General features: G+C 37.9%; 1 protein-coding gene across 1 annotated transcript; it reads right to left on the bottom strand.

Moving 5' to 3' along the window:
- Positions 1-29931: 29931 nt before the first annotated feature.
- ZNF248 (zinc finger protein 248) lies at positions 29932-53841 on the bottom strand. The gene is made up of 6 exons (XM_023526047.1): positions 53727-53841; positions 52097-52192; positions 51966-52007; positions 41130-41277; positions 40748-40843; positions 29932-36033 (listed from the first exon to the last, which is right to left on the bottom strand). The coding sequence occupies exons 3-6, from the start codon at positions 51978-51980 to the stop codon at positions 34538-34540; spliced, it is 1755 nt and encodes a 584-aa protein (XP_023381815.1). The 5' UTR covers positions 51981-52007; positions 52097-52192; positions 53727-53841; the 3' UTR covers positions 29932-34537.
- Positions 53842-72089: the final 18248 nt, after the last annotated feature.

Raw genomic sequence — 72089 nt, forward strand, 5'->3', positions numbered from 1 at the left:
GACCTCTAATGTTATACTGAATAACAGTGGCGATAGTGGACAGACTTGTCTTATTCTGGATCTTAGAGGAAAGGGTTTTAGTTTTTCACCATTAAGTATAATGTTGGCTAAGGGTTTGTCACATATGGCCTTTGTTATGTTAAAGTACTTTCCTTCTATACTAATTTTGTTAAGTGTTTGATCATAATTAGATGCTGTATCTTGCCAAAGACTTTTTCTGCATCTCTTGATATGATCATATGATTCTTATTTTTTAATTTGTTTATGTGGTGTATCACATTAATCGATTTGTGTATCTGTAACAATCCCTGTGCCCCTGGGATGAAGGCCATTTGATCGTGGTATATAATCTTTTTAATATGTTGCTGTATCGGTCTGCTAGTATCTTATTTAGGATTTTTGCATCTGAGTTCATGAGAGGTATTGGTCTGTAGTTTTATTTTTCTTTCTTTCATTTTTTGTGTTATCTTGACCAGGTTTTGGTATCAGAGTGATATTGGCCTCATAAAATGAGTAGAGAAGTATTGCCCCCTCTTTGATTTCTTGGAAGAGTTTGAGGAAAATAGGTAACAAATCTTCTTTGAATATTTGGTAGAATTCACTGGTGAAGCCATCTGGTCCTGGACTTTTCCTTTTTGGTAGGTTTTGATGATTGTTTCTATTTCCACACTGCTGATTTGTCTATTTAGATTTTCCAGTTCTTGATTCAGTCTAGGATGGATAATCTTTCCAAGTACATGTCTATTTCTTCTAGGTTATTAAATTTGGTGTTATGTACTTTTTCAAGTATTCTTGTATGATCTTTTGTTTTTCTGTGGTTTCTGTCGTAATTTCTTCTCTTTCATCCCTGTTTTTGTTTATTTGTGCCCTTTCTCTTTTTTCTTTCGTGAGTCTAGCCAGAGAGTCGTCAATTTTATTAACCTTCTCAAAGAACCAGCTCTTTGTTGCATTTATTTTTTCCAATTTTTTCTGTTTTCAATGTCATATAATTCTGCTCTAATTTTGATTATTTCCTTTCTTATTCTGATTTTAGGCTTCATTTTTTTTTCTAATTTTTTTTTTTAATGAAGCATTAGATTGTGTATTTGGGCTTGTCCTTGTTTTTTAAGATAGGCCTGTAATGATTTGAACTTTCCTCTTATTACTGCTTTTGCCATGTCCCAAAAGTTTTTATATTCTGTATTATCATTATCATTTGTTTCTATGTACCACTTGATCTCTCGTTTTAGTTCCTCTCTGACCGAGTTATTCTTCAGTAGTATGTTGTATAACTTCCAAGTATTTGTGGTTCTTCCCACTTTCTTTTTACAGTTGATCTCCAGCTTCAAAGCATAATGATAAGAGAATATGGTTGGTATGATTTCAACCCTCTTATATTTGTTGAGGCTTTCTCTGTGTCCCAGTATGTGGTCAATCCTTGAGAATGTTTTGTGTGCACTAGAGAAAAATGTATAAGTAGCTGTTTTGGGAGGGAAGGCCCTGCAAATGTCAATTATGTCCAGTTAGTCTAATGTGTCACTTAAGGATGCTATTTCCTTATTGATTTTCTGTTTGGATGATCTGTCCATATCTGACAGTGGAGTATTTAGGTCCCCTACTATGATAGTGTTTTGGTCCTTTTCTCACTTTAGTTCTGTTAATAAATGCTTTATTTATTTCGAGGCTCCCTGATTGGAAGCATAGATGTTACTAAGTATTATGTCTTCTTGGTGTATGATTCCCTTTATCATTATGAAGTGTCCCTTATTATCTTTCTTTACCATTTTTATTTTGAAGTCTATTTCATCCGATATTAGTACTACCACTCTCGCTTTTCTCTGAATGCCATTTGCTTGAAATATCATTTTCCACCCTTTCACTTTGAGTCTGTATTTCTCTTTGGAACTGAGATATGTCTCCTGGAGGCAGCATATGGTTGGGTTTTTTTTTTTGTTTTTGTTTGTTTGTTTGATTTTTGATCCAATGTGCAACTCTGTGCCTTTTTATTGGTGAGTTCAGTCCATTTACATTAGTGTGATTATTGAAATATGAGGTTTTCCTATAGCCATTTTATCGTTTGCTTTCTGTTTCCATTGCTTCCTTGTCCTTGTGTATCTGTTTTTGTTTGTTTCTTCGTTTTGCTTGGGTTTTGTGGATTTTCCCTCTGGTCCTTTTTGTTTTATTTATGTACTTTAATTCTGAATTTATGGCATGTGGTGATCATTACAAATACGTAAAGGATAGTTATATATATATATCCATTTTCTTCTGCACGTTCTTTATCTCCATTCCTCTTTGAAAATTTGGGTCTTTGAATACTCCCTTTTTCTATTATGTAGTCTCAATTTGTCCCTATATATGCTGAATGTTCATTACTGTCTTGTAATAACAAATCTCTTCTTATTGTTTAAGCTTATAATGCCATGTTCTTCATAAGGGTTGCACTATTCTGCTTCTGTCTGCCTGCTAGTTGCCTTACTCATAGTTATTATTTTTTTTTGTTTGCTTTGTTTTAGGCGAGTTGACCCATTTCAGTATTTACTGTAATACAAGGCCTTGTAGTGAAGAATATCCTCAGTTTTTGTATGTCTAGAAAGACCTTTATTTCTCCTTCATATCTGAATGAGAGCTTTGCTGGATACATTATTCTTGGCTGGTAGTTCCTTTCATTTAATAGTTTGAATATTTGATTCCACTCCTTTTTGGCTTGTAAAGTTTGTGCTGAGAAGTCTGACAATAATCTAATGGGTTTTCCATTATAGGTTACCATCTTCTTTTCCCTGGCTGCCCTGAGAATTCTGTATTTTTTGTTGATTTTTGATAATTTTAATATAATGTGTTTTGGAGAAGGCCTTTTTGGGTAGAGATAATTGGGTGTTCTGTTGACTTCTTGAATTCCAAGCTCCAATTCATTCCTTAGATTTGGGAAATTCTCATCAACTGTTTGTCTGAAAGTGCTTTCTGACCTGTGGTAACTCTTATCTGCTGATCACTCACTCAGACATGCTTGTGTGCAGGTTGGGTGTTATCTATTGAGTTTTTGATGTTCAGTTTACTTCAAGGGACAAAATTTGGGGACATCTCTCACTCTACCACACTTCTACTGTCATTCCTGAATTTTTCTCTTAGGACTGCTTTTACTGTATCCCATAGATTTTGAGTTATTGTGTTTTCATTTTCATTTGTTTCTAGTTATCTTTTGATTTCTTCTTTGTTCTCATTGTTAATCCATTAATTGTTTAATAGCATGCTATTTAGCCTCTATGTATTTGTGTGTTTTCCAGTTTTTTCCTTGTAGTTGATTTTTAGTTTCATACCATTGTGATCAGAGAAAACGACTGATATGATTTCAGTCTTCTAAAATTTATTGAGGTTTGTTTTGTGTCTTAACATGTGGTCTATCCTGAAAATGTTCCATGTGCACTTGAGAAGAATATATATTTTGCTGCTTTGGGGTAAAATACTCTGAAAATATCTATTAAATCCAACTAATCTAATGTGTCTGTTACGCCCATTGTTTCCTTGCTGATTTTTTGTCTGGAAGATCTGTCCATTGGTATCAATGGGGTGTTAAAGTCTCCTACTATGAGTGTATTAATACTGATCTCTCCTTGTATGTCAGTCAATAATTTCTTTAAATGTAGGTGCTCCTATGTTGGGTGTGTATATGTTTACTAGGGTTATGTCCTCTTGATTTACTGATCCCTTTATCATTATGTAATGCCTTTCTTTGTCTCTTAGTATAACCTTTGTTTTAAAGTCTATTTTGTCTGATATAAGTATCACTACCCTGGCTTTTTTTTTTTTTCATTTCCATACACATGAAATATCTTTTTCCATTCTGTTACTTTCAGTCTGTGAGTGTCATTTGATCTAAGTGGGTCTCGTGTAGACAGCATATGCATAGGTTTTCTTGTCTTATCCATTCAGCTACCCTATGTCTTTTGATTGGAGCATTTAATCCATTTACATTTAAAATGATTATTCATAGGTACATAGTTACTACCATTTTATTATTTGTATTTGTAGTTCTTTTTCTTTTTTTTATCCCTTCTTTTGTTACAGCAGTCCCTTAAATATTTCTTGTAACGCTGTGGGCAGCAGAGAAGAATTCCTTAAGCTTTTCCCTGTCTAGGAAGCTCTTTATCTCACCTTCCAGTTTAATCAAAAGCCTTGCTGGGTAGAGTTTTCATGGTTGTAGATTCTTGTTTTTCATAACTTTGAACATTTCTTGCCAATCCCTTCTGGCCTACAAAGTTTCCATTAAAAAATCAGCAGACATTCTTATAGGAGTACCCTTGTAAGTAACTAGCTGCCTTTCTTTTGCTGTTTTTAAGATTCTCTCTTTGTCTTTGTCCTTTGGCATTTTAATTATGATGTGTCTTGGTGTGGGTCAGTTTGAATTCCCCTTGTTGGGACTCTTTGTACTTCCTGAACTTGTATATCTAATTCCTTTGCCAGATTAGGGAAGTTTTCTGTCATTATTTCTTCAAATAGATTCTCAATCCCTTGCTCACTCTCTTCTCCTTTGGGTACTCATAATCCAGATATCGTTATACTTCATGTTGTCTCAGAGGTCTCTTAAACAATCCTCACTTAAAAAAATTTTTTTTTCTTTTTGTCATTCTGATTTTGTGTATTCTACTATCTTGTCTTCTAGTTCATTGATTTGATCTTCTGCTTCATCCTATCTACTGTTGAATTCTTCTAGTGTATTCTTAACTTCAGTTATTGTATTTTTCATTTGTCTCCTTTTTTTATGGTTTCTATGTCCTTTTTTTATGCTTACTGTCTCACTGTTGAGGTTCTCATTGAGCTCATCCATTCTCCCCTTTAGTTCATTGAGCATCCTCATAACCATTATTTTGAACTCTTTCTGGTAGGTTGCTTTCCTCCATTTCATCTAGCTTATTTTCTGTAGTTTTCTCCTGTCATTTCATTTGTGGCATGTTTCTTTGTTTTCTCATTGTATTAGCCCCTCTGTGTTCATTTCTATGTGTTAGGAATATTGTTTCATCTCTCAGCCTTGGCCAGATAGCCTTATGTGGACGGTGTCCTGTTGGCCCAGTGGAACACTCTCCCCGATCACCTGTGCTGGGGGCGCTGGACATGATCTTTGTGGGGGTTGTGTGTGATCTTCTGTTGCAGCTAAGACTTTATTGTTGTTAGTACATCAGTGGATAGTATTAACACTTAGGCTAACTAACTGTGAGAATTGGCTGCTCCCATAAAGTACAAGTTGCTATTTAAGGGCTGACCCCAGTGAGTGAGATTCACCCTAGGAGACATGTGTACTTGTTGAAACTACCCTTTCTGTGTACCTTTTATGGTACTAGTCAGGAGTTGCTCTGTTGTGATATAGTGCCAGCCCCCTGGTTCATAGGTTTTGTGGCCCCTTGAGAGGGCCTTCCCAGTAGGTCAAAGTCAGCTGCTGCCTTTGATTGCTCAGGCCTACCTGGTGGGAGCAACAAAGTGATCCACAGATGGGTGTTGCCTATGCTGGATCTATAGGCAAGTGGAAGAGACAAAGCTGCAGGCAGCAGTTCGGTTACCCCACTCCCACCCTATACCTGGCCTAGGGCAGTTTAGCAGAAGGACCAGTGCTCCTCAAGTCCTGTCTCTGCCTCTCGGTTGCCCATAACTCTCTGGAACTAGAAGAGCCTCTGGGTGATATGCAAGTTGGGTGGTGCAGAGACCTCGGGAGTCACCTTGTTCTGTTGAGCAGATTTTCCCCTTCCACTGCAGTGTTACTTTGCATTCCAGCGCTGTCTCTGTGGCTCCTTGTACAAGTTTCAGATCATAGCAAGGCCAACTGCTGCCCACGTCAGGCCTTCAAACACCTGAGTTCTGTTTAAGAATTCCTGAAGCTCATGGGCATGAGTTTTTGGTCCTCCATGCAAAGCTTCTCCTGGATGGATGGGCTTTGCATGGGCCACATCAACTCAGTGCTGCTGTTTGCTGTTGAATTCATGATGCAAGGAAAGCACAGGATGGAACTGGGTTGCCTAAGAGCAGGCTTGCCACAGGTAATTTGTAGGGTATGTAGAGTGTTGTCTCAGTGAGGCACTGGGCCATCAGGTCTATATAGCACCAGTTTTGCTGCCAGTTCTGGGACCTTGGGATACCCCCAAAGTCACATATCACTGTGAGACCTACTGCTGTCTGTGATGGGCTCACAAACCCCTGAAATCTGCCCAAGTGATATTGTATCTCATGCTGGCAGCAGCGATCTTCCCATCACTGTATCCCCTGAACTTTGCTCACCTCACTGGCTGAGGTCTACTGACTGCTCAGAATGTACAACTCCAGCTCGGGGCAGTGCAGGGGCAGCTGCCTGTCCATGTGCCGTGGGCACTTTATTGATTGGATAGGGAAGGATCTCAGGGAGTCAAGGGCTGTCAGGCCAATACAGCCTGTGTCTGCACATTCTGGCAGTAGTCACAGATCACAGTGAGACCAACTGCTGTTTGGGGTGGTCCCACAGACCTCTGCAATCCCCCCACACAATATTGTAGCTCTTACAGTCAGCAGAGGTCTGCCTGCAAGTGATTTCCCCTCAGTTCCCTGCACTGTGCTAGCCGAAGTTTGTTGCCAGTGTGGATGGATTGAGATACCGGTGGGGGTGGGGGGGGTGGGGGGACAGTGGCTGGTGTCTGTCAACAGGCTGCCTGGGGCAATTTGTGGGTGGGGTGGCGTGGGATCTCAGGAAGACAATGGCTGTCAGGTCAATTCTGCCTCAGTTTTGCTGCAACTTCAGTAACCATTTGTACATTCCTACAAAAGTCACAGATCACAGTAAGACCAGCTGTTGTCTGGGACTGACCGGCAGACCCCCAAGATCCACCCAAGTTCATGTTGACAGCAGTGTCTGCTAGAAACTGTCTCCAAAATGTAATGCTCACAGTGCTGACTGCCTACTTGGAAAGTTGGGCTCTGAAAAGGTGCAGGGCATGGCAGCTACCCAGCAACAAATGCCCTGGGCAATCCGCAGTTTGGTGGAGTGGGCCAGTCTTCTCAGGCCAGCACTTCTGAATTGGCCCTGTGGGAGGGATCTCTTCTAGCAAGCTGGTGAGGTCTGTAGATTGCCCCACAGGGGTTCCAACTAAGGCACAATGGCAGTTGCCTGTCCAGCCCTCTTTCCAGTGCTAGGTAATGCAGTCTTACCCGTATGAATCTTGCACGACTCTCTGACCCACCTCTAGTTCCCTGGGTGAGTGTCCACAGGTCAGAGAGCCTGTGTGTGGGCCTTTAAAGGGGCATCTAGGGTTTTAGTCGCTTTCCATCTCACCTACTTGGCCAGAATCCCCTCTGATTTTTACAATCATTTTTTGAGAATTCCTCTTCCCTAGGCTGGGATGCTGGGATAGGGAGCCCCTGAATGAGGCTACGACCCCTTTCTTTTTCAGGGGAGCCTCTGAAACCTTGTTCTCCCTCTTGGTGTTCCAACACCATCCAAGGGTGCGGGTCCAGTCCAGTCTGATTCGCGACTTTGCCCCTCCTACTGGCTTTGATGTGGCTCTTTCTTTATATTATCAGATGTGTTATAATCAGCTGGACTTCAGGCGATTCTCCACGTTATTTTATAATTTGGTTGTAATTTCAGTGAGGACCTGAGAGGAGATGAACTCTGCTTTTATCTGGTCCGCCATCTTCCTTGCCCCTTCTTCTCTACTGAGAACTCTTTGATGGCATCTATTTCATTTTAGTTCATTTCAGGAAAAAGTTGAAATCCTTACAATAACCTCCCAGCTCTGCAGATTTTGGCCCTTCCTTCTCAAACCTCATTTCCTATTACATTCTCCCTTGCTTGCTGGACTTTAGTGCCACTGGCCTCCTTTCTCTTCCTTGAAGATGTCAGCATGCTCCTGCCTTTGAGTCTTTGCCTTAGATCCTGTTCCTCCAGATATTCATGCAGTCAACTTCTTTATCTCTTTTAAGCGTTTGTTCAACTGTCCCCTCTCGATGAGGACTTTCCTGAGTCCCCACCCTCACCCCTAGCTCTCCTACTGCTCTTACCTTGCCCCATATTTTATAGCATTTATCACCTCAAAACATACATACATACATATAATTAACTCTCCTTGTTGAAGGCAGGAAATTTTGTCTGTTTTATTCACTAATATATTACAAGTGACAAGAAAAGTGCCTGGCATATAGTAAGCATTCAATACCTATTTGTTGAATAATGAATGGATTTGCAAATGCAACGTGGTGGGCAGCTTCTGACATGGCCCCAGCGATTCCCACTCTCTAGTATTCATGCTCTTGATTCACCTTTGAATGTGAGCTGGACCTACTTGACTCACTTCTGATTAATGGAATTCAGCAATAGTGGTAGGATGTTACTAATCCAGGTTATAAACGACTGTGACTTCTCTTTTGTGGGTATGCTCTCTATTGCCATCTCAGCTCACACACTTTGATAAAGCAAGCCATCATGTTGAGAGGTTCAGATGGCAAGGAACAGAGGATAGCCTGTGAGGGTTCCTCTCAGCAAGGGACTGAGGCCCTCAGGGTACCAGCCTGTACACAACCATGTAAGTGAGCCTGGAAGCTGATCTTTCCTCAATTGTACATTGGGATGATTAAAGCTGAGATTGTAGTCTGTGAGAGACCCTGGGCCAGAGGCACACAGCTATGTCCACATCTTGACCCATGCAAACTGAGATAAAAGTATTATTATAAGACACTAAGCTTTTAGGTAATTTGTTACACAACATTAGACAATACAGAAAAAGAAAACAAACTGTTAAACAATACTAGTAGAAAACAGAAGTCAGAGGAAAAACATGAATGCTTATCAAGTATCTACAATTTTAAAGGCACTTCCAGGTGCTTTCAATATGTTACCCCCAAATGGATATAAATGATGTGTTAGCGTTCTCCAGAGAAAAGGAACCAATAGGGTAGAGCAAGAGAAAGAGATTTATTTTAAGGAATTGGTTCATGTGATTGTAATGGCTGCTAAGTCTGAAATCTACAGAGCAGGTAGGCCACCAGACTAGAGACCCAAAGAAAAATTGATGTTTCTGGAGGCAGAATTCCCTCTTTGGGGGAGGTCAGTCTTTTCTCTCAAGGCTTTCAACTGATTGGATGAAACCTACACATATTATGGAAGGTAATCTGCTTTAGTCAAAATCTACTTATTTAAATGTTAATCTCATCTAAAAAAAGAAAAGCAACATTAGGATTGGTGTTTGACCATTATGTAGATACTGTGACCTAGCCAAGTTATAACATAAAATTAACCATCACAAAATGCAAAGCTATCAGATTTCAAGTAAGGGAGAGAACAGCATGTGCTATAATTCTCAGGTCATTCTTCTGAAGATTTATCAAAAATAGTTTAACAGAGTTGGAGAGGATAATAAAGAGGTTTACATGTGAGAAAAAGATACATGAGTAAGGCTTGGAAGCATTTTGGGTAAGGAAAATTAATACTTTTGTCTATCAAGTACTCATTTCTCTTCATTATGAAATAATACAGTCCCACTGGCCTCCACTATAAAAATAATGCAATGTAAATAATGCATACATAGGAAAACAAGAATGAAACAAACATAGTATACACATTACCTAACTTAAGGAAAATAATATAACCAATGATTTTAAAGTTCCCTGTGTGTCCATTCTCAATGACATCCTTAAAAAGTAACGACTATAATTTATATTTATCATTACACAGATATTCATTACAGTATAAGTATACATACTTATTAATATGTATACTTCCATAAATAATATATTAAGTTTTAAATATTTTTGGATTGCTGCAAAGTCTTCTATTATATGAATAGAACATTATAAATTTGTTCATTCTCCTGTCCATGAACATTTGTGTTGCTTCTAGTTTTTGTTTATTTTGTTCTTAAAATGTCTCCTAGTATATATATGAAATTACCAGATTATAATATATATTTATATCTTTAGCTTGTAGAATACTGACAAACTATTTTAAAAAGTGAGTCAACCACAACAACAGGATACCACTACACACATATTAAAATGATTTAAAATTTTTTTTTAAATTATAAGACCAAAAGCTGGGGAGGTTGCACAGCAACAGGAATTCTCATTTCTTGCTGTTGGGAATGCAAAATGATACAGCTACTTTGGAAGATAGTTTGGCAATTTCTTTTTTTAAATAAGAGTTTATGACTTTATCTGAGCCAAATGTGAGGACATGCCTGGAAGCAACATCTCAAGGGATTGAGAAAACACTCCCAAGAATGGAAGTTTTGCAGTTCTTTTTATCCATTTAGAATCAAAGGAGAGAACATAAGGGAGGTTGAAATCCATTGGTGGTAGATTGGGGAGGCAGGAAAAAGCAAAGCAGGGAAATCTCCAGGACTGGATAAAAAGCAAAAGGGAGAGATACATACTTCTTTTACTTTGGTGAGTACAAGATAGCTAACATCTAACACTTACAAGATAACAATGAGGAGTTTCATGGTCTTGTGCTTTGGTGCCAGTGATTCTCCCTTTGAGGGAATTTGGAAAAGAATATTACTTTGACATTTCAAAGATATGTTATCCTAGATGCATAAGGACAATGGACAAGACTTGCTTAAGGTAAAGATTGACCTTTGCTAAGGAAGCTCGACCTGGTACATGACTACCCACCATGACTTGCCCAGTTAGGACTTTATGATCAGACCATCCTTTGTGGTTACTTTCAGTCACTGAGTTTGTTAGGCCTGCCATGTAGCCCCCTGAGTTTGTTGTGTCTACTATGTTACCCCTTTTACATTCACAAGTTAACCCTGGATGTGACAATGAGAAAATCTGTGAGAACTTTTTCAATCCTTTAAAAGCAGTTCACACATTTCTTATATTTAAGAAATACTGTTATAGTATCTTGGGTTGTTTGCCTTTTTTTTTCAGTTAGTAAAGAATATGGGAATTAAACATTAGTTAAACATGTTAGTCCCACCACTTCGTAGCTGTGTGATCATGTGCAAATTATTTATTTACACATTACCTACCTATAAGTTTTTTAAAAGAATATTTTGTATTTTCCAAGGACAGCTGACATTCAATATTCTATTCATTTTAGGTGTACAGCATAGTAGATAGACATTTATATAACTAATAAATCTAGTACCCATCTGACACCATATAGTTATTACAATATTATTGACTATATTCCCTATTCTGTATTTTATATCCACGTGACTATTTTGTAACTGCCAATTTGTATTTCTTAAACTCTTCACCTTCTTACTCAGTCACCCAACCTCTCCTATCAACCATCAGTTTATTCTATGTATCTATGTTTATTTATGTCTTGTTTATTTTTTAGATTCTACATATGAGATGATGTTGGTGTTTGTCTTTCTCTGACTTATTTCACTTAGCATAATACACACTATGTCCATCCACGTTGGTAAGATTTCATTCTTTTTTTATGGCTGAGTAATATTCGATAGTATATATGTACCACACCTTTATCCAGTAAATTTTTTGATGAATATTTAGTTTGCTCCCATATCTTGGCTATTGTAAATAATGTTGCAATTATCATAGGGATGCACATATCTTTTTGAATTAATCTTTTAGATTTCTTCAGATAGACATCCAGAAGTGGAATTGCTGGGTCATATGGTAGTTCTATTTTTAATTTATTGCAGAAACTCCATATTATTTTCTATAATAGCTGCACAAATTTGCAGCTCCACTAACTGCATGAGGGGTTCCCATTTCTCCACATCCTCACCAACACGTGTTGTTTGTTGATTTACTGATAATAACCATTCTGACAGGTGTGAGGTGATTTCTCATTGTGGTTTAATTTGCATTTCTCTGATAATTAGTGAAGCTGAGCATCTTTTCAAAGTCTATTGGCCATCTGTATGTCCTATTTGGAGAAATGCCCATTTTTTAATTGAATTGTTTGTATTCTTGGTGTTAAGTTGTATGAGCTTTTTATATATCTTGGATTTAACCCTTTATCAGATGTATCATTGGCAAATATTTCTCTCATTTAGTAGCTTGTCTTTTTGTTTGATTGATTTTCTTTGCTGTGCAAAACCTTTTGATATTGTTCCATTAGTTTATTTTTTATGTTATTTCCCTTGACTAAGAAGACGTATCCAAAAAAATATTACTAAGAGCCATAGCTAAGAGTTTACTGCCTATGTTTTCTTCTAAGATTTTTATAGTTTCAGGTCTTACATTTAAGTCTTTAATCCATTTTGAGTTTGTTCTCATATATGGTGTAAGAAAGTGGTCTAGTTTCTTCTTTTTTTCTTTTTTTGCATGTATCTGTCTAGTTTTCCCAGTAATAGTTTCTTATAATGCTAAATACACTATTACCAGAGGCCCCTTAAACTATCTTCATTTTTTTGGATTCTTTTTCTTGTTGCTGTTCTGATTGGGTATACTCTGCTACCCATTCTCTATATCACTGATTCAATCCACTGCTTTATCCAATCTGTTGATTCCCACTAATGTACCCTTCATCTCAGATATTGTATTCTTCATTTCTGACTGGTTCCCTATTATGTTTTCTACCTCTATTTTTTTAAGTTTTTTTTTTTTATCTCTTTGTTAACGTTCTCACTGAGTTCATCTACTGTTCCTCTGAATTGACTGAGCATTTTTATATAACCAGTGTTTTGAACTCTGCATCTGTTAGATTTCATGTCTCCATTTTGTTAAGTTCTTTTTCTGAAGCTTTGTTCTGTTCTTTCATGTTGGACATGTTTCTTTGTCTCCCCATTTTGGCTGCCTCCTTGTGTCTGTTTCTATGTATTAGGTAGGGCTCCTAAGCCTCCTGGTCTTAATAAAGTGGCTTTACAAAGTAGGTGTTCTCTGGAGCCCAGTGGCACAGTCTCTCCTGGTCACTTTAGTAAGGCGCTCAAGGTGTGTCCCTTGTGTGGGTTGTGTGTGCCCTCCAGTTACAGTTGAGCTTTGGTTGCTGTTTGCATACCGATGAGAGGGATTGTTCTTTGGGCTGACTGGTTGTAAAAACTGGCCAGTGAGGAACTCACCCTATGAAGCAAGATTTACTTTAGCAGGGCTCTGGTGCCTGCCTAGTCTGCCCTTCAGGTGTGTCCTCCTCCGATGCAGCCATGGGTGGTGCTCCAGCCAGACCAGGCCACTGGGTATGCTGGCCAAAAGTCCTCCTGGGAGGGGTCCAACTTCAGGCCAGGTTCATCCTCAGCCTATTAAAGAGTCACTAAGCAATCTACAGATGGCTTCCACCTGTGCTGGGCTTATATGTGGCTCGGGAGACCAAGCCAGAAACTGAGGTCGGCTGACTCTAGTGCTGGGCTTGGGGCTTTTCAGCAAGAAATACAGGGTACACCAAGGCCAGTTACTGATTTTCTGGGTTTTGTGAGCCTTTGAGAGAGATTTTAGGAAGGTCTGCAGCAAGAGCCAACACAAGCCATTTGTATGGAATAAACCACTGGAAGTGGCTTGAGTGGGCCCACAATTTGGGAGGGGAAGAGTCTCAGGGAATCACCTGGGCAGAGTGACCTGTTATCCAGGTTGATGGTGGCTCAGTTATGGTGGTCATGCGCATCCACACAGTGGAGGAGGAAGGGCTCAACAAAGGAACAATAGATACTGCCATCACTTCTGTCCAGAAGAAAGCCACCCTTCCAGGCCTCACCCTAAAGCCTGACAACTCAGTGTCTCCTGATATGTCCCTGGTGCTCCTTGAGCAGCAGCCCTAGAGCTGGAGTGAGAGTGAGTGAGTCCATCAGTGAATAAATACGGGTGTGCGCTTCTTAAGAGGAATGCCTGCAACTCCCACAGCCCTGTTTCACTCAGCAAAACCTCCACTGTTTTTCACAGCCAAAGGTTGTGGGGACTTCTCTTCCTGGCGCTGGAACCCTTGGTCCAGAGGTGGGGGAGGAGTCTTTTCAACCGAGATAATCCTCCCATTTCTCAATTGCCAAATATGGTTGTTGGACCACGCCATTTTGCATCTTGCCCTTCCTACCGGTTCAAGGTCACCTTGAACAACTCCAGACCTCAAACAACTCCCAGTGATGGTTGCTCTGTAGTTTTGATATAATTTTGGTGTTGTCAATAGAGGAGATGTGCACAGCATCTAACTTCTATGACATCTTAACCTTGTTCTTATTTCTCAAGATTACTTTGGCTATTTGGGGTCTTTTGTGCTACCATACAAATCTGATGATTTTTTTTTTTTTGGTTGCATTTTGTTTTTTAAATGCCATTGGAATTTTGATGGGGACTGCATTAAATCTGTATACTGCTTTAGAGAATAAGATGATTTTACTATGTTGATAATTCAAATTCATCAACATAAAGTATCTTTCCATTTCTTTGTGTCTTCAATTTTAATAATGTCTTATAGTTTTCAGTGTATAGGCCCTTCGCATGCTTTGTTAGGTTTATTCCTAGATATTTTATTCTATTTGTTGCAATTGCAAGAAGAATCTTTTTACATTTCTTTTTCTGACATTTCATTGTTAGTGTATAGGAGTGCTGGTATTTTTTATGTTGATTTTGTATCCTGAAACTTTTCTGTATTTGCTTATTGTTTCTAGTAGTTTTTAAATGGAGTGTTCAGGATTTTTTCTATAGAGAATCATGTCATCTGCAAAAAAGTGACAATTCAACTTCCTCATTCCCACTTTGAATGCCTTTTATTTCCTTCTCTTCCTGATTGCTCTAGCTCGGACTTCTATTACACTGATTAAGAGTGGTGATAACAGACAGCCTGGTCTTGTTGCTCTTAGAGGGAAAGTTTTTAGTTTTTCACCATTAAGTATGATATTAGCTGAGGGTTTGTCATATATGGCCTTTATTATGTTTAGGTACTTTTTTCCTATACCCATTTCATTTTTTAATCACAAGAGGATGCAGTATCTTGTTACCTGTTTTTTTCTGCATCTATTGATATGATCATAGGATTTTTATCCTTTATTTTATGTGGTGTATAACAATCGATTTACATATGTTAAACCACCCTTGTACCACTTGAATGAATTCAACTTGACTGTGATGTATAATCTTTTTAATGTATTGTTGTATTCAATTTGCTAAGTATTTTGTTTGATTTTTGAACCTATGTTCATCAGAGATATTTGTCTATAGTTTTCTTTTTTGTGTTATCTTTACCAGGTTTTGGTATCAGGGTAATGTTGGCCTCATAAAATGTGTTAGGAAATATTACTTCGTCTTCAATATTTTTGGAAGCGTTTGAAAAAAAAAGCAGATATCATCTTTAAATGTTTGCTAGAATTCACTAGTGAAGCCTTCTGGTCCTAGACTTTTACTTTTGGGGAGGTTTTTGATAATTGTTCCAATTTCCTTACTGTTGATGGTCTATTTTGATTTTCCAGCTCATCATGTTTAAGTCTAAACAGCTTGTACATTTCTAAGTACTTGTCCATTTCTTCTAGGTTATTGAATTTGGTGCTCTATAATCTTTTATAGACTTGTATGATACTATGTATTTTGGTGTTATCTGTTGTAACTTCTCTTTCATTTTTGATTTTGTTTCTTCAGGTCCTTTCTCTTTTTTCTCTCATGAGCCTAGCCAGGGGTTTGTTAATTTTATTAATCTTTTCAAAGAACCAGCTTTTTGTTGCATTTATTTTTTCTATTATCTTTTTGTTCTCAATTTCATTTAATTCTGCTCTAATTTTTATCATTTCCTTCCTTCTACTGACTTTAGGCTTCATTTGTTCTTTTTTTTAGTTCTTTAAGATGTAATGTTAAGTTGTTTATTTGGCATTGTTTGTTTCTTGAGATAAGTCTGTAATGATATGAACTTTCCTCTTATTACTGCTTTTGCTGTATCGCAAAAGTTTCAATATGTTGTACTTTCATGTTTCTGTGTATCTCTTGATTTCTCCTTTTATTTCTTTATGACCCAGTCATTCTTTAGTAGCATGTTTTTAAAAATAAATTTATTTATTTAATTTCAAGTATACAGTATATAGGTTAGGCATCTATATAGTTCATAAAACGATCCCCCAATTGCTCCCTCTCTTCCCCAGCCCTCCACTTAGCCATCATATTAGTGCTAACTGCATTCCCTGTGCCATGCTCCACATCCTCATGCCCAACTATCTCTTACTAATTTGTACTTCTTTAATCCTTCACCCCATTCTCTCAGTCCCCCAACCCCCGTCCCCTCTGTCTGTCACCAAATTGTCCACTATATTTGTGAGTCTATTTTTGATTAGTTTGGTTTTTTTGTTCCTTAGATTACACATAAAGAGCTATGCACTCCACTATTCATGGCAGCACAATTTACAATAGCCAAGATATGGAAGCAACCTAAATGCCCATCAACAGATGATTGGATAAAATAATTATGGTTCATATATACAATGGAATATTACTCAGCCATTAAAAAAATGAAATCCTACCATTTGTAACGACATGGACAGACATAGAGGTTATCATGCTGAGTGAAATAAGTCAGACAGAGAAAGATAAATACCAAATGATTTCACTTATATGTGGAATCTAAGGAACAAAAAGAATAAACTAGTAGCATGTTGTTTAATCTCCAAGTATCTGTGGTTTTCCTCGCTTTCTTTTAGTAGTTGGTCTCCAGTTTCAAAGCATTGCGCTCAAAGAATATGTTTGGTATGATTTTAATCTTAAATTTATCGAGGCTAGTTTTGTGTACCAACATATATCTTTGAGAATGTTCCATGTGCAGTAGAGAAGACTGTATACTCTGGTGTTTTGGGGTGAAAGGCTCTTTAGATGTCAATTATGTCCAATTGGTCTGATGTGTCATATTTCCTTACTGATTTTCTGTTTGGGCAATCTATCCATGACAGTGGGGTACTTAGGTCCCCTATTATACTGCATTTTTTGTCAGTTTCTCCCTTTAGTTATGTTAGTAGATAATTTATATATTTTGGTGCTCCCTGATTGGGAGCTTAAATATTAGCAAGTGTTATGTCTTCTTGATGTATTGTCCCCTTTATCATTATGAAGTGTCCATTTTTGCCTCTTGTTACCTTTTTTATCTTGAAGTCTATTTTGTCAGCTATAAGTATAGCTACACCCACTTTTCTCTGGATGGAATTTGCTGGGAGTATCATTTTCCACCCTTGTACTTCGAGTCAATATTTGTCCTTGCAGCTGAGATGTGTCCCTTGAAGGAACATATGGTTGGATTTTGTTTATTGATGCAATCTGCTTCTCTGTGCCTTTTCATTGGTGAGATCAGTCCATGTATATTTAGGATGATTGTTGATAATATGCAATTTTTCTATAGCCATTTTATCTTTTGTTTTCTGATGGCTCCATTGTTTCTTTGTCCTTGTGTTTTTCTCTGTTATTTTAATTTGGTGGTATTTTATGTTTTTTCCCTCTGTTCCTTCTTATTTCATGTTGTGTGTCTCAGTTCTGGATTTTTGTGTGTGTGTGGTTACTGTTAAATTTATGTAAAAGAAAATTTCATATATAGAGTTTTTTCTACTGCTTGCATCTTATCTCCATTTCTCTTTGCGGATTCAGACCTTTATTCCATCCCCTTTTCTGTGTTTGTGTACTCAAATTATTCCTATTTGTGCTGTGAATTTATTTCTAGGTTTCAGTAGCTGTTGTTTTCTCCTTTTAAAATATTTTTATCTCATTTAACCAGTATGTAATATTTAAGTGTATAATACCCTGTTCTTAACAAGAGATACACTTTTGTTTTTGTCTTTTAGTCATCTTATTCATAGATGTATGTATGTATGTATGTATGTATTGTTTCAGGTAGAATGACCCCCTTTGGTATTTCCTATATTACAGTCCTTGTGATGAAAAATTCCTTCAGCTTCTGTACGTCTGAAAGTCTTTATTTCTCCTTCATAAATAAAGGAGAATTTTGCTGGATATATTAGTCTTGGCTGGTATTTTCTCTGTTTCAATAGTTTGAATATTTGATTTCACTCTCTCCTAGCTTGTAAAGTTTCTGCTTAAAAGTCCTATGATAATCTAATTGGTTTTCTTTTACAAGTTACCATCTTCTTTTCCCTGGCTGCCTTGAGAATTTTTTCTTTGTCATTAACTTTTGACAGTTTTAATATAATGTGTCTTAGAGAAGGCCATTTTGCGTTAAAGTAATTGGGTGTTCTGTTTGCTCCTTGGGTTTGAGGATCCAGTTCTTTCCATAGGTTTGGGAAATTCTTGTCAACTATTTGAATAGGTTCTCTGTTCCCTTCTTCTTCTCTTCTCCTTCTGATATACCCATTATTCTTATATTGCTTTTTCTGATGGAGTCAGATAGTGCTTGCAGACCTCTTTCATTATTTTCACTCTCAAATCTCTCTCTTCTTCCATCTGTGTCATTTCTAGATTTCTGTCTTAGATATAACTAATTCTTTCTTCCATCTGGTCTGCTTTATTTCCTAAGCTTGCTATTTCATTCTTCATCTTTTTTATTTAGTTTTTCAGCTCCAGAAATTCTATTTGGCTCTTTTTAAGAGTTCCAATCTTTTTGGAACTCTGGTAAAGTATTTCTGTCGTTCATTGTTTTTATTTTTGAGTTCGTCAAACTGTCGATCAGAATTTTCTTGCTTCTCATTGAATTTTTTCAGAACGGCAATCTTGAATTCTCCTTCATTTAAATTACATACTTCTATATATTTAAGTTTATTTTTGGGAGATATTTCATTTTTTTTTTTTTTTGAGCTGCCTTGTCACCTTGATTTTTCATGGTATCTGATGGATTATTTCTCTGCTTAGGCATTTAGGGGAATGTACTTGTTTGATTTTTAATAAAAATCTTATTATTATTAGGAGTGATCTCTCTTTAGCAGGTTGATCAGAAGAGGTTTTTCTTTTGTTTTCTAGTAGGTGGTGCACAAGACTTCTATACTGCCCAGGCCTCTTGACTCTGATTTGTGGCAAAACAATGCCCTTTACCTCCTGGGGAGATGTGTCTCCTCTGTGACCAGGTCATTTCGGTTCCAGGGCTCCACCACAACAGGAGAATGTTATGGGCAATTGGGATTAGAGGCTCTGAAGAGCCCCTGAAGTCCTAATTCTGCCCCAGCAGCCAGATGCAGCACTGTGCTGTGTTCTCCCTAATCAACCTAGGTAGGGGTCAGTTAGTTGGGAGAGGACACCTGTGTATTTGTGGTCATTGTCCTTTTAGTAGTGCTGTCCGCCAAGCTCTGGTTGCCTTACCTCTGTGTTTCCACCCATGTTGCTGGGACCAGCCACGGTGTGTGTCTCAGTTCCCTGCTCCGTAGCCAGACTCTCATTGCTGCAGTTTCCCCTGAGCTTGCTGCTAGCTCTGGGAGGGTTCAGGGAGGCGTGCTACAGGAGGGTGTGGAAAGGCAGCCAGGCTCTGTGATTTAGCTTTCTCTCTGGCAATGGCGGTTGCTAAAACAGTTGTCACCCCTCTGTATTCCATCTCTGACCTGGTTTCTGCCCTGATCTCTAGGCTCTGCTGTATGGAATATGCTGATCACTCAGGCAGAATTGCTTGGGGCTACAGAGAGTGCAAACTGCCACTTAATTACTCCTCTCCCAGCATCTCGCAGGGAGCTCTGAGCTTCAGGTTGCATCTGCAGCACTGGTCTCCACTCCTCTCCTTTTCCTCCCCACTTACTCACCTGATTCACCCACCTTCAGATGCTCTGATGTGCAGATCTCTTCAACATGTTTGTTTTCTGTTGGATTGTAGCTGTTCAGTTTGTTGTAATTTCAAGGGGAGATACCAAGAGGATACTTCACACCACCATGCTTCTGATATCACTTGAAGAATGTCTCTCACATGGATTATTTCTATTATCTTCAAGTTCACAAATTTTTCCATCTACTACTTCTATTCTATTGATAGAATATTTTTAAATAATTAATACATTATATTTTTAGTACATTTTTAGGTTATAATTGAGCAGATAGTAGTACATAGAGTTCCATACACCCATTTTCATCTCCTTCCTCTCCCCCGTTTTCCCTGTTATTAACATCTTCTATTATAGTGGTACATTTGTTATAATTAATGAACCAATGTTGATACATTATTAATTATAATCATAGTTTACATCGATTCGCTTTTTGTGTCATACAGTTCTAGGGTTTTGACAAATGCATGTCATGACCTTTATAGTTTCATAAAAAATTCACCACCCTAAAAAATCTAATGTGCTTCATTTATTCACCACTCTCCTCCCATCTCCAAACTTCTGACAATCACTAATTTTTAAACTTTCTCTACAGTTTTGCCTTTTCTAGAAGGCCATATATTTGGAATCACACAGTATGTAACCTTTTGACTTAGTATGCACTTAAGCTTTCACTTAGTAATATGCATTTAATAGCTCATTTCCTTTTATCACTAAGTAATGCTCCATTGTATGGTTCTTCTGGAGTTTATCAATTCACCTATTGAAGGACATCTTAGTTGCTTCTGGCTTTTGGTAATTATAGATAAAAGTGATCTACATATTTATGTGCAGGTTTTTGTGTGGACATAAGCTTTCAACTCAAGTGGGGTAAATAACTAGGAGTGCAACTACTGGATCATATGATTAGAGTATGTTTATTTCTGTAAAACCTGCCAAACAGTCTTTCAAAATAGTTGTAACATTTTACATTGCTACCAGTAAGAATGCATGTTCCTGTTGCAGTGCATGCTCACCAGCATCTGGCATTATCGGAGTTTTGGATTTTAGCCATTTTAATAGGTATGTAGTAGTATCTAATTGTTTTGATTTCTAATTCTCTAATGATACGTGACAGTGAGCACTTTTATATGATTAATTGCCATCTGTGTATCTTCTTTGGTGGGGTAGCTGTTCTGATCTTTTTCCATTTAAAAAAAAATAAGTTTATTGGGGTAATATTGGTTAATAACATTATGTGACTTTCAGGTTTACAACTTTATAATTTAACATCTATAAACTCTATTGTGTGCTTACCACCAAGTCTAGTTTCCTTCCATCACCAAATATTTGATACTCTTTACCCTTTTCATCCTCCCTGTCACTTTCTTCCCCTCTGGTAACCACCATTATGTTGTCTGTATCTATGACTTTTTGTTGATTGTTTGTTAGTTTGTTGCCTTTTCTTTTATATCCCACATATGAATGAAACCATACGGCTCTTGTCCTTTTCCATCTGACTTATTTCACTTAGCATAATACTCTCAAGATCCATGTTGTCACAAATGGCAATATATCATCTTTTTATGACTGAGTAGTATTCCATTGTGTGTATGTATGCGTATATATATATGTATGTATATATATATGTATACATATATATGTGTATATATATAATTAGTATATATATACACCAATTCTTCTTTATTCAATCATCCATCAAAGAACACTTAGGTTGTTTCACTGTTTTAGCTATTGTAAATACTGCTGCAATGAATATAGGGGTACAGAAAGCTTTACAAATAAGAATTTTTTAAAATTTCAGGTAGATACCCAGAAGAGGGATTCCTGGGTTAAATGGTAGCTCTATTCTTAATTATTTGAGGAAGCACCATACTGTTTTCCATAGTGACTGTATCAATTTATATTCCCATCAGCAGTGTATGAGGGTTCCTATTGCTCCACATCTTCTTCAACACTTATTTGTCTCATTGATAATAGCCCTTTTAGGAGATATGAGGTGCTATCTCATTGTGGTTTTGATTTGCATTTTCCTTATAACTAATGATGTTGTGCATCTTTTCATATATCTGTTGGCCAACTGTATGTCTTCCTTGGAAAAGTGTCTATTCAGGTCCTCTGCCTTTTTAATTGGATCGTTTTGTTGTTATTGTTGTTGGGTTAAATGAGATCTTTATATATTTTGGATATTAGCCCCTTACCGGAGGCATTGTTTGAAAATATCTTCTCCCATTCAGTTGGTTGACTTTTTGTCTTGTTGGTGGTTTCTTTTGCTGTGCAGAAGCTTTTCATTTGATATAGTCCTATGCTTTAATTTTTGCTTTTACTTCTCTTGCCTTTGAGGTCAAAATCACAAAATGCTCTCTAAATCCAAAGTCCATGAATTTAGTACCTATGTTTTCTTCTATGCAATTTATTGTTTCAGGTCTTATATTCAAGTCTTTGATCCATTTTTATTTAATTGTGGTCTATAGTGACAGATAGTTGAGTTTCAATACTATTTTGATTACTGTAGCTTTGTAGTATAATTTGAAGTTGGAGACTGTGATACCTCTTGCCTTTGGTCTTCTGTCTCAGGATTGCTTTGGCTGTTCAGGTCTTTTGTTTTTCCATATAAATTTGAGGATTTTTTTGTTCTATGTCTGTGAAAAATACTATTGGAATTTTAATAGAGATTGCATTAAATCTGTATATTGCTTTAGGCATTATGGCCATTTTAACAATGTTAATTCTTCTAATTGATGAACACAGACTATCTTTCAATTTCCTTGTTTTCTTCAATTACTTTTAACAATGTCTTGTTTTCAGTGTACAGATTCTTCACATCCTTTGTTAAGTTTATTCCTAGCTACTTTTCTTCCTTTTGTCGAAATTATGATTGTTTTCTTTATACCACTCTGTGATATTTCATTGGTGGTATATAGGAATGCAACAGATTTTTGTATGTTAATATTTGTATCTTGAACTTTATATGTTTTTGTTTCCAATATTTTTTTTTTTGTGGAATCTTTAGGGTTTTCAACATATAGAATTATGTCATTTGCAAATACTGACAGTTTTGGTTTTTTCCCAATTTGGATGCCTTTTGTTTCTTTTTCTTGCCTAATTACTCTGGCTAGGATTTCAGTACTATGTTAAATAACATTGGCAAGAGTGGGCATCCTTAATTGTTCTTGACCTTAGAGGAAAGGCTTTCAGTTTATCACCATTGAATATGATGTTAGCTGAGGATTTGTCATATATTATCTTTATTATGTTGAGGTACTTTTCTTCTATACTCATTTTATTGTTTGTTTGTTTTTTTAAATCATAAGTGGATGTTGTATCTTGTCTAATGCTTTTTCAGCATCTACTGATATAATATGATTTTTATCCCTTTTTAATGTGGTGTATCACATTGACTTGCATATGTTGAAGCATCCTTAGGCTTCTGAAATAAACCCCACTTGATCATGAGGCATGATGCTATTGATGTATTGTTGTATTCGATTTGCTAATATTTTGTTTGGGATTTTTACATCTATGTTCATCAGATATTGGCTTGTAATTTTCTTTCTGTTATCCTTGCTAGGTTTTGATATCAAGGTAATGTTGGCCTCATAAATGAGTTAGGAAGTATTCCCACTTCTTCAATTTTTGAAAGAAGTTAAGAAAGATTAATATTAAATCTTCTTTGAATGTTTGGTAGTATTCACCAGTGAAGCCAACTGGTCCGGTACTTCTCTCAACTCCCCCTACCCCCACCTCCCACCCCACCCAGGGAGGTCTATTTTTACTGTTTCAATTTTCTTACTAGTGACTGGTCTATTTAGGTTTTCCATTTCTTCATGACTAAGTCCAAGAAGGTTGCATATTTCTAATAATTTGTTCAATTGTCCTAGGTTACCAAATTTTATAGTATTCTTTTTCTTTTAATTTTTTACAAATTTATTTTGATTAGTTTCGAGTATACAATACATTGATTAGACATCTATGTAGTTCATAAAATGACCCCCCTAATTGCTCCCTCCATCCTCTGACCCTCCACCTAGCCAATGTATTAATGCTAACTGCATTCCCTAAGCCATACTCCATCCCTGTGACCATCCATCAGCTACTAATTTGTACTTCTTTAACCCTTCACCCCATTCTCCCAGCCCCCCAAGCCCCGTCCCCTCTGTATGTCACCAAATTGTCCACTATATTTGTGAGTCTGCTTTTGATTAGTTTGTTATTTTTATTCCTTAGATTCTGTATATAAGTGAAATCATATAGTGTTTATCTTTCTCTTTCTAGGTCCATCAAAGTAATATCTTTTTCCATCCTCTTCATTTTCATCTCTGTGTGTCTTTCAATCTGAAGTGAGTCTCTTGTAGGCAACATGTAGGGGTCTTGTTTTCTTATCCATTCATCTACTCTATCTTTTGGTTGGAGCACTTAATTCTTTTCCATGTGAGGTACTTGTTGATAGGAATGTAGTTACCTTTATTCATGTTTTTGATACACGGTTTTTCTTTTTAAAGAAGTCCCTCCAACACATTTCCTGTAATACTGGCTTGGTGGTGATAAATTCCTTTCGCTTATTTTTGTCTGGGAAGATCTTTATCTGTCCTTCAACTCTAAACGATTGCTTTGCTGGATAAAGTATTCTTGATTGTAGATCCTTGGTCTTCATCACGTCAAATATTTTTTGCCAATCCCTTTTGTCCTGCATAATTTCTTTTGAAAAATCGGCTGCCAGTCTTATGGATGTTCCCGGATAGGTAACTGTCAGCTTTTCTCTTGCTGCTTTTAAGATTCTTTCTTTTTATTTAACCTTTGGCAACTTAATTATGATGTGTTTTGCTGTGGGCCTCAGGATCCCTGGTTTTTGGGGGTTCTCCGAGCTTCCTGGGGTGGTATGTCTATTTCCTTTACCAGGTTAGGGAAGTTTTCTATCATTTTTCTTCAAAGAGCTTTTCAATATTTTGTTTCCCTTCAGGTATGCCAATGAGATGGATATTTTGGCCTTTAACGGTGTCCCATATGCACCTTAAATTATTTTTATAGTCTTGGCATTTTTTTTCTTGCCATTCTGATTGAGTGTCCTTGGCTTTCCTATCCTCTAAATAGGTCATTTGATCCTCTTCTTTATTCACTTTATTCCTTTATTATATTTAATGTACTTTTCATCTCAGATAATGTGTTCTTCATTTCAGACTGGTTCCTTTTCATAATTTTCATTTCCACTTTTATGTTATCTCTTTGTTGAAGTTCTCTACACTTCCCAAAAGATCATTGAGCATCTTTATAACCAGTGTTTTGAACTCTGAATCTGTTAGATTTCTTGACTCCATTACATCTGGATCTCTGTTCTGTTCTCTCATATGGTTTCTGCTTCTGTCTTTCTATTTTGGCTGCCTTTCTGTGTCTGTTTCTATGTACTAAGTAAAACTCCTAAGTCTCCTGGTCTTATTAGTGTGGATTTGTGAAGTAGGTGTCCAGTGGCATGGTCTTGAGGGGTTCAGCTGCAGGCCAAATTTATCCCAAGCCTCTGCCCCTCTATGGCCACCTGTTAAGATTCAGCAAGCAATCCACAGATGTTGCATCAAGAAACCACACTAGAAACCAAGGCCAGCTGCCTCCAGTGTGAGTCTAGGTGCTGCTCAGCAAGGAGCACCTGACTTGCCGAGGATATACCTAGATGTGGCTTAAGTGGGGCCACAAGTTGGGGGAGGTGGAGTTTCAGAAAATTCTCTGGGTGGAACAACTTCTATTATCCAGTCTGATAATGTCTCGGCTCTGGCGGTGCTGTGTCTGTGCACTAGAAAGGGAGAGGGCTCAACAAGGAACAATGGGTACCACCAGCACTTTTGTACAGAGTGAGTCTCACCTTGGGCCTTACTCTGACAACATCTCCCTGTAAGTCCCTGGTGCCCCCTGTGCACAGCCAAATTGGCACTGGTGCTCAGAACGAGTAGGTCCCTCACCACGAAAATCCACTCGTGGGGCACAGCCGCTTTAAGCGGTTTCTGCTGCTGCCGCAGCCTCCATCTCACTCAGCTAGCTGCTCTAGACCAGGCAGCCCCGCATCCTTGCCCTGTCTTACCTTCTGCCATTGCAGGGTGATTTCTTGGATTTCTCCCTAGTTGTATGGCTTGTTCATCTAGATCCCAGGCAATTTTTCCTTGCTCTTTGCTCCTTGTTTACGTCACCAGAGGGAAGAACAGAGCCTCTAACATCTACGCCATTTTTTTCCTCCCATAGTATTCTGGAATAAATCTTTGTATTTCTGTGGCGTCCACTGTAACTTCTTACATTTTCTGATTTTATTTATTTGGTCTTCTATTTTCCTTCATCATTCTAGCCAGAGGCTTGTCATTTTGTTATCTTTCAAAGAACCAGCTCTTAGTTTCATTAATTTTAAATTATCTTTTTCTCTATTTCATTTATTTCTGCTCTGATTTTTATTATTTCCTTCTCTCTACTGACTTTAGGCTTCATTTGTTCTTTTCTGGTTTTTATAAATGTAATGTTAAGGTGAGATTTTTTTTTTTTCTTGAAGTATGCCCATAATACTACAAACTGCCCTCTTAATACCATGTTTTTGCCTCCCCCAAATGATATGTATTTTTTTGTTTATATTTGTCTCTGTGCCTCATCTGATCTTTTCTTAATTCTTTGATCCAACCAGTAGCATGTTTAGTTTCCACCTACTTGTGGTTTTTCCAACTTTCTTCTTATATGTAATTTCTAATTTTATACTTTTGTTGTAAGAAAATATGCTTGATATGATTTCAATTCACTTAAATTGATTGAGACTAGTTTTGTGTCCCAACATAAGTTTTATCACTGAGAATATTCTGTGTACACTTTGGAAGAATGTGTATTGTCATTTGGGGATGGAAAGTTCTAAAAATGTTGATTAAGTTCATTTGTTCTAATGTGTCATTTAAGGCTGATAATTCCTTATTGACTTTGACCATTTTTTATCTTGAAATCTATTTTGCCTGATATAAGTATTGTGACCCTTGCTTTTCTCTGTATGCTGTTTGCTTCGAGTATCATCTTCCACACCTTCACTTTGGAGTTTGTGTTTGTCTTTGGAGCAGAGATGAGCCTCCTGAAGGCAAAATATAGTTGGGACTTGCTTGTTAATCTATCCCACTACTCTGTCTTTTGATTCGCAACTTCAGTCCATTTAGAGTGATTATTGATATATGAGGACTTATAGCCATTTAATCTTTGGTCTTCTAGTTGCTCTCTATCTGCATTGTCTCTTTTCTCTTTGGTTTCTGTTATTTTAGTATGGTGGTTTAATTTTTTTGTTTCCTCTTTTTTTTTAACTTTTGAGTCAGCTCTGGATTTTTTTGGTTACTATTAAGTTTGTGTAAAATCTGTTACATACAATAGTCCTTTTCTTCTGTTTGCCTCTTATTTTTATTAACCTGCACCTGTTAAGTCCTTTCCTTCCTCCTTTTATACTTTTGTCACAAATTATCCCTTTTTACGTTGTGCATTAATAACCAAGAGTAGAAGTTATAGTTTTAAAATGATTTTCCCCTTTAATTTTTGTTAAAATTAACTGCTTAGTACCCTATTTTGATATAGAATTGCATTTTCCTGTTGTCTGTCATCTTACTCAATGTCTTATGTAATTTTGTCTTTTTTCTTTCTGGTAGAAATACTTCTTTCAACATTTCTTGTAATGCAGTGTCACATGGTGATAAATTCTCTCAGCTTTTGTCTGTCTGGGAAAGACTTTTTCTTATCTAAAGGATAATTTTGTTGGATATATTATTCTTGGCTGGTGGGTTTTCTCCTACATTTTAATTATTTTATTCCATTCTCTACTGGCTTGTAAGGTTTCTACTGAAAAATCTGATCATCTAAATGGGTTTCCTTTGTAGATTACTGTTTTTCCCTGGCTGCCTTGAGAATTCTTTGTCATTATCCCTGTTGTCATCTTGTATTTGGATGTCCAGCTCTTTCCCTAGGTTTGAAAAGTCCTCATTAATTATTTCTTTGAGTAGGCTTTTTGTTCCCTCTCGTATACCTATTATTCTTATGCTGTTCTTTCTAATGGAGTCCGATAGTTTTTGTAGAGTTCTTTCATTATTTTTTAACAATTAGTTCTCTTCTCCTTGACCCATTTCTAGATTTCTGTCTTCGAGCTCACTAATTCTCTATTCCATCTGGGCTACTCTATTTCCAGGAAAACAAATAAAGGGGTAGTGGTTGAGAGCATCTAGAATACTAATAGATTGAACCTTTCCAAAGGTTATGGCTCCACCTTTCCCTGCCAAGTACAGGCTGGATTTGAAGTGATAGGACACACTAGGCAAGGGGTTGCCAAGTTCAAAACAGAAAATGGACCCAATTCCAAAGAAATGGGTTCTTGGGAGTTAATCAGAAAACAATTTCCAGGCACTAGGAGTGTAAATTGCATAGGTATATCTATGACCTGGCAATTCCTCTCCTGATTTTATACACTTGAGCACTGGTTTTCAAGCTCTAGGAGATGAGCCATTAGTTGGTTGTGAAATAAGTTTAGTATATAGGAACGCATATTTAATAGAATGTAGTACACAATACAAAATAAAACAATAAAGTACGTTAAAGGTAATTAGGGTATTGTTTCATGAAACAAAATAACATATAAAATTGTTGGTTATGCACGTATGTCTTTCTCTCCCTCTTTCTCTCTCACTTTCTCCAAATACCCAAATACCCAAATGGTTCACTCTCTCCTCTGTAGCCTTCCCACCATAGTTTTCCCTCTCCATGCTATTTAAAATCAAAATAATCCTTCTGATGACTTATCTTATTCTTTTTTTGATTATTTTTTAAAAAATATCTACAAAAATATAGCAATACAGTGAACTTCAACAAATCCTAAACTTTTAGTCTTCAAACTGGCTATACAGTATGCACTCCTGTTACCTGCAGGATCTCCTGCAATTTCCTGGAAGGTACAAGCCAAAGATGAGATCCATTTCTTGGGAATCACTGTTAACAAGACCAGTTCAGCAACCTAGGATATATAGAAGTCTACTGTGATTTAAAAACAAAAATTTTTCTTTATAGCACTTTATCACCATCATCTTCTTCCATGCAGATGTATTTTCTTTATATGCCTGCTGGTAACAACAAGGACACAAACTTTCTAGTCATGGTGACTTTTCAATAATACTCTAGGGATGGGTTCTCATTGGTCTATTTTGTAACAAAAATCATTCCTGGATCAATACAAATATGGGGCCAGGAAGAGATGGTAACCTCTGGGGTCAATACCAACTCTGTGCTCACAAAGACTGGTTATATTACTAGAATATAGAAAAGTTGCATTAAGCAGACAAAAGCAAGAGCCACTACATAACATTTAAGTACATGATAAGATTAGTGGACATTTGGTCCTGTCCAAAACATCGAGATATTTGGTCCATGCTAAAAGGTCTTTGAAATTCGGTCCTGTTCATAATGTCCAGGAGACATTTGGCCCATGCCAAAAGGTCTTGAAATTTGTCTTATCAAAAACATCGGCATAATTGCTCTATGCCAAATGATCCTTGATATTTGAGTCTGTGTTTATGCTTAGAAAAAAACATCTGGGTTCAAATAGCCCATAATGTTTACTTATATTTTAAGTTTACAGGATTAATACGTAAAAAGAACTATCATGTTTTATTGGTCCAATAATTGTGTTGCGACTATATTGCCAATAACCCTACTTGCCTTGGTATACTAGGTGGTAATGGCACATGGGGTTAGGTAGATGGGTCGGGGTTCGAATCTTGCAGAAGAGTGAGATTTGTTTTGATTATGTGTACTGAGGAAGAGTCCTACAGATAGAGAAATGCACAGAAAATGACAGGTTGAGGATGAGATTTCACGATGCATGGTGCTGTTAATATCACTGGGGAATTGGTTGGGTATGGCTGTGTTGTTCAAGAAGGGTGGAGTTTGAAACAAGGAGCTTAGTCAAATAGAGTGGTCTGGCTTGTTCAGGAGTGAGAGTGGGTGTAGCTCTCCTATCACATGGCAGTCAGGTGTAATAGCTACCATGAGGGGAATACCAGACATCTAATAGACCACCCTACAACTATCCCATTGCCTAGGGTTAATGTCTGATGTTTCCCTTGAATTGATGTCCTACAGAGGTACAACTGTGGTAGATTGCAAGAAGAGTCTGCTACTATTTGGAGAGATTTTAGTGGGTGTGAGTCTCATTTACCTGACAATCAGCATGGACAACTATGCTCTTACCTGGTGCCTACCTACTTGCTGACGTAGCACTGGTGAACCAGTGTCCAATTTGTAAGATGTTAGTTAAGATTTCCCTGTCAGTAAACCAGTGGTCACTGGTCAGAAAGCTGTAAATTAAAACAAAACAAAACAAACAAACAAACAAAAAAACCTTTTGTTGCTTGGTAATATGACATCTTTATTTGGAAATTCTCAGAAGAATATGGCAGAAATAGTATATTCACATAAAAGCCAAAATGCTACATTATAATGGTTTTTGTTGTCATTTCCATTCCTTTAACAGAGACAGTAGTAAAAGGTACTGGTGCTGTGAAGATAGGAGAATCTGCAACGCCCAATGGACAACTAGTCAGGATTTGGATAACATTACAGTCATTCAAGAAGGGAAAGGAAAACATCAGCAGAACACTGGTATTGAAGGGGGAGTAAGGAAAACCCTGCATAAGTTAAAACAACATGCAGAAGAACTAAATGTAACACCATCATAGGTACTTCAAGGAACTCTCCAAGATATTTATGATGAATAGGTCCTGTAATGCTACCAGAGAGAAACTAAAAATGGCAAGAATTCCAAACAGACATCGACTTCCAAACCTAACTTCATTGCCTAGAACTAAAATTACAAAGAAGCATAAGTAACTAGATGCAGAGAACCACTTCTTATGCACAATTCTGGTGCCCAAAATGATGAAAGAATTCTTATTTACACAACTTAGGACAATATTCAATATTCAGGTACCAGTACATTATTCAATGATGGTACCTTCAAGACAGCACCAACAAAGTTCACTCAGTTACTGTGCACAGTGTAGTACTGGGTTATACTATGCCATTGATTTATGCCCTTACAATGAAAAGACACGATGATACAGCTCCCTTTCTCACGTAGCAGGAAGCAGGCAGGGGAAGGGGGAGGAGATAGATCTGTATATATATACTTGCATTTGCACAGGAAAGAAATGTCATTAACCCTTCATTGTGCATGATGGATTTTAAGATTGCAAATATAAATGTGATTTGACTACTACCAAATACACAAGTAAAAAGATACTTGTTTCACAACCACTGTGGTGAAAATATCTTTTTTGGGTCTAACATGCCAAGTATAAGACAATGGAAAGTAACACTGTGACTGAAAATACATATTGTTTGGACTTCCATTTGTATCTCTGAAAGATGTAAATAAACTTTTAAGTACATTGTGGAGAATGCAGAAGGAAATTTAGATGATGTAATGGATTAAGTTGAGAAAGGGTATGTCCATGGAAGGTGTGGCAGAGGCAGAAAACCGAAGCTCCAAGATTTCCACCAGAAACTTGGAATGTTTACATATTAGTACTGAAGGGCAATCATAGGACAAACAACACAGTGGAAGGTCAGCATAGCAAATTTCAAAGATGATGGTAGTGCATCATCCTCCAATTTGGAGATTTACTAAAGCATTAAACGATAACAGCAAAGCAATAAACAAGTTATCGCCCAAGTTCTTGATAGTCACACTCAAATACAGCCACCAATTTCACAATGATACTGACAAAATCAAATTTGTATAACTGAAATTGTTAAGATATAATAAATATAAAGCCAATAATCAGGTTCATCTATTCCTGAGAGCAATGCTCATCAACTTAAGAGTAACCCTGCAGAACTTCATGGCAAGGAAAAACAAGAATATGAAATCCAAAATTCATCAGGAATTACAATAAAAATAACAAATAAAATTTTCACAAAGTTAAGTGTATTATTTAACCAGACGTCCCAATGGACGTTATGGATAGGACTGACTGTCAAGGACCTTTTTAGTGTGGACCAAATGTCTCACTGGACATTTTGGACAGGACCAAATATCAGGGATCTTTTGGCATGGACCAAATGCCTCAGTGGATGTTTTGGACAAGACCTGTAAGGACATGATTAAAAAGCTGTATCAAGCCAACAAGAAAAAGGGTGAATTAATCAAACAGTACAAAGACAACTGGCTATTTCTTTGGAAGAACAGTGAGTGGCTTACCTCATACCACACTTAACAAGAAACACCACAGACGGATGTATGAATAATGCAATTTTACACATCTGTTTCACACATGTCAAAAAGATACCTTCTACAGTGCTTAGTTCCAAAAGGAATTTACTTATGGTAAGACACAGCAGCACAACAAAGCAGAAACACAACTTTTAACCAGTAGAATAAATTTCTAATATTGAGCCTTTACATAGGAATTTATAGGAATCAAAAACACTGCACTGCTTATTCTCCAATGGCTCTACCCAGACCTCCTCAGTGCCTACTTGAAAATGGCATCTGGTTGAGTTCTGCAAAGGAAGGCACCAGTAATTTGGTGCCACAATTCCAGTAATGACAATTATCTCCTACGAGATGGCCCCTTCTCCATGAAAGCAATTCTCACGGGCCTCTGGTAACATGTTTCCATCCTTTGCCCCTTTAGGATTTAGAATGATAATGGCTTCCTGCTGATGCCAGTCTCTTGGTGCTTCAATATCCCTTGTTTCTGGCTCATACCACTGTAGTAAGTCTGCCATTAAAATTGTCTAGAATTCTATTTTTACCAGAACCATAGCTGACACAAAGACTCATCCCTATATTAACTTGTCAAAAGAAATAACTCTTCCCCAAAATCATTGTATAGAACGTTAACAGGTAGAAAAGAATTCATCTGTATCAGGGTGATGCCTTCAGCTCTAAGAAACAGACAGCCCTAAGAATAAATAAGAAACTCTTATTATCGCAGTAATATAAGATCCTAGTAGAGAGCAGGTCCAGATAGAACTGTGGAGCTCATCTCATCCCATCTTGTGTACTATTATCTTCAGGTTATTGTCCTAAAGGACCACAAACAATAATTTGGCATAACAAACAGTCTAGCAGAATAGACAATCTCTTCTGATATCTCATGAGAGTATTTTACTGCTGAGATCTTTCTCAGAAACACTGCAGAATATTTTCCAAACATCTCACTGCTCACATATCCACTCCAATAAAATCGTTAGCATAGAATCTCCATAATTAACTCAGAGTAAGCTGTATTTACCCCTATGTAATTGGGAGGAAGGATGGACAAAGAGAAAAGAGCCCCAGCAAGTAAGGAATAGTCTCCTGGAATTGCTTATCAACATGTTGCAGGGAAGCATTAGGAAACAGAGACAGTATATGACACTCTATAATATGCAATACAAACACATAGTTCCTGGATTACATATAACTCGAGTTACACATATGTCTAAATAGATACAGAAATGAAGTACCAAGAGTATAAAAGAGGCATTTCATTACATATGACTTATTTTTCAGTTGTAGAGTACAGTATTATTGTTTAAAACTGATGTTACCTTTGTGAAATTTATGTGTGATTGTTATTAACATTTACAGTGTTAACTGACCCAGAGGTAGCTGAAAAACCTCAGAAAATAGTTTGGGTTTTTAATGGAAGTGGTAATTCTGCAATAATAGCCATACTCATTCATATATGCCAGAAAAGTCAGAGGAAAGGGAGGTAATATGGTTGTAAAATAACATGTACAGGCCACACTCTAAAGAGACTCAGGTGGTATCAAAAATAAAACTGATGCAGAGGTAGTTAAAAACCTCACAAAAAGATATTTTGGCTTTTTTTACTGAAGAGGCAGTTCTGTGATAATGTATTTATGTCAGGAAATAGGAGAAAGGGCATGTGATTTGCACTTTAAATTTTCCAAATATATTTCCTTATATCCATAGTGGTGTGCTGGTAAATATTTGACAAATGGTTCTCTAATAAAATAAAAAACCTAAACTTTTATTTTGCCAATTTCCATGGTTTAAATACTCCCACTAAAGCTAAGCTGCCAACATGATAGCACTGAATGTAGAATTGGGAAGAGAAGTGCAGTAGCACACCAATATAGAGCATTTTCTCCATGCAGATTCAACAATATGTGTAACCTAAAGAACAGAGAAAGTAGCAAAATGTTATAATTAGGAAGTGATGAGTGTTCCATATTTACTGCCTTTGTTTTTAATAAATTTATAACTTTAATTTTTAAATGACTATTTAACAAATGGCTCACAAAATTCCTGAAAATTTAACAATCAGTGGTACTTGCAAGCCACTATGAGCTTACTCTAGCACACCAATGTATGTATGTGGGTATGTGTGTATAAATATTTTTACATGTACATATATAATTATGTTAACCTATAGACACTAGTAGTATCTAGAACGAGAAATATTAAGAAAGATCTTAATAGTTATTTAACTAAGTGTTCATGTTTTCTCTTTACAAGAATGTTGGGCTCTAAAATACAACAAATCAAGCAAACCTCAAATTTTGTTATATTAGTATACACACATAAGGCCTGCAAACATTAGGGACTCTTCACAGAAATGTTTAATGTTGTCATTCAATTTTTTTGGCTTCAAATTACACTGTAAATATTGGTATAAATGAATATCACCCATTACATTTACAATAAAATTTGGTATCACCTCTGGACTATGACACTACACAATTTCTCAATGAAGATTTTTACCATATTACTTAAATGAATAAATTTCCCATCAGTACAAGTTTTCTGATGAAAATTTTTAATTTTTCTTAAAAGCTTTCACATATTTAAAACATCGATAAGGTTTTATTCTACTATTAATTATCTGAAGTAAAATAAAATGTCATTTTTTAGTACTTTGTGACATTCTTTGGGTTTATCTTGTTTAAAAAAAAAAACTATAAGGAATTTAAAAGGGTGGATGAAGGTTTCTGAACTTTCAGGATGCTGAAAGAGCTTTCACCCTTGTGTGAATTCTCTGATGTTTAGTGAGTACTGACCTCTGACTAAAGGTTTTCCCACATCCATTACACTCATAGGGTTTCTCCCCTGTGTGAGTTCTCTGATGTTTAGTGAGAGCTGATTTCTCACAGAAGGTTTTTCCACATTCATTACATTTATAGGGTTTCTCTCCTGTGTGAGTTCTTTGATGTACAATCAGGTTTGACTTCACACAGAAGGATTTCCCACATTCATTACATATAAAGGGTTTTTCTCCTGTGTGTGTTCTCTGATGTACAGTTAGGGCTGACCTGTGGCAGAAGGATTTTCCACATGCATTACATTCATAGGGTTTCTCTCCTGTGTGTGTTCTCTGATGTTCAGTGAGGTTTGACTTCACGCAGAATGTTTTTCCACATTGCTTACATTCATAGGGCTTTTCTCCTGTATGTGTTCGTTGATGGTTGGTGAGGTGTGGTTTCTGACAAAAAGATTTTCCACATTCACTACATTCATAGGGTTTCTCTCCTGTGTGAGTTCTCTGATGCTGAGTGAGGTTTGACTTCTCCCAGAATGTTTTCCCACATTCAGCACATTCAAAGGTTTTTTCTCCTGAATGAGCTCTTCGAGGTTGGGTGAGATGTGACTTCTTGTTGAAATTATTTCCATTTTCCTTGTGCTCACAAGGTTTTTCCCCCATATGTACTATCTGATGTTTAAAGAGGCCTGATTTTTCCCACGTTTTGTGACTTACTTTATATTCATGGGGTATCTTTCCTGTATAAGTTCCATGATGGATAATGAAAGTTGAACTGTCACAGAAAATTTGCCCATATTCATTATATTCATAAGGATTCTCTCCTGTAAGAGCCCTCTGATGTCCGAATCTTAAATCCATATAGAAGGACTTCCCACAAATACTGCATTCATATGGCTCCATTTCCAAATGAGTTCTCTGAGATAAACTGAGCTTTAAACTTTGAATGAAGGTTCTTTGACATACATCATATTTACAGAGTGTCTCTCCTATCTGAGCTCTCTTGTTTGTGAAAGAGGGTGCCTCCTCATGGAAGCCTTGTCCATTTTCATTATAATCAAAAGGCTGGTCAAAAATTAGCTGAGTGAGATCCTGGCTATGACTGAGCATATTCCTTTTTTGATTATATTTATAAGATTTCCCTCCAGTAGTTTTTTCATGCCTAATATCCAGGAGCAATTTCTCATATATATTAAATTCATCAGGCTTCTTTCCAGAATAGTTCTTTCTATTAGTAATTAAGCCTGAAATATTCCTCAAACTCATTTCACATGAGTCACATATCTTATAAGGAAAATTTCTTGAAGGAACACAGTCTGTACCCAGACTGAAAGTTTTCCTTACTCTATCACCACCATCTATGCTTAATGTTCTGTTGGTGGTAAAAGCAAGTTGCCAAAAATGTTCATCTTGATTTTCCTGGCTGCTCTCTATCAGGTCATCAACTTTCCAGTCTTCTAGAAATGAGAAAAATAACCACATTTTATGAATCCCAGTACATTTCTAATGGAATTAGACTTTTACACAAATGCCCTACTACACACTCAATTCTTTGTTTCATGCTCAGTTTTCTGTATGAACTAAATCTAAGTATATATTTCCTTTACCCTTTGAGTGGAAAATACATGCTTCAGCGGAAACAGAAAACTGGCAATGACACTTAACACCTTTTAAATATAATCTTTAAAACTAGCTAGAAAAATAAATAAAATTCAAAGCACAGGGAACAGGGGGTGGCTGATTCAGAAATGATTCAGAAACAGGGAAACTCAGAAAATGGGGCGAGACCAAAAGAGACATTAAACACTGAAGAAAGTGACAGTGAAGATTAGTAGACAAGGGCTTTCGAGGATGAACTATGTTTGATAGAGAATAGTTTAGGTCTAAACCTACCATACAATGATTACTGGGGTAGAACTCTTACTGGAATACATGCCTCTACTCTATAAATCAACATCCAACTAAAGTTCTGAAAACACCAACTTCCTTAGGTTAAAAAAAAAATAGTCCTATAACCCAGGATCTAGATTTTCCTTTAATTTAATTCACAAGGAATAATTATTTTTTAAAATGCTATACGAGAGGCAAATGAGATAAGGTGAAATAAACTCAAGACATGGTAAGCAAGCAATAGAGATTTTCTGAGAGTTGTTCATTTAAGGAACAAGAAACTCAGAGAACTAAATAAGTTCAATGAGAGAGTTCTTTCTTTTATTTTTTAAGGAAAATAGGTTGAGAAACATATTAGAAGAACAATTTGATTTGACAGAGATAGATCACGGTTTCTGATTACTGTGGTAGGATCCTCATTAATATACATGTTGTCATTCTTTTTCCTCTCCATTTGATAAGTCAACATCAAAATAAATTTCCGAAAGCATCATTTTCCTCATGTATTAAGGGACACTGCTTTACCTCAGATTCCTATCTATCTACGTAGCTGTGATTCACAATCACACAAATGTTCAACAAGAAATACAACAAAGATGAGGGAAAGGCCATCTCTGCAAAAGGACCAGGTTCCTTTTGTTTTCTCACAGCTGTTAATGAATTTATCCTGACCATCAAGTCTTAAGTTTCTTCACTTCAATCTGCTGACTTAGTTTCCCCAACAGTTTTGTTTCTGAGGCAATACTGATCTTTAAATCTGCTTTTATTTCTATGTTTATCTTGTATATTGAGGTTTTCCTGCTTGTATATCTGTGGATTTTACTTACTTACAAGACCCATAATGATCACATTTCTCTATATGGTTCTGAGACCTTCGGTAGATTTTTATCATAAAAATTTGTCATACTTCACTGTTGCTACCTAATGCAACAATGTTAATCACATATTAAAAAAAAAACCTATGACAGTTTTGAGCCCAATGCTCCAAGGACCAAGAGATGATAGTTATTATCCTGGCAAAAACGAATCAAAACAAAAGCAAACTGACTTTACACCAACAGGATTCATATTAAGTGTTCAAGCCACTATTCCACAAGTCCATTTAAATTACCTCTGTGTAACTCTAGCTGGGTCTCTGTTAAATTGTTCATTCCCAACAACATACTTTTGACTTAACTAGCTGTACTCCAGCCTTGGCTCTCCTTGGAACCTGCACATTCCTCAGGAAATGCTACTTTCTTTAATTTAAAACAACAAACCACAAAAATAATAATAAAAGAACAAAACCAACAAATTATAACATCCTTACCATTTTCAGCCCCTACTTGCTATCTTTATAAGTTATTGTCTGTATAATCCACTGTAATGTAAAATAAATCCCTTGTTCAATGCTACACCTTTTGTCATGGCCACAGTCTGGATTTTGGTAGGTGTTACCAAAATCCTATTTTCTCGGACTTCATTGAGGAAAAAGTACATTAATAATTCTTAGAAAGCAATGTGCATATGAATTATTTCCAACCTATACCTGATGAGCTATACTACATGAGGACAAAATATAGAAATGTGCATTTAGGAAACATACTACAGAATGTTTTCTGAATGGATGAAAAAGAAGGACCTCTTCTAAACTTGGCTCCACAGTTAATCACCAAAGTAATTATTACAGTATCAGAATTAGGAAAACTTAGAAAGGGCCTTCTATTTGGGAAAAGAAAGTCTCAATGGGAAAGAAACCCTAAGGAACAGACATATAGCAGGTCTGAGTTTTTTGGGACACAGCCATGAGTGAGATAGGATCATCTAATAAGGACTATTTAAATTATAGCAAAAAATTGAGCTCTAACTTAAAATAAGTGAAATAGTAACAATAATCCATTACTAGGTACCATACAATGTCTAAACACTTTCCATGTGCAATATTAAGTATTAGAAAAGGCAAAGTAAACAAGAATGAAAGTTGAAGATAAGAGACAGCATTTTTAAATGGAATTTAAGATATAAGACAGAATGAGATTTAGTATAAATTCTGGGGAGCAGAAAGAAAGAAACTCAGATAGGTAAAATAGGATCATAATGCAATAGTCAATGAAAGGAGACTTTAATTTCAAAAGCAACTTTGTCAGGTTAGTAAAATATACAGTGAATTCTTTAGGTAAAAATATAAAAACCATTTAGAAATCATATCAAGCCAGGAATAAAAAAAACATACACAGTTCTGATTTTAAATGATATCAGTGAAAAGTGAGAAAATAAAAAGATGTGAAAGATGGTTTTGAAAGGAAAACAACAATAGGAGTCGGAAGAGACTAGAAATGAGGGATAACAGGTTTAGTATAGTAACCCATGGTTGTCGCTTATAAAGTAGTAGTACAGTGGTAGAATGTTCTTTATTTAACTCCTAGAAAACCAGGCTCCCTGGTTTTCATGTCACTTAGACTGTTCCTTCTCAATTTCCTCTAATGATGAGATTTAATGGATTTATAGGCCTTGTAAAAGTGTATTGTTCCATAACTACTTCTCCCACGACCACTCTCTAGACAAGGAGTCAGTAAACTATGACTGCAAGGTAATGGTCCTTGAACTAAGAATGTTTTTTACATTTTTACATTTTTAGAGGGAAAAAGATGGAAGAGGCAATAGAGAGGAGTGAGGAGGAAGAAGAAAGAGGAGGAGAAGAGAGGAGAGAAAGAGGTGAAAACGGGAAGAGGAGCAGCAGCAGCAACAACCAAGACCACCTGTGGTCACTAAGCCTAAAATATTTACTGTTTGGTCTTTTACAACAAAGTTTGCCAACATATAATCTAGAAGGTCTCCTCTAGCCCCATCTCTTTAACACCACCTGAAGTTGCAGCCTTTCAAATTGATACTTCTAGTTCTAGACTCCATACTTGTATATGTTCAACCTCCAATTCATTACAGACTAGATTTTAACAGTTATCTCAAGCTTCTTGAGTCCAAATTTAAATTCGTCATTACTTCCCTATAATCTTGCCTCCCTAATTTTTGCTATTTCAGTAAATGGCACCCTAATTTATCTAGTTGCTTAAAACAAATCATTGGAATCATGCTTAAGTCCTCTGTTTTTCTCACATTCTATATCCAATCCAACAGCAAATCCTCTTGGTCTCATCTTCAAGATATCTGTACAAATCTACTACTTCTCAGTACTTCCAACATAGTTAGCCATGATCCTCTCCCATTTGGTATACATAATGGCCTCCTAACTGGTATTCTTTCATTGCTCATGCCTAACCACTGCCCACTCACCACAGTGTATTCACTGCATAGAAATCAAAACTGTAAATTAGATCTTATGATTTAATCTGATTTACATTTACCATTACACACACACACACACACACACACACACACACACACACACACACAAGGATTTCTCACATCACTCAAAATAAAATAAATATATCTCCCATGGTCCATACGACTTTTTATGACATCATCTCCTATCAATCTCCCTCATGACCATTCATCTCCAGCCACACTGGCCCTCTTGCCATCCTTCAAACACTCTGAGAATACATCTGTCTAAGAAGTTCACTATCCAGTGTTCCCTCTGCCTGGAATACTCTCAGAATCCACATAACTCATACTTTTCACTTTGATGCTCATCTCTATTGACCTCATCAAAATGGTTTTCTCTGATTTCCTTACCAAGTAGCACAAGCCATCATTTTTCATCCCTCCTTCCAGTGCTGTAACTCTCTTTACAGTACTTACCACTACCCAACATTGTGTGTGCATACGTACATGTACGTACGTATACCTACACACACGAATACACATATGTGCTTTTTGTCCTTCACTCTATGATAGCAGAACCAATGTTCTTTTAAACACCCAAAAACCTAACTGGATCTTATTGAGTATTCATCATATATTTGTTAAATGAATATATAGAAGTACTGCATGAAAACATACCAGCTAATAAAAGGTGTTCAAAAACAATAGAGGGAAGGTGAATAATTCTAAAAGATAAACTAAGAAAAATTATCTAAGATGAAGCCAACTGAGTTTGGATTATGGGTATATGCAAATCATTCTTAACAAAGGAAAGCATTTATGAGGGAAAGTGACATTTATGAGGGAATGTGATTTAAAGTAACGGACAGATGTGGGCCAATTGTCCTTAATCACTTCTAAAAGTCTGGGGCTACAAAAAGAAATTCCTGAAAAATATCTGAAAGGTGATAAACACTAAGCCAATGGCCCTCAGATCTTATTTCCTCTGGCTTCCATCTGCCTGTGAACTAATGAACTCACCTGGGTGGCACTGGCTTGGGAATCCTTGCTCTAATATCCAGGGCTCTTCCTTTTGCTCTATCTTGATGATCACTTCTGGCTTAATAGTGCAACACCCTGTTAAGAGAAAATAATATAGAACTATGGCTAAACAGTCTGGCTTAAGGACTCTGAAAAAATGATGAGGAGGAAAGGTACAGCTTCAGGAGCTGTCCAAAGGAGGTGCCCAAATGAACCAATCCCTGAGGCAAGAACACAGCATTCTTTATGGTGGCCAAAAGGGATCATTCATCTTAGAGCCTTCAATCTCAAGCTTCAAATCAGAAAATTCCACAGAAAATCCATGTGTTTCATCAACTAAAAAATGCATGCTACTAGTAGTCACAAGGAAAAAAATTCTTACCTATTGAGACAAGGTGGCTATAATTTTCTAGCATCACATTTCTGTATAGTATCTTCTGAGTAGGATCCAACAAATACCACTCTTCCTGAGTGAAGTCCACGCATACATCTTTGAATGACACTTGTTCCTGTAACGGTATATTCTTTTTCTATATGAAGCCATTAGAACTATATGATGAGAAAAAGATTTTAAAAAACTAATCTCTTTAGAGTTTACTAAAAATTGACATATAGGATGTCTTCTTTTGTGCTATACTATGTACGATGAAAGAGTATCTGTACAAATTGAGTTTCCAGTAAGCTCCTGGATCTGTCCTAACTGCTACAAATACTACTGATGAAAATAAACAGTTTGTCCTCAAAGTGTTTATAACTCAATAAAAAGACATATACCTTAACATTTACTAAATTAGACATTGCAGAAGCTAGCAGTATGCACAAAGTAGACTGGTGTTACCAAGAAAAATTAGTTCTTTCATACTATCTTTTATATTAAGTTAACTTTCACTGAGGAGTAAAGCTTTCCGTTATTAAAATGAATGGTGGGATTGAAATGAATATGGTGCACACCCTGACCAAGCTCAACCCATGACTGATTAAAGAGACCAGCCTACACTCTACCTGCCGAGAGAAAAGGATGAATCCTTTCTGCTCAAAGGGATTATTTTCTGGAGCCTCGATCAATTTTCCTGTAGTTAAATACAATGTTTGGTAACCAATAAAAAATTTCATGTTCTGTAAAAAGACAAGGACCAAGAAAGAGACAATAAAAGCAGACCCACAAGAGATCCAGATATTGGAAGTGATAAACAAGAACTTCAAAATGAATTATGGTTAAAATGTTCAATATAACATGAAAATATGAAATAAATGAAAAAAATGGAAGAAGTTCAACAGATACACAGTATGTGTGTTGTACAGAAAAGACTTACTAAAGCAAGCCTGAGACTACTAGCCATTGAAAGGTCTGCCACAGGGTGTCCCTTGGCTGGCATCTGGGAACTTGGATTTCAAGAGGGTTTTTACTATATCCTGATAAGAATGGTTCACCGAGCCTAACCTGTTTGTGTAAACAATGTGGTTTATGCTGCACGTATACATTCCTTCTGGAGTCTGGAATTTTATATGCTAAGCAGAGAGTACCCACCCATGTGACCAGTGCCTGATAAAAACTCTGAGCACTGAGTGTCTACTGAGCTTCCCTGGCAGATATTTCATGTTTGTTCTCATAGCTCATTACTAGAGGACTTAAGTGTGTCCTGGGAGAAGACTTTTAAAAGCCTGTGCTTGGTTTCTTCTGGTCTGTGCCCCATATGCCTTTTCCCACTACTGATTTTGCTTTGCATCCTTTCACTTCAATAACTCATAACCATAAGTACAACTACATACTAAGTCATTCTAGTGAATCAAGGAACATGGGGATGGTCTTGGGGGCATCTGATACATGTGTACATATACACACATATATGCATACATATATAAAATGTACATTCTAGAGCTGAAAAATATACTATCTGAAATTAAGAACTCATTAGATAGGTTTAAAATCATATTAGAGAAAGAAGACACAAAATACGTATGCATCTAACAAAAGAGTATCAAAATTACATACAGCAAAAACAGAACTGTTAGAAATAGACAAATCTATAATGATAGTTGAGACTTCACTTCTCTCTGTGTTGAGAGATCAAGCAGGCAGAAAATCAGTAAGTACATAGATGACCTGAGTAGCACTATCAATTAACATGATCTAACTGACTCCATCCAAACAGTAAAATATACACTCTATCATTCTATTCTAGCTCACATGGAACACTCACCAAGATGGATCATCATCTAGGTCACAAAATACACCTTAACATATTTAAAACAATAGCCAATCATATAAAATATGTTCACAGACCACAATGGAAATATAAATCAATAAGAGATAGCTAGAAAATCTCCCAAATACTTGAAAATTAAGCAACACACTTATAAATAACTGATAGGTCGAAGAATTCTCAAAAGAAATTTTAATAAATTTGAAATAAAATAAAAATGAAAATACCACTTATCAAAATTTGTGTGGGATGTAGTGAAATCAGTGCATAAAGGGACTGCCTTGCATGTTTTATGTCTCAAATATTTAGAATGTTAAAACAAGACAAAATAACCTTTAGACTAGACTGGGCCTAAGCAACCTTGTTTCACAAAGAACTGTTTGCAAAGATAATAAGAAAACAGATATGACTACTTTAGACCACAAGGCATCAGCCAGGTGATCAACAATGATACATTAATTTCGTTAAGTCATGTTAGAGCTTTTCCCTTTGATTTGATATGACCAAATGGTACTTTATCTTCGTGGTCTTTCTTGAAGAAACCCATAACCTCATTCTAATCATGAGAAAAACAGCAGACAATTCTCAATTGAAGGACAGTCCACAGAACACCTAACTTGTACTCAAAACTGTCAAAGTCATCAAAAACAGGGAGAGTCGGAGAAACTGTAACAGCCAAGGAGAGCCTAAGGAAACATGATGATTAAGTGAAATGTGGTATCCCAAAACAGAATACCTGCATGGAATAAAAACACCATGAGCAATTATCAAAAGACAAATGATATACTAGAAAATAATAGTTTGTAACATGTACAAGTATTAGTATCCCTAACATATAGAGCTGACTAGACACTGGGTGTGGGGTGGGGAGGAGCCAGAAACCTAGGAGCAATATGAGCAAAAACAAGACACTTTTTAGAGAGATGAAAAAATATTCAACCTCACTCACTGTTAAGAAAATTGCTGGTGCAAACTACATAAAATAACACTTTTTACTTATCAGTTGCCAAAAGTCCAAAAGTTGAACCACATAATCTATGGAGAATAGCTGTGGAGAAATAAGCACTCTCATGCAGTGTCAAGGGTATATAAAATGATACTAAAATACCACCAAACTGATCAAGTTTATCTATTCTATCCACCCTTGGATTTGGCAATCCCACTTCTGGGAATTTATCTGATAGAATAAATCTACATGTACAAAGTTATTCATTAAAACATGGCTTGTAGTAGCAAAAGGTTGTTAATAGTTAATAACTAGTTAAATAAACTATGAAACATCCACGATTAAATTACTATGCCATTATAACAGAAAGAAGTAGCAATCCACGTTATATTAAAGAGAGATCTCTGGGGCAGGCTAAAAAAAGAAGTGAAAAAAAGCAAAAGAAGGAAAATAGTGTACAGACTTGCTACTCAACGTGTGGTTCCTTTAGCAGCAGAATCAGCTTTACTTGAGAGCTTATTAGAAAAGCAGAATCCAGGGACCCATCCAGTGCTACTACATCAAAATCTGCATTTTAACAAAATGCTAGTGGTGTACAGGTGCATCTAAATTTGAGAAGGATTAAGGATAATGGATTCCCTTTTAAATAAAAAATGGGGGCATACAAGAATACATACAAATATTTTCTTTTAACTAAATAAAGAAACACTGGGAGGACAAGCAAGAACAAGAAATAATGGATACCAACAGACTCTCATTTGCCTGAAACTGTCCTAATATGCCAGCTGTCACAGCATAATTGTTTGTAGAACCTCTTTCATTCTCAGTGAAAGTGTCTCAGTTTAGATGATAAAAAAATGTCACCCTATTTAGAGGGAAAATCAAGCACAGAGAAGATGGGAGAGTGAGGAGTTTTTACTTACTATCTTTAACTATGTTGATATATTACCAATTCAAAAATATTTTATTAAAAAAAGAGACAATACTGTTCAGGAAAAATAGGTAAACTAAAAAGAACAATAGGCCAAGGATGGATAAACAATGGATAAGCAATAAACCAGGAATAAGCAATTACTGAAGCAAAAGGAAAAGATAACTTATGAGGGATAAAAAGGAACTCTATTAGAATTACTAAAAGGATGGCTAGGAAGGCAGTGGCATAGACAATAACAGAGGAGACTTTCAAAACAGAACCTATGGATAGGAGTGTCAAATACTGGAGAAGGTGCAAGCAAGACAAACACAAAAACTGGATTTGATTTGGTGGCCTTTTCTAGAAATGATTCTGGTGAGCAGTGGTGAAGAAACAAGACTGCATTTATTAGGTTGAAATGTAAATGAGAAATAAAGAAACAAAAGTAGGAGCTGTCTACTACTCAAACTAGACAAATGAGCTGACACAAATATTTATAGGGAGTTATTTTCAGGATATAAAGTCCCTCCATTCTGCCAAAGCTTCAAGGTTTTAATCCTGGATCAAGCAGGACCACAAGAGAGCTGTCTACTCAACTCTCACTGTTTGGTCGCCTAAAAAGTATTTGCACTAGTTCTGCTTTGGCACTGTGCAGTTTCCACCAAGAAATAATTATAGGCAACATAACACATTTATTTCATTGTTGTTATTAGATAAGAGAAAATTGTACAAAAACTTGGATAACTGTAAAATTAAACATCTTGCATCTAATTTTGCCTACTGCCCTACTTTGGATTTGACACTCTTGCTACATTTTCTTAATGTGAATTTTTCCCTATTTCTACTTTTTCATTTTAAAAATATAAATCCTTATAAACTTTAGAAAACCCATTTTAAAATAAGCGGGAAGAGAAGAGGATGTCAGAAACATGGAGGACTGAGAGACGTCCCCAGATCTTTCACCATGAAACAACAATAAGCTGAACATCTAAAACTCAACAAAAAACACCCAAACTACACACCAGCACGTCTGAGTGTGGGATCTGTGCATAAGAGCTACCACAGGTCAGAATCCTAGAAGTCAGGCAGTGGACTGGGAGTAATAAAGAAGCGGCCTCTCGCAGTAGCTGGAGATCCCTGTAGGGGGAGGAGGAGGGGAGAAGGTGCATCCGGTTCCCAGAAGAACCCTGCTGAGAGAGCTGTGAGCTCCACCCAGCGGCAGTGCCCAGGGACCAGAGCAGAAAGCAGAGAAGCAGGGATGGCAGGGAAACAGCAGCTGATTATTACCAGCTGCAGCTGCAAAACGTGAGGCTGTAGCCGCAGCTCTCATCCTCCAACCCAGACAGTGCCTTCCCCAATACCCTGTGAGATCAAACACCACGGCTCTCCAGGGGAATCTGGGAAAACACTACCAAAACTGGTGCTAACACTGACAGGGACTGAAACTGAGGGTAGTGATGTGAATATCTATTAAGAACAAAAAAAGGCATTATTAAGACTTTATATAAAGCAGGGATCCAAGAGGCTTACACGCCCGGAAACCAAAATAAACATGCCATTTTACCAAAAGGCTAAAGAGACTTTTATATAATAAATCTTCTTTCTAAGAAAAAAAAAAAGCAGAATACACTTCTATTAATGCCCAGGTGGAGAAACAGTCCATTAAACACCATGAACAACCAAGGTGACAAGGCAGCTCAGAAAGAAAGAGAAAAATCTCGACGGCATACAAATATGTGACTTAAATGACAGAGAATTCAGGATGGTACTCCTGAAAATAAGCTCGACGGCATACAAATATGTGACTTAAATGACAGAGAATTCAGGATGGTACTCCTGAAAAAACTCAATGAGATCCAAAATAATTCATATCAACAATTCCAGGAATTGTAAAAAACAACTAGATCAGCAGAATGAGTTTTTCAGGAAAGAGACTGAAACCCTTAAAAAGAACCAAATAGAACTTCTGGAGATGAGAGATGAAAAATGAAATAGCAAGCTGGGGAAACAGAGCTGACCAAATGGAGGAAAGGATCTATGATAGCGAAGATAGATAAATCAGAAGGAAGAAGAGAGAAACCAAAGAATAAAAAATAATGAAAGAAAAATACAAGAATTGGCTGATACCATCGGGAGAGGAAACATAAGAATGATGGGCATTCTCAAAGGGGAGGAAAAGGAGCAAGGATTAGAAAGCACTTTCAGACAAACGGTTGATGAGAATTTCCCAAATCCAAGAAATAAGCTGGAGCTTGGAATTCAAGAAGTCAACAGAACACCCAATTATCTCAATCCAAAAAGACCTTCTCCAAGATACATTATATTACAATTATCAAAAATCAATGACAAAGATTCTCAGGACAGCCAAGGAAAAGAAGACAGTAACCTATAAAGAAAAACCCATTAGATTATTGTCAGACTTCTCAGCACAAAACTTACAAGCCAGAAAGAAGTGGAATCAAATATTCAAACTATTAAATGAAAGAACTACCAGCCATGAATAATGTATCCAGCAAAGCTGTCCTTTAGATATGAAAGAGAAATAAAGACCTTTCCAGACATACAAAAATTGAGTAAATTCTCCACTACGAGGCCTGCATTACAGAAAATACTGAAAGGGGTCAGCTCACCTAAAGCGAAATGATAAAAAAACAAAACAAAACAAAAACATAACTAGGAGTAAGGCGACTAGCTGGCAGATAGAAGCAGATGAGTGTATTCTTTACTAAGGACAGGGCATTATAAGTTTAAACAATAAAAAAAGATTTGCTATAGCAAGATGTTAATGAACGTTCAGTATACATAGGGACAAATTGAGACAACAATGACAGAAAAGGGGAGGATTCAAAGATCCAAATACACAAAGGGAAATGGAGATGAGTCACATAAAGAAATTGACTAGTGTATACATATAACAATCCTTTTCATATTCATAATGGTAACTGCACACCAAAGACTTGAAACTGAAGTATATAACATAACACAAGAAGGACAGGAAGGAAAACCCACAAAAGCCAACTAAAACAAAGACACACAAGGAAAAGGAAGCAATGGAAACAACGAGCTACCAGAAAGCAAAAGAAAAAATGGCTATAGGAAAGCCTCATATTTCAATAATCACCCTAAATGTAAATAGAATAAATTCACCAATATAAAGGCACAGAGCTTCAGATTGGATCAAAAGACAAAACCAAACCACATGTTGCTTCCAGGAGACACATCTCAGTTCCAAAGACAAATATAGACTCAAAGTGAAATGGTGGAAAATGATATTTCAAGCAAATGGCATTCAGAGAAAAGCGGGAGTAGTGGTACTAATGTCGGACAAAACAAACTTCAAAATAAAAGAGGTAAAGAAAGCTACTGAGGGATATTTCATAATGATAAAGGGAATTATGCACCAAGAAGACATAACTCTTATTAATATCTGTGCACCCAATCATGGAGCTCCAAAATATATAAAGCAATTACTAACAGAACTAAAGGGAGAAACAGACCTAAACACTATCATAATAGAGGACCTAAATACCCCACTGTTGGATATGGACAGATTATCCAAAAAAAAAATCACTAAGGAAATAACATCCTTAAATGACACATTAGACCAACTGGATATAATTTACATTTACAGAGCCTTCCATCCCAAAACAGCTGCTTATACATTCTTCTCTAGTGCACATGGAACAGTCTCAAGAATCAACCACAAACTGGGACACAGAGATAGCCTCAACAAATATAAGAGGGTTGAAATCATACCAACCATATGCTCTGATCATAATGCTTTGAAGCTGGAGATCAACTGTAAAAGGGAAGACGCACAAATACATGGAGATTAAACAACATACTACTGAAGAATGACTGGGTCAGAGAAGAAATAAAAAAGAGAACAAGAGATACATAGAAATAAATGATAATGATAGTAGAACATATCAAAACTTTTAGGACATGGCAAAAGTGGTCATAAGAGGAAAGTTCATATCATTACAGGCCTATCTCCAAAAATAAGAACAAGCCCAAATAAATAACCTAATGCTTCATCTTAAAAAACTAGAAAAGGAAGAACAAATGAAGCCTAAAATCAGCAGAAGGAAAGAAATATTCAAAGTTGGTACAGAACGAAATGAAATTGAAAACAAAAAATTAATAAATAAATAATACAACAAAGACATGGTTATTTTAGAATGTTAATAAAATTGGCAAACCCATGTCTAGACTCACTAAAGGAAAAAGAGAAAGGACACAAATAAGGTCAGGGATAAAAGAGGAGCAATTATGATAGACACTGCAGAAATACAAATGATCACAAAAGAATACTATGAAAAGGTATATAATATCAAATTTAATAACCTAGAAGAAATGGACCAGTACTTAGAAAAATACAAACTTCCTAGACTGAATCAAGAAGAACTAGAAAAATCTAAATAGACCGATCAGCAGTATGGAAATAGAAACAATCATCAAAAACCTACTAAAAAGTAAAAGTCCAGGACCAGATGGCTTTACCAGTGAATTCTACCAAACATTCAAAGAAGATTTAATACCTATTCTCAAACTCCTTCCAAAAATCGAAGAGGAGGCAATACTTCCCAACTCATTTTATGAGGTCAATATTACTCTGATATCAAAACCTTGAAAAGATACCACAAAAAAAGAAAACTACAGACCAATATCTCTCATGAACACAGATGCAAAAACCCCAAATAAGATACTAGCGAATCGATACAGCAACATGTTAAAAAAGGTTACACACCATGATCAAGTGGGCTTCATCCCAGGGGCACAGGGATGGTTCAACATACACAAATCAATTAATGTGATACATGGCATAAACAAATTAAAAAATAAGAATCATATGATCATATCAATAGATGCAGAAAAAGCCTTTGATGAGATACAGCATCAATTTAGGATCAAAGCACTTAACAAAATTGGTACAGAAGGAAAGTACCTTAACATAATAAATGCCATATATGACAAACCCTCAGCCAACATTATACTTAATGGTGAAAAACTAAAAACCTTTCCTCTAAGATTAGGAACAAGGCAAGGCTGTCCACTATCGCCACTGTTATTCAATATAACATTGGAGGTCCTAGTGAGTGCAATCAGGCAAAAGAGAGGTATAAAAAGAAAGGTATAAAAGGCATCCAAATAGGAAATGAAGAAGTCAAACTGTCACTATTTGCGGATGACATGATTCTCTATATAGAAAACCCTAAAGACTTCACAAGAACACTACTAGAAACAATAAGAAAATACAGTAAAGTTTCTGGATACAAAATCAATGTTCAAAAATCCATAGCGGTCCTATACTCTAATAATTAAGTGTCAGAAAAAGAGTGGAAAAAATAATTACATTTGCAATTGCAGCAAAAAGAATAAAATATCTAGGAATAAATTTAACAAAAGAAGTGAAGGACTTACATATGAAAACTCTAAGATCCTATTAGAAGAAATTGAGGAAGATACAGAAGAAATGGAAAGATAGTCCGTGTTCTTGGATTGGAAGAATCAACATAGTTAAAATGACCATATTACCTAAAGCATTATACAGATTTAATGCAGTCCCCATTAAAATCTCATCAGATTTTTGGAAGCACAAAAGACCCCGAACTGCCAAAGCCATCCTGAGAAAAAAGAATGAGGCTGGAGGCATCATTCTGCCTAACTTCAAATTATACTACAAAGCAACAATAATCAAAACGGCATGGTATTGGCAGCAAAACAGTCACACGAACCAGTGGAGCAGAATCAAAAGTCTAGAAGTAAACCCATGTTTACATGGGTCAATAATTTTTGACAAAAGAGCCAAAAACATACAGTGGAGAAAGGAAAGCCAATAAGTGGTACTAGGGAAATAGGAAAGCCACCTTCGAAAGAATGAAATTAAACTGTTGTCTATTACCACACACCAAAATTAACTGAAAATGAATTAAGGATCTGAATATAAGACCTAAAACAATAAAGTTCATAAAAGAAAACATAGGAACTAAACTCATGGACCTTGGACTTAAAAAGGATTTTATGAATTTGACCTCATGGGCATGGGGAGTGAAAGCAAAAATAAATGAATGGGTCTAAATCAAACTAAAAAGCTTCTGCACAACACAAGAAACCGTCAACAAGGTAAAAAGACAACCATCTGAAGGGGAAAATATATCTGCAAGCAACGCCTCCGATAAGGGCCTGATATCCAAAATATACAAAGAACTCATACAACTCAAGAACAACAACAACAAAACAATCCAATCAAAAAATGGGCAGAGGACCTGAACAGATACTTCTCCCAATAAGACATATGAATGGCCAACAAACATATGAAAAGATGCTCAACATTGCTTAATATTAGGGAAATGCAAATCAAAACCACAATGAGATACCATCTCACATCTGTTCGAGTAGCTGTTATCAGCAGGACAAGTAATAACAAGTGTGGGAGAGAATGTGGAGAAAAAGGAACCCTCATATACTGCTGGGACTGCAAATTGGTACAGCCACTATGGAAAACAATATGGAGATTACTCAAAAAACTGAGAATTGATCTACCATATGATCCAGCAATCTCTCTACTGGGTATGTACCCCAAGGACTTGAAAACATATATCCAAAAAGATATTTGCACGTAGATGTTTGTAGCAGCATTATTCATGGTGGCCAGGACATGGAAGCGACCGAAATGTCCTACAGTAGATGACGGGATAAAGAAGCTGTGGTACATATATACAATGGAATAGTACTCAGCCATAAGAAGAGATGAAATACTGCCACTTGTGACAACATGGATGTACCGCGAGATAATCATGCTAAGCAAAATAAGCCAGACAGAAAAGGTTGAAAACCACATGATATCCCTTACGTGTGGGATATAAACCTAAAAGCCACAAACGAACAGGACAAACAGAGACTCATGGATATGGACAATAGACTAGTGGTTACCTCAGGGTGGGGTGGGGGGAGGAGGGAGGTAGACGGTATGAAAGGGGTCAAATATGTGATGACAGAAAGAAATTTAACTATGGGAGGTGCACACACAATACAATATACATATACCTTATGTTAAATTGTACACCTAAGTTACTGGATTTCGTTAACCAATGTCAGCAAAAAAAATAATAACAATAATAATAAACAGGAAGAAATAAACATAAAACTCACCTGAGATTCGTTCATTTTCTGCTCTTAGTGGATGAGGATGCGCTGAGGGAGAAAGAAGGAAGAATGAAGTTAGGAGTGCTTGGCCTGCCTGGATTTACCTGCCTACACAGCTCCACACACGAGATACTTACATGTCCATGTGTGGCTCCAATATATGTTGAGCTTAGACATATTTTTTCACTGAGTGAATGTAAACATTTCTTATTGATTTACTACCAATTTAGGTTCTGTGACACAAAAATTAAAAACATGAGATGAGTTTAGAACAGTAATCTAAAGGAAACACTGTGGATTGGTTAAAACTGTTGTAGAGGGCAAAAAAAACCCTCACGCTATATTGCTTATCTATTTACCTGTACCATTAATCCTTGAAAGCCAGATAATCCAAGAAACCTCTGTAAAAAGGGATGGGGATGTTTAAGTCAAGATGAATTTTTTAATGTCTGTTCTAACCTTCTTACAATTTTCAAAAGGATCTTTTAATAAGAAAGTAACTTTGACCTAACAGTGACAAAATTGGCAGTGACTCAGAAACTGCAGACCTAACTTTTAATCTTGGTTCTGCTACTAACACATTGCATGATCTGAACCAGTCACCTTCTCAGGCTCAATTTTTTTTTTTTTCATCTTTCAAATAAGGTCAAACCAGATAATCCAAAAAGGAACTGCCTGCACTACCATCCTCGTGTCTCTAAGACCAGGAGAGCGGAACCTCAGCAATTCTCTAGATGCCAACAACAATGGGACACTAAGGGCAGCTAACCTCCAGAAAGAGTGAACAGTGAACCAGGAATGAGGGGAGTATGGGATGTTTAGAGAGAATGACAGAATTTCCATAGCTATGGCTGGTGAGCCTTTCATCCTCACTATATCTTTACAAACTCTCAAAAGAGGTGTAGCCTGAGTGCCCTCTCAGCTCCAGCTCACCTCTCTCTTCTTAAATTTGTCCCAGACTTTCCAAGTCACACAGCCTTTGATGGCTTCAGGATACTGTCAAGATTATACATAACAAATAACAAATGAATACATAAAAATTAACTTGGGATCTAAAGAATATTAGAGCCAGGAAAGGGTCTTGGTGGCTAGCTAGTCCAGCCCTTTTTCCTTTTCCATTTCACCAACGAGTTAACTGAGGAATGGAAGCCCTCGAGACTTGTTCAAGCTCCAGCCGCTTGTATTACATACAGAACAGATAAATACAATAGCAGCTAACAAAACCGGAGTGTCCAGAACAACACAACCAGGCCAAGTATTCCTGATATTCGCATTTTACAGACAAGGAATTCGAGTGTCATGACCGCTATTTCGTAGGAACAATCCATTCACAGCAACCTCTAGCCAGGAGCGCCCGTTCTCTCCACAGCCGCCCCCTCCCCATAAGCCCAGCGAACACGGGACGCACGCACACGTCGCGCACGCGTACTTGCTCTTTCCCGCAGCCCGGCTCCCTGCCTGCGGGCTCAGCACACACGTCACGCACGCATGCTCGCTCGCTCGCTCGCTCGCTCCCTACCCACGGCCACACGACCCCGCCAGTTCAGGGCAAGGGCTTGACACCCGCGGAGCCCGAGAGCCCGTGTCCCATGCCAGACCTGGGACCGACTGAACAGAGAAGTCCCCGCTCGCCGTCCCTTCAGCTCGATAGGTGCCGCAGACGCCTGGGGTCCCGCTGGGGTCCGCCGGTCTCCTCCCCACCACCAGGCACCACATCTTCCACCGCACTCCCGAGCCGCACGGGTCCCCTTTGGCCCCCACTCTTACCCTCCGGGGCTCACCCGCAGCTCCCTCGCCGCGTGGACCCGGAGGCCAGAAATTGTTTCCCACCAGTAGCTGGAGGCCCGGGAAGGATGTGCGGGGAGGAGGAGGCGGGGATGCGCATGCGCAGAGAGAGGATGCGACGCTACGGGAGGCGGGAGAGCTGGAGGTAGTCTCTTGGCTGCTTAGGCTGTCTCTACCCTTAGAAGCGATGCCTCACTCCTAAATTGTGAAAGTAAGCCGATGGTGATACCTAGATAACAAGGCTTTTATGAAGTTTAAAGCTTTAACATTGTAAAAGCACTTAGGACGGTGTCTGGCACATCAATCGTTAAGTTTCTGAAGAGTCTCTTTGCTGTTAAAAACCATGCCGACTCCTTTAGAAATAAGCTGGTGGTTTTCTGCCTTGTTTATTGAATTGAGAGATTATTATCTTAGATACTCCTACTGTTTGGAGCCAGGATTCTGCCCGTGTGCATCAAAAAGATGTGCGTCAAAGCAGTGTGCCTTTTAGACAAACCAAAGGAAATGAACAGGTGTTATTTTTAATTTAGATAAATTTATATTCTATCAGTTAAAATATCTAAACTAAAATGCTGTTTGTGACCAGAATAGTTATTCTCTGGAATGAGAGGAAAAGCAAGCTAACAATTCGGTATTAAACAATAGTAAAAATTGCTCATATGTAAGAAACCATATACCAAACCTAAATAAAAGGGCACACTATCATTTTCCAGAACCAACCATACTTGACCTGGAACCATTCTTTTATGTGCACATCCTCTGGACATTTTCACCAAAGCATGATCATATGGGCATGTTATTTTATAATGAGCTTTTCATAAAACTATATAGCGAACTACTTTCAGTCAATGTCCTTTTTTACTTTTTAAAATACATTCGGATTTACAGAAGAATTAAAAGATAGTCCCATATACTCTTTACCCAGCTTTCTCTAATGTTAATATTTTACATAACCATGATACATTTATCAAAACTAAGAAAGTAAGATGGATACAACTTTATAACTAGAGTTTATTCAAATTTCATTATATTTCCACTAATCTTTTTTTACTGATCCTGGATCCAATCCAGGATTTAGTCACCATCTCTCCTTAGTCTCCAATGTGTAACAGTTTTTTGGTTTTTCCTTGTCTTTCATGATCTTCAGATATTTGAATAATAGTGCTCAGATATTTTGAAGACTGTCCTTGAATTTGAGTTGGCTGATGTTTTCTCCTGATTAGACCGAGGTAATAAATTTTTAGGGAAAATTCCATAGAGAGGATGTGCCTTACCTATATATAAGAGCACATGATATCAACATGGCTTGTCATTAACCTTAATTACTTGGTTAAGGTGGTATCTGACAGATTTCTCCACTTAGGATTTTTCCCTTTTCAATCTACACTTAGAAGTCGGTTGCTAAGTCCAGTGCATACTCAGGGGGAGAGGAAATAAGATCTGTCTTGTATTTGTGTTAAATTCATTTATTAGTAAATTTGATGAGGGATCCTTTCAGACTATGCAAATGTACTGTTTCTACTTAAAATTTTGGCTGCTAAATTTAGCTTTCATTGGTGGATCCTGACTGCAATAGTTATTACTGTGGTGTTCTAAATGGTGACCATTTCTTTCTTGTATATTTATTAATTGAGATTCTTCTGTAAGAGAAAATTTTCATTTTCCTCCATTTATTTATACCATCATTTAATGATATCAGTTTGGATATTTTTTTCTCAACCATTGTTTCTTAACCCTACCTTTCTCACCCAACCTTGGCACCCTCTGATCTGTTCTCTGTTCTAAAATTTTAGCCTTTACAGAATAGCCGTGGAATTATATAATATGTGTCTTCTGAGTTTGACTTTTTTCATGTAGCAAAATTCATTTAAGATTTATTCATATTGTTCCTTTTTTAGGTTGGTTCCTTTTCCCTCTTCATTCCATCCAATACTGTTACGTTGCTCAAATTGTTCCAGCTTTGGGCATTGAGAATCATCATACCTTAACTTTTGGATCCTTTTAACATATCCTTATTATTTTTTAAAAAGCACATCCTTTTTGACAGCACAAGATGCTCCAGGTTCATCCTATATTTTTACTGCCCCAGCCCTAGATTCAGCTATTTTTTCCAAGGAACTCTGGTTCTTTTTATTGGAGAAATCAAGATCTGAGTTCTAGATGTGCTTATTGATAATGGGTATAACTGTTTCTAGACTCTCAGCAGACAGAGCTAAGAAATATATGTATATTTACTAATTCATGTTAGCAATCTGTATTACAATATCTATATTTATGTATCTGTGTATGATGCAGGATGGTATAGAGAATAATGAATGGAATGAATGTTTAGGTTTATCTTTAACTTATGCAGGGCACAGCTTTAAGTCTTTGTTTTCCTATTTTCCTTTCATATTATAGGTAAGCAGTGTTAAAGGTATGGGTAAGCAGTTCCTGGTCATCTGAGCAGGAATCTTCCTTTGTTCTGTAGTTTCCCCATGGTCTGGCCCTGTGGCTGATTAACCAGGTTCGGTGTCTAATAGCAGGCACAGGAGATTCTGAATTCCACTTGGTTTAATATTGAGTCAATCTATGTAGTTCTCATGCCTATATCATACACACGTGTTTAAACACTGATATCCCCTACTCTAACCCAGAGTTCATTCTAGCCTTCCCACCCACTTCTTGCTTATTTTTAACTCCAGTCACACACTTGAGATACCTGGATACCATTAACTACAATATATTTACTTATTCTCTTAGTAATATTATACATGTAAAGTTTCAGAATTGCTAACCCCTGTGAGAATTTACCAACTAGAGAACAGTATATATGTACAGTTCTTTTTGTTTTCAGTCTTATCCAGTCAAAATGTTTTACAAAGTTATTTAAATCAGATCCTTTCCCCCTACCCTTTTCATTTCAGATTACATGATACATTTATTTGGAAAAACAGAGTGACTTGTCACTGTCTGCATTCCATCCACACCCCATTTGATTTTTTTTTTTTTTTAATAGAAGAGTTAGTTTCTTTCTTGGTGGTATATAGCTCTATGAGTTTTGATGAATGTATCACCACAGTACCATGCAAAACAGTTCTATTACCGTAAATATTGCCTGGAATGCCCTGTTATTAGAGCCAGTCTTTTCTCTCCCAGCCCCTAGTATCCACTGATCTATTTTCTGTCCTATAATTTAACCTTTTTCAGAATGTCAGATAGATACAATACTATTCTCCATCCTATAATTTAACGTTTTTCAGAATGTCAAATAGATGGAATGGTATAAAAGATTGGTTTCTTTCACTTAGCAAGTCATTTAAGATTTATTCATATTGTAGTGTGAGGTATTAGTTCATTTTTATTACTGGGTAATATTGCATTTATAGATATTCCACAGTTTATCCATTCACTTGAATATCTGAGTTGTCACCTATTAAGTGATTATGAGTAAAGATACCATAAGTATTTGTATTCAGGCTTTTATGTTAATATAAGTTTTCGGTTCACTTGCATAAATACAGAAGAGTGGGTAAGTATATGTTTAAATTGGTAAGAAATTGTAGAACTGTTTTTTAAAGTGCATGTATTTATTATTTGGCATTCCAACAGCAATGAATGAGAGTTCCTGTTTCTCAATATCCACAATAGTAGTTGTATTTTCAGTATTTGTTTTGTTTTCCCACTTTAATAGAGATGGAAAGGACTTACTATGGTTTTAATTCGTATTTCCCTATAAGCTATCCTTATGCATGTTTTCACATGCTTGTGTCCTGTAGCTTTGCATCTTTAATAACATATATTTCAGATCTTTTGTCAGTTTTTAAATTGGATTGCATATTTTCTGGTGGTTGTTTATAAGAGCTCTTTATATATTCTGATACAAATCCTTTATCAGAAGTGTGATTTGCAAATAGTTTCTACCAGTGCGTGGCTTATTTTTTCATTCTGTATCCTTCACAGGGTAAAGGTTTCAACTTTAATAAAGTCCAATTTATCTTTTTTCCCTTTTATGGATTGTGATTTTAGTGTGAAATTTACAAAAATAAATCTTTGCCTAACCTGAGATTTTCTCCTGTATATTCATCTAGAAGGCAGAGAGCTCAGAGCTCTGGTGACCAGATTCTTACATCATGAGAAAGAATTAAAGGGCAAGACGAATAGCAAGCAGAAAAGCACAAGGTTTATTAAAGGGAAAGTACACATCTAAGAGGGGTGTGTGGGTGAACTCAGAGAGAGAGACAGAGAGTGAGAGAGTCAAAGATGTCTGTATTATGAACTTTTGTTGTTGAGGGCAGGGCCAGGAAATGAGATACTCACATAGCCTCATTCATTGTCTCCTCCCAGTAGGTGGGGAGCTCAGTTTCCTGCTCTTCCTTTGTGATGTTTCCAGAACTGTCATGGCATCAGGTACATGATGGGAGCCACAGTATTTGCAATGAGGATGATATTATAATGATATTATAATCAGTCTAAGATCATGCCTTGGCCATAGGTGGCGTCTAAACTGGAATAGGCCAAGTTTGGCTTATCTTCCCTTTCTAGAGCTAAAACAGGGAGGTCTGAAGAAAGGAAAAAATTTCAAGAGCTATGTCCCGGAAGGGGAGAGGGCATCCTTGGGCTATTTTTCCTCCTTCACTATGGATAATATAAGACATGTCTTAAGTTGCTTTTTAGGAACTAAGATCCCCACCAAAGGGATGCTGTCCACAACAAAGCACAGGACATTTTTATTAGCAGATAAAAATGTATCTTATCTGCTAATAAAAAATGAAATAGACTGGACAAAAAAAAAAGTTTTTTTTTGTAATAAGTCAAAAGTTGATATGCTTAGATTGATGTAACATTGTTTTAGTATTTTGTTTGGTAACTATTTAAATACTCAATGAATTTGATTAAAAGACTAGATATACCTGAACTTAGCTTTTAATTAGATTTGTTAAATTAGCCCTCTTAGGAGTCATGGCTCCCATTGTGAAGGGACACAGAGTTTGCCACCCCAAGATATGCCTTTTGGAATATTCATTTTTTTTTTAACACTTACAGCACCTGGTATTCCTAGGTGGTCTCCCATCCAAGTACTAACCAGGAATATTGATTTTAAGCTGATTATTAAGAAACAAAAGACTTAGAAAAAAAAACTTTGACCTCAACTGCCTGAAAGGAATTTATATGGAGAGCCATTCACATCAAGTGACCCAGCAAACATTTGTTTACCAAACATTTGCTTTCCATCTCCATGTGAATGGCTTTCCTATCCTTTGAAGTCTCAGATCACAACCCCCTTTTATCCTTAGCTTCAGAATGGAATATAAAGCTCAGCTACTCAATACTTCTTTGGCTTTCTATTTTTATGGCCCCAAATATGCATTCATATAATAGAGTGTACATTTTCTCCTGTTAATGTGTTTCTGTTAATTTTATCCTTAGCCCAGCTAGAAGAACTTAAAAGATGAGAGGAAAAATATCTTTTGCTCACAGAGCTGGCTGTCCTGATTTCTAGGTAAAGATTAGGAAAGAATGCAGTCATGTCTTGGAGACCTACCTGTAAAGCAGGTTTCAGGCAATATATTGCTTGAGATAAGGGAAGGATGTAGCCTGCTAAGCACAAGATGGATAGATGTTTTCCTTCTCCAAAAGTAACGTCTCTGACACAATACCAAGGTGGATTGCAGAAATTTGGGAGGTCTGCAAACAAGAAGACCTCTCAAACCCCAATAACTGAGGCAGAGTAGAGAGCCCAGGGACGCCTCATCTCTTCCAGGATATGACTCAGGAAATTGTTTTCTTTCTAAAGAACCCCAAACCCCACCCCTCCCAGTTTTAGCCCTGACAAGGGGAGATAAGTCAAAAACCAGTCTTTTCTAGTTCAGATGCCATCTTTGGCCAAAGCAAGACCTTTGGCTAATTAAAATATAATTTCATCTGCATTGCAAATACCAAAGCTCCCATCATGCACTTGATGTCACAGCAGTTCTGGGAACACCATAGAATAAATAAGGAGAAGGAAACTGAGCTTCCCACCTACTGGGATGAGACAATGAGACTAGTCAAATCAGCAAGATGTTTCTGAGCCCTGCCGCCAAGAAGAACAAGAGTTTATAATCCAGACATCCTTGGTGTGTCTCTCTGCATTCACCGGCACTCCGCTTTTTTTCCCCCCCTCTTTAATTCCACCCCTGACCTATGAATGTTGCCATTTCCCCTTAAGAACTGGATCTCTGAAGATGGGACGTGCATACGGGGCCTGGTGCATGAGTGGGGTGGGGTGGGGGGGCTGACGCCCCAGGGGTATCGGCCATGGCTCCACCTGGGGCGCAAACCCAAGACCTTCTGTGTGTAAAGCAGATGTGCTAACCACTACACTATGGAGCCACCTCTGCACTCCCCTCTTGAGAATGTACTTTTCACTTTAATAAACCTTGTGCTTTCCTGCTTACTATTTGTCTTGCCCTTGAATTCTTTCTTACAGCATAAGACAAGAACTGGTGCTCTGAGCTGAACAGCAACATCTTTCTTTGGTGAGCCTAGCCAGGAGAAGTTGTCCTCACTTGGCACCACAGAGACCTTCATCTCAGGTTGAGTTATTAACACATTCATTGTGCCCTTTTCTCTGTTTCTGAGATCATGTCTGGAGGACCCTGGTCACAATGTCGGCATGGGTCAAGTACTTTAGGACTCTTGTTGCTAGAAGACTCCTTTGCTGGGATAACTTGTTCACAGACTGGGGTAGATCTGCATTAGGCATCCGTGCCAAGCTCAAGACAATGTCTGTACACTGAGGCACACAGTAAAATCATGCTCATTAACCCCTTTCCTCTTCATCTGTGGCCGTCGCTCCCGGCAGATCATTTTCTCGTCTTTTTAGACTGGTATTACTTTGTCACAGCTTCATCTGTCTCTACTTTCTAGTCTCAGTCGCCAGTCCATGCCTGTTTCTTTGTTGCTGTCTTCTCCCATTTTGGTGGTCCTGATGCTCCCTTTGTTCTCCTTTACCTTACTCAAATTGCATGGCCCTGAGAATTCTGCCTCTCTGGTCCCCACGCTGTTCTAATCCAGACCTCTCCTGTTCTGATCTTCCTCTCAATGAGATTATTCTGTGTCTTGTTCACCATCTCCTCTGCCATCCACAATGTCTCTAAAATTCAGGGACAGACTAGAGCTAGAATTGGGCACAGAATGACCTTGCTGGGAGCATCCATTCTCTGGTAAGAATGCGAACTTTTGTCCAGTCTATTTCATTTACTCAGGGCCTCTGGACCTCTTTGTACAGTCGTCTCCAGGTCCTAGCCCTTCAGTCCCTACTCCAGGCCATTACCCAAGAATCCAAGACCTGCCTTAAGAAGAGAGCCAGCCTCTTCTTGGCTCAGTCCCATGCCACCCAGCCTACACTCAGCCTTTCCTTTTCTGGAACCTTCCCTTTTACATTAAACCCTAGAGCTGCCAGGGGTCGAGGCCTTGACACTTTCTGGACCAACCAGTGTGGTCCACCCCGGAGATGCCCAGTTATTATTGGTCAAGCTACCATATGGGGATGCCCTGGACTCTTAGCTTGGTCTCCTAGTCTGTTGACTGTGTGATAGTGACTGGGGGATGCCCGTACCAGTGATATCTGGTCCCCTAGTTCTAGTTCTCCCATTCCAGGTACTACAGGGGGTACTTCATCTATACCCAAAGATTCGCCTCTCAGCTGCATTCTAAAGAATCAGAAGGCCTTCAAGCTAGATGGCTTAAAGCAAAATAAGCTGGTCTTCTTCTGTAGTATGGCCAGACCCCAATACAAATTTGGGGATCAGGATATTTGGCCCAAGAATGGGGCCTTAAACTATAACAAAATCTTATAATTAGATCTCTTTTGACATGTCCAGTGAGTAGTAAATCCTGCCACTTCCAGTGAGGCTCTGGAAAATAAACCTGAGTGGGAACGGTGGGAGATTAAGAAAAGAAAGAAGACAGAAAGCTGGGATCAGGAGGTCCATTATCCACTGATGATGGAGTAGTGGCCTAGTTTTATTTTTACAAGCTGCTTTTATACAAGAGCATACAATTGCTAACTAAAATAAGATTATTCCCACCCAGCCTACACACCCTGCTATAATCTTTTGCATTTCCATCTGCTCGAGGCTATGAGCATCAGAGCAACACTGCATTGTTGTCCCATCATTTCGTACTTCCCCATTAGGAGGGTTCATAGAGGTGAGACAACCCTTGGTTGACTTCACAGACTGCAAGAACCCTGTCAACTTGCAACCCACTCTCCACACTCTTATAGATGAAATGGAAAATGGATGGAGGTCCCCTATGCTCAGGCCTTTATGGCCCTATATCAGGACCAAATAAAGTGAGGCTTCTATAAAATCTGTTATGCCCAATCCTCCTTTATTACTCCCCCACCAGACATCACAGACCTCCTCGATGACCCTCTCCTCTTAAGGCCACCATTGCCCAGGCAGAAGGGCAGGGGAGACTTGGGGCCGTTGACTCCTCAGGCACTCTCCACTACCTCCTTTAGCTCTCATACATTACCCTCTCCTTATGCCCCCATATACTTCCCTTGCCAGAGAATGCATCTGGAACCAGCCCCATAGGACATACATGGAGTGAGGCCTGTTACTACCTGGGTTCCACCAAACTTGTCCATTCAGGGAAGTAGTGAATGGTGAAGCAAAATCTCTCAGAGGCCATGTCCCATTTTTTATGACTGATCTTGCCCAATGTAAAACCAAACAGGCATTTCTTTGAGGACCCCAGCAGATTTATCAATAAATTTCGGGCTTTAGGGATGTCTGTAACTCAGGAGCTCCAGGCCAGGAACCTGCACCTGGGCTTTAGACACTCTGAAAAAACCACCAGGAGGACCAGAGGACTGACACTTGCCATTTATTATGGTACAGAGAAGCTTCAGCACTTGGTCAGTTGGAACTGTAGGAAAAGGCACCTGGCCAAAGGCAAGGAATGCTTTATCCCCAAGCACTGTGTGAGTGGGCCAGGGGCTTGTAGACAATGTCCATGAGAACACAGGCCAGCAGCTTTCTTGAGCAGAGTGAGCAGATAATACCCATGGGAATAGCTGAAGGAGCAGAGAGTTCCCATGGGGACAGCAGAGAATGTCCTTGGGAGCAGGCACTTCCGAGAGAGCCCTGTGTTTATTATCCACCATCCTCTCTGGGCTGCCGACCAAACAGCCCTTCTGGTCTCTTGAGTGTGTGGTGGGGCTATGTTCTGAATTAACCTCACAATGTCCTTTGATCTGATACGGAAGGACATCCAAGTAGTCATATCTACTTGTTGTACCCTGGAGGAAAAACGTAGAATTTGGTTCAAGGCCCAGGGACATGCAGATAAGATGGTTACTGTCCAACCAGAAAGGCACCCAGTGGGGACAACTGCAGTCCCAAGTCAAGACCCTGAGTGGAATTATCAGTTGGGGCAGGGAGACTTAATCAAAAGAAACCATATGATACTTTGCTTAAAGGGATGAAAAAGTGTACTGTCAAGCCAGTCAACTATGATAAGATCAAAGAGGTGACCCAAGACTGGAGAGAAAATCCAGCTGTATTCCAAGGTCAGATTGTTGAGGCTTTCTGGAGGTTTACTACCATCGTTCCTCGCTCCCCTGAGGGATGGTTTCTGCTCAGCCAACACTTTCTTAACCAGTTTGTTCTTGACATCAGGAGAAAACTCCAAAAGCTTCAATGTGGCCCTCAGACTTTGATGGCTTGATTATTAGACACAGCCTTTGTCTAATAAGGAACACCAAGACACGAATGTGGCAACCCTTATACCCCTAGGAGTTATGATTCTCAAGAGAGTAAGAGTTCTCCAAAACAAAAATATATTATCTTTCTTATCTACTTTGACAAATAGGGTCTTGGAATCAGATTTCATTTGATTTAAAACAGTTTAATGAAAGATTGCATATATAAATGTGTGTATATATAAACATGAAATTCTGTAGTTTAAATATTTGATACAGTATTAGCTTAAATATCTGCAAAGTGTTTCATTTGTTTTTTCTCTAGTTTTCTCTTTTTCTCCTCTCTCTCTTTTCTCTCTCTCTCTCTCTCTCTCTCTCTCTCTCTCTCTCTCTCTCTCTCTCTCTCTCTCCCCACCCCCCCACACCCCCTCTCACACACACACAAGAAAGAAAAGAATAAAGAAGAGGAAAAACTAACAAAGCTAAAAAGATTTTTGGTGGCAGACATAAAAATGAGTATCAACTTGTTTTCCAAGTAATAGAATAAAATGTTTAGTAGGAGTCTGTTGTGTATCTAATTTTTTCATTAAGATTTTCATAGAGACCTGATAATCACTTTTTCAGAGAATCCTGATGAGGTGTGCAATAGAGAGCAGGCTGAAGAGGATAAAAGGACCCACCCAGCATGAGACCAGAGAGGCTAAGTAGTAGGCTCAAATCCTGGCAATTGCCATCAGTGCTACCTTGCAACCTTAAGGCCACCCTATGGGAAACAAGGGATGCTCAAAAGGGATGATTCCTACATCCCTGAAGGGGGCTTGTTTTAATTGTGGAACACCAGGACACGAGCAACCAGTTCCCCCACCCCAGGAAAGAGCCCCCTGGTCCCTGTCCTTAATGCAAACAATCAGGCCACTGGAAGAGGAACTGTCCACAACTCCGAAAGGAGGTGGTGACTCCCAGGCCAGTGATGGCCATGTCCAAGGAAGACTGAAGGGGTCCAGGGTTCCTGGTGGCTCTTCATGAAAGATGTCTTGTAACTACAGAAGAACCCTGGGTGACCCTTGATGTAGCAGGTAAACAGGTCAATTTTTTAAATGATATGGGAGCTGCCTACTCAGTCCTGACAGATCATGTGGGGCCCTAAACCACGAAGGCTTCTAACATCACAGGAGAGACAGCCAACCCAAACAGAGGTTCTTAATCCCACCTCTCTGCTGTCATCTCCAAGACTTCCTAAGTTTCCGGGAGTTTTTAGCTATGCCAGAATGCCTGTTAATGGAGAGAGATCTAATGATGGCTATTGAGACAAACCTCTATCTCCTCAAACCCTTTCGTGAACCCAGCCACTTAATGTCCCTATTAGCCTCAAACCTTGGCTCAAATGGGGTTCCTGCAGATCCCATCCCAGCTCTTATACAATCAGCTGTTAACCCTATTGTGTGGGATAAGGGAATGCCTGGAAAAGCTATTCAGATTTTGCCTGTAAAAATCAGGCTGAAAGAGACGGCAGGATACCAATGCAAATACCGATACCCTTTAAAGCTAGAAGCCCATAGTGGGCTAAAACACCTAATTGACAAATGTATTCACCATGGACTAAAAGTCCCCTGCCGGTCCCTCATAACACTCCTATTTTACCTGTAAAAAAAAAAAAAAAAAAATCCGACTGGAGAATATCATATATTCCCCTTCACCGTGTAGTTCCAAATCCTTATACTCTTTAGTTCCTCCAGATGCAAAATGTTTTATAGTGTTAGCCCTTAAGGATGCATTTTTCTGCATCTCCTTTCATCCCCAAAGCCAATTATTTGGCTTTGAGTGGACAGATCCTGACACTCATGAAACTACCCAGTATACCTGATCATCCTTCCGCAAGTGTTTCGGGATAGCCCCCACCTTTTTGGGCAGGCTCTAGGATAAAACCTCTGGGAACTCCAACTACCCCAAGGAACAGTACTCCAATATGTTGATGACATTTTAATTTGTAGCCCTACTAAACAAGATTCTGATACTAATATCACCTTAGTCCTTAATTTTCTATGAGAAAAGGGCTATAGGGTATCTTCATGTATGGCCCAAATCTATCATCATACTCAAGGATTTTGATCACTCTCTGTAGACCAAAAGAAAGCCATTCTCAACCTGGCATTCCCCAAACTACAAGACAACTAAGAGCCTTCTTGAGAATGGCAGGTTTTTACACCATTTGTATCCTCAGGTTTGGGTTAATAGCAAAGCCTCTTTACAAGGCAACAAAAGGACCTAACTTGGAGCCATTAGATTGGAACTGGGGACCACATAGAGCTTCCCAGGCCCTTATGCAGGCCTTGACTGAAGCACCAGCCCTCAGACTCCCTTATCTAGAAAAACCTTTTACTTTATACATAGCAGAGAAACAGGGAATTGCTTTAGATGTCCTTACCCCAAAGCTGGAAGATATCCACAGACTGGAGGCTTATTTTTCTAAACAATTAAATCCAGTTGCTAATGGATGGCCTACCTACCTCTAAGCAGTAGTGGCTATAGCTCTGCTACCAGAAGCCTTTAAGCTCACCCTTGGGCAATCCTTTGAGGTCCAGACCCCACATCAGGTCCAAACTGTCCTTGAGGCCAAAGGACACCATTGGCCAACAGGGAGAAGACTCACTAAACACCAGGCTCTTCTCCTTGATCCCCCCGACCTTACTCTAAAAGTATGCCAGATGCTGAATTCCTGCCACTCTGATCTGCAAGGGAACTCATGAAGACCGGGAGATTATTTACTCCTGTGTCGAGACAATGGAACAGGTTTTTTTTCTAGTCAGTCTGACCTAAATGATGAGGCTTTAGAAAACTCAGGTGAAGAATGGTTCATGGATGGAAGTAGTTATGTTGAAGGGGGAATTACAAGGGCTGGATATGCTATAGTCAGCCTTCAGCAGATTATAGAAGCCAGTCCTCTTCCCACCTGGCACCTCTGCACAGAAGGCCGAACTTAAAGCTCTAAACCATGCACTTGAGTTAGACCTAAGAATTAACATATACACTGATTCTGAGTATGCTTTCCTTGTTCTACACACCCATGTTGCCATATGGAAAGAACAGAGACTTTTAACTGTGTGAAATTACCCCATTAATCATGGTCCTGAAATCTTCAGGCTACTAGAAGCTGTAAACCTCCCTTGATAGGTAGCAGTACTCCATTGCAAAGGATACCAAAGGGATGTCATGGATGCCAGGGGAAATTCTCTTGCCAATAAAGTGGCAGAGAAGGTCGCTAGCTTAAGTACCCCCATGATGGCCTTAATCTCCCCTTCCCCAATAGGCCTAGATACACCCTGGATGAAAATTCTTGGGCAGGAGAATAAGGCTTCACTTTAAACAGTGGAAATTGGTGGACAAAAGATCATAAGTTATTGCTTCCTGCCAAGGATCAATGGAAAGTTTTAAAAGCCTTCCATGATTCTCTCCATCTGGGATGTGATGCCACTCAATCCCTATTAACTATTTCATTGGAAGGGTCTAAGGCCATTAAAGAGGTCACTAAGACTCGCACTCTTTGTTCTGTCAATGAACTGGGTAGAAAGACAAAGGCTCCTCTACTCTTACATCCAATACAGAGGAAAGATACCTTTCCAGAAGATTAGCAATTAGATTTCACTCAAATGCCCCCTGCTTAGAGTTACTGATACTTGTTAGTATTTATCAACACCTTTACTGGATGGATATAAGCCTTTCCCACCTAGACTGAAAGAGCAATTGAAGTGGCTAAAGTCCTTCTTAAGGAAATTATCCCAAGCTTTCAACTGCCTCAGAGTCTCCAGAGTGATAATGGCCCTTCTTTCATGTTTAAAGTTACTGGATTGTTATCTCAGGCCTTAGGTATCAACTATCACCTACATGCCTCCTGGACACCACAGTCTTCCACTTAGGTAGAAAGGGCCAACTTCAAAGAAGATCCTGGACAAATTATGCCAGGAAAACTCTTGAGACCTGGCTCTCTTTTCTCCCCATAGCTCTCCTAAGATACAGAGGAGCTCCTACACCCAACTTAAAACTAAGTTGTTTTGATATCTTGTATGGGAGGCCCTTCCTATCTTCTGACATGTATTTTGACTTTAAGGTCCATGATCAACTAAAATATATTATCAATCTGGGACAAGTCCAACAGGTCCTTCAGGAATACAAGAACCTAATCCTTCCCTCCCCGGACACCTCTGGACATTCTTTAACCATATCTTTTGGAGATTGAGTTTTCCTTGAAACCTGGAAAGTAGGCTCTCCAGAGGACTAATTAACCCTAAAATGGAAAAAACCATATCAGGTTCTCCTTGCTATGCTCACCACAATCAAGCTACAAGGTATACAGTCCTGGGTACATTTATCAAGAATAAAACCTTTCTCCCCCGAGTTCTTACAGAAATAACAGGAAGGCAACTACACTTGTGAACCCCTGAAGGACCTAAGTCTACTCTTCAAAAAGAAGAAGCAGGGTATCCTTCTACAGGATAAGTGGATGACTAACTGAAGAGCTACCAATGCCCTATTCTTTTTACTTCTGTTAAGATTTCTTTTAGCTTTTATCCATCTTTTTACCTGTGTCTCCCCACTCCTGCCCAGGCACTCCTCTCAGCCAGACTCTGAACTCTAGCCTATCTTTTCCATAGTATCTACCACACTTGGCTTCTTCCTGGTTGATCTTTAACATCCTTTCTGGATTATGTTCATAACCAAGTAGCTCTAACAATATGCTCCTTATCATCTTAATTCTAATCTATTCTTAGCCCCTCAGAGAAGGATGGGATTATAATGTGTTTGTAAACTTTTCAAACATCATAATAAAGGGAAGTAGTCTCTCTAACAGTCGGATATGTCATAAACAACCCTACTATAGCAATACCACTTTCTGAGTTTCAGCCCATTGGCTCTACCCTCTCCCTTAACCTTACCTATACTACTGGTTCCTCAACAACTTTTTCTATGCCCATGATGATTTCCCTCTGTCCTTCTGCCTCCTTTGGCTGTGACAATGTTACTGCTCTTTTCAACTATTCCTCCTTGTGGGGCACTTATATTCTTAACTATTCCTCTCCCACCTGTCCTTGCTGTCTCTGCTACCAAGTCACTAACACTAAATGCACCAACATCACATACTACAGAATTACCCATGTCCTTTGGTTTTCCACAAATCCCCCATACCACCAGTTCTGACTCATGTGTACCCAACAGTATCCATTGGTGCCCCTTAGCAGGCAACATCCTTGATTCTCAGGATAGACAAAAAACACCCAAAGACCAATGCACCTTTTGGCAGGGACTAATACCTATATCTTGGTGAATTATCCTCTCCCCAAAGGACGTGCCCAGGGACTTTAAGAAGTACACTAAGGAGAGCCTTTCTCTCTCCTTCATGGAGAGTCTCCTTATTATCCTGGCTTAACTCCACTAGTTCCCGTCAGGCCCAGCCCCTCCTGGACATTTAGTCATCTGTGGCCAGAACCACAACATTCTCCCCCACAAGGGAAATCTGGGAGGAACTTCCAGGGACCAGCCCTTACCTATTCTTGAATAGAAAATTCCCAATTTATCAGTGCAGTCAGGGATTTCTAAGCCCCTGAGGTATCTCCTCTATATCTTCCAAGAGAGCCATAGGACTTATAGCTGGCATTGGGGCTGCCATTGGTCTAGCGGCCCCTTGGAGAGGATTTGCCTACCAGGAGGCCACCTTAAAAAACCTAATTCAAAGTCTGGCCACCCTAGAACAATGTACTGGAGACCACCTCTCCCCTGCCCCCCTAAACCTACAATGCTCACTTGATTCACTGGCAAAAGGAGTTTTTGGTAGTTGATGGGTTCTTGATTATTTGTTAGCTGAGCAGGGAGGTATATGTGTGATTATTAACAAGACTTGCTGCACCTACATTAATAAAATTGGCCAAGTAGAGGAAAACATTAAAGAAATCTATAACCAAGTTAAATGGCTTAATGACTTTGCTAAAGGGAACTCAATAGCCAATTCTACTTGGCCAGCTGTAAAGAACACTCTGCCTTCTATCATCTGCTTCCTTCCCCTATTAGGGCCCTCAATAACTTTAATTTTACTCATCCTTGGCCCATGCCTCTTTAACCTTCTCATTAAATTTGTCTTCTCCAGATTACAACAGTTCTTTGTAAAGATGATGGTGCTACAGAGATTTAAGCTGATCCTCTCAATGGAGATCATCCTAAAGGAAAATCTTGGCCCCCTATACCAGGCAGGCAGAGATTTTCAGTTTTAGATTAGGTAGGGACTACACTGTTACAGCAGGAGGTAACTACAGAAGCCTGACTCTAGTCCTTTGACATCCCATATGCTATGGGTACGAAAATTTCTCTGGGGGCATTTTTGAGGCAGAATAGATAGGCCAGGGATGTCCCCTCCCCCTCCAGGATACAGCTGTGGATATTTTTTCCTTTCTTCAGACCTCCCCATTTTAGCCCTGACAAGGAGAGGTAAGTGAAAACTGGTCTTTTCCAGTTCAGATGCCATCTCTGGCCAAGGCAAGACCTTTGGCCACATTGCAAATACCAAAGCTCCCATCATGTACTTGATGCCATAGCAGTTCTGGGAACACCATAGAATGAAGAAAGAGAAGGAAACTGAGCTTCCCGCCTACTGAGAGGAGACAACGAGGCTAGTCAAATCAGCACCATGTTTCTGAACCCTGCCCCTAAGAAGAATAAGAGTTTATAATCCAGACATCCTCAGTGTGTGTCTCTCTCTGCATTTACCTGCACTCCCCTCTTGAGTATGTACTTTTCACTTTAATAAACCTTGTGGTTTCCTATTTGCTATTTGTCTTGCTCTTGAATTTTTTCTTACAACATAAGGCAAGAACCTGGTCTCTGGTGCTCTGAGCTCTCTGGCAACATAGACCAGGTAGAGGATGACACCAGGGGAGATATAAATCAGAATAAGAAGATCATAGAAAGTTACATCATAACTGACCAATCCATACAGCTTACAACGTTGAACCCCTTACTCATGATTTTTCCCCTCTTTTTTCCTTAAAAGACACCAGTTGTAAACCATTAGGGAGTTTGGGTCTTTGAGCATTAGATACCCATTCTACTTTCATCTGCACCTTTGAAATATATGTTTAAGGAGACTTGTTAAGAACAAGGAAAATGCCATGAATACTAAAATGGCAATAACTACATATCTATCAGTAATTAAATGTAAATGGATTAAATGCTCCAATCAAAAGACAGGGTAGCTAAATGGATAAGAAAACAAGACCTATACATATGCTGTCTACAATAGACCCACTTTAGGTTGAAAAACAGACTGAAAGTAAAGGGATAAAAAAGAAATTTCATGCAAATGGAAATAAAAAAGCTGGGGTAGCAATAATATCAGACAAAATAGACTTTAAAATAGAAGCTATAATAAAAGACAAGGATATTTCATAACGATATATAGATCAATCCAAATAGAGGATATAACCCCTGGAAACATTTATGCACCCAACATAGCACCTACATAGATAAAGCAAATGTAGATCAACATAAAGAGAGAGATTGACAGTATTAAAATTATATGAGGGAATTTTAATACCCCACTGTAACCAATGAATAGATCTAGAGAAAATCAACCAGGAAACAGCAGCTTTAAATGACACATTAGATTAGATAGATTTAATTAATATTTTTTACAGGATTTTACCCTAAAGCAGCAGAATATACATTCTTTTTAAGTACACATAAAACATTTTCCAAGATAGACTACATGTTAGGCCACAAAACTAATCTCAATAGATTTAAGAGGGTGGAAATGATACCAAGCATCTTTCCTGACCATAGTGATATGGAAGCAGGAAGGAATAAATCTCCCCAAGTGGAGAAGACTCAAGCCCTACTCCCACTGAAGCAGATAGATGGTCCTTGACTCTTCACAGGAAAGAATTCAAGTGTGAGACAGAGTTAGAGACTAAAGGAAAGTTTATTAGAAAAGGAATAATGCTCCACAGACAGATATGTGGTCTCTTCTCAAAGCCAAAGAATGAAACACTTAGTGTTTGAGAAATGGATTTATACCCTTTTCAGGGTATGATATACAGCATCAAAGGCATGGGGAAGCAGTTGTGAGTAATCGCAGCAGGAATCTTCCTGTAGGTTCCCTGTGGTATAGCTGTTTGTATGTAGTGGGCTCTGAATAGAACCTGGTTTAATATTTAGTTAATCTGTGTAGTTCTCATACTTCTATTCTATATTACTATTAAACTGGAGTTAATTACAATAAAAAATGTGGAAAAATGCACAGATGTATAGAACTAAATAACATACTACTGAACAATGAATGAGTTAACAATGAGATAAAGGGAAAAATCTAAAGATATATTGAGAGTAATGATAATGAATACCAATGTGCTAAAATCCATAGAGACTGTCTTAAGAGGAAACTTCATAGCAATACAGGCCTATTTCAAGACACAAGAAAAGCCTGAAGTCGAAAATCTAACCATATACCTAAAGGAATTAGGAAAAGAACAACAAACGAAGCTCTTTCATTTTGAGTCTATATTTGTCTTTGGAGCTGAGATGTGTCTTCTGGAGTCAGTAAATGGTTGAGTTTTGTTTTTTGATCCAATCTGCAACTTTGGCCTTTTTATTGGTGCATTCAGTCCATTTATATTCAGGGTGATTAT

Source organism: Pteropus vampyrus, unplaced genomic scaffold (assembly GCF_000151845.1).
Source record: "Pteropus vampyrus isolate Shadow unplaced genomic scaffold, Pvam_2.0 Scaffold681, whole genome shotgun sequence".
In the NCBI taxonomy this organism is placed as follows: Eukaryota; Metazoa; Chordata; class Mammalia; order Chiroptera; family Pteropodidae; genus Pteropus; species Pteropus vampyrus.

What these genes read in the sequence shown, in the direction of transcription:
- ZNF248 (XM_023526047.1), bottom strand. An exon ending in TAGCCACCTTGTCTCAATAG is followed by an intron (nt 40,844 to 41,129) that starts GTAAGAATTTTT and finishes TTCTCTTAACAG; the next exon opens with GGTGTTGCACTATTAAGCCA. An exon ending in CCCAAGCCAGTGCCACCCAG is followed by an intron (nt 36,034 to 40,747) that starts GTGAGTTCATTA and finishes TCTCATTTCTAG; the next exon opens with AAGACTGGAAAGTTGATGAC.